The sequence below is a fragment of the Amblyomma mixtum genome, chromosome 8 (assembly GCF_055824585.1).
Source record: "Amblyomma mixtum isolate Tamu chromosome 8, ASM5582458v1, whole genome shotgun sequence".
Taxonomy (NCBI): domain Eukaryota; kingdom Metazoa; phylum Arthropoda; class Arachnida; order Ixodida; family Ixodidae; genus Amblyomma; species Amblyomma mixtum.
The window spans coordinates 36,701,769-36,767,624 of NC_143019.1; the positions used below are offsets into that span (position 1 = coordinate 36,701,769).

General features: G+C 46.7%; 4 protein-coding genes across 5 annotated transcripts; 1 reads left to right on the forward strand and 3 right to left on the reverse strand.

The window, feature by feature from the left end:
* Positions 1–1,929: 1,929 nt before the first annotated feature.
* Positions 1,930–26,678, reverse strand: LOC149332099 (2-oxoisovalerate dehydrogenase subunit alpha, mitochondrial-like). Of its 2 annotated transcripts, none has more exons than XM_089557046.1 (9): positions 26,507–26,678; positions 21,273–21,458; positions 20,071–20,266; positions 17,502–17,663; positions 14,298–14,442; positions 11,616–11,677; positions 10,891–11,032; positions 9,362–9,533; positions 1,930–3,150 (listed from the first exon to the last, which is right to left on the reverse strand). In XM_089557046.1, exons 1-9 carry the CDS (start codon positions 26,606–26,608, stop codon positions 2,974–2,976), a joined length of 1,344 nt encoding a protein of 447 aa, XP_089413172.1. In that variant the 5' UTR covers positions 26,609–26,678; the 3' UTR covers positions 1,930–2,973. The 2 variants fall into 2 exon arrangements, with proteins under 2 accessions (XP_089413172.1, XP_089413171.1); XM_089557045.1 differs by having other exon boundaries at positions 21,273–21,461.
* Positions 24,904–26,147, reverse strand: LOC149332100 (uncharacterized). Its single transcript, XM_089557048.1, has one exon. The coding sequence runs from the start codon at positions 25,871–25,873 to the stop codon at positions 24,998–25,000; it is 876 nt and encodes a 291-aa protein (XP_089413174.1). The 5' UTR covers positions 25,874–26,147; the 3' UTR covers positions 24,904–24,997.
* A 116-nt stretch (positions 26,679–26,794) lies between the features above and the next one.
* Positions 26,795–44,598, forward strand: LOC149332101 (2-oxoisovalerate dehydrogenase subunit alpha, mitochondrial-like). Its single transcript, XM_089555693.1, has 9 exons — positions 26,795–26,996; positions 28,794–28,970; positions 30,443–30,638; positions 36,605–36,766; positions 37,360–37,504; positions 40,376–40,437; positions 41,501–41,642; positions 42,879–43,050; positions 44,165–44,598. Exons 1-9 carry the CDS (start codon positions 26,916–26,918, stop codon positions 44,342–44,344), a joined length of 1,317 nt encoding a protein of 438 aa, XP_089411819.1. The 5' UTR covers positions 26,795–26,915; the 3' UTR covers positions 44,345–44,598.
* A 5,285-nt stretch (positions 44,599–49,883) lies between these two features.
* Positions 49,884–56,561, reverse strand: LOC149332102 (uncharacterized). The gene is made up of 4 exons (XM_089555694.1): positions 56,340–56,561; positions 53,765–53,863; positions 52,105–52,181; positions 49,884–49,917 (listed from the first exon to the last, which is right to left on the reverse strand). Exons 1-4 carry the CDS (start codon positions 56,559–56,561, stop codon positions 49,884–49,886), a joined length of 432 nt encoding a protein of 143 aa, XP_089411820.1.
* Between the last annotated feature and the right edge of the window lie 9,295 nt (positions 56,562–65,856).

Sequence of the window (65,856 nt, forward strand, 5' to 3'; positions counted from 1 at the left end):
AACTGTAGTGCCATCTATTGCAGAAAAGAGTAAAATGTCTACAGGAACGGGGCATCTAACGTTCACAGTGACAGACTGCAGCTTTGTTCTGTCATTGGCGTGGATGAGAGGTAATTAAGCCAAACGATGTATCATAGAAAAATCCTCCAAATGATACCAGTAGGTGAAAATTTGACCACAGAAAAGCCAGCAGTTCAGGTAAAGACAATTCCTACTGGTCAAATGCCCAACCAACCAACTTGCAATGTTTGTTCCCACGCAAAAGGCTAATTAGTACATCCAAAAACACAATTGGTTGGAATCCAGCCAACTCCAATTGGGTTCAGTTGTGTTTTTAGAAGTTACAACTGGTCACTTTTGACTCGGTTGGCCTTATCGTAATCACACCTATGTCACCGAGGAGAGAACATTATACACTATGTACACTGATCGCAAATGAAAGTGTATGCCTGCTATGCGTACCACCATTGCATACCAATATGGTACCACTGTAGTACCACGGTAGCAGATATTACCAAAACACAGTTCTGCACCACTGCGGTACCATTACAACTCATATCCTTCCTTCTTTATACAATGCTTGCCAATACATTTACAAGGTAAGGCAGCATGCAGTATTAACGTGCATCCCAAATATATATGTCGTAAAGGTATGTGCCACGCTGATGTCAAGATATTTGGCATACAAGCATCCGTAAAAACGTCATTCAATCATTGTTTTCAGCATGGTGTAACGAGTAAAAACCAAGTATCACAGAACAACAGTTCTCATAAAAGACAGCATAACAAACAAAAACGCCATAAGGCAGACATGCAGGTTTGAAGAGGGTACAACACTTCTTTAAAATGAAGGCAAAAATAAAGGCTGGAAAAATGGTGCAAAAAACACTCCCATTGCATAAGCTGCGGTTACTAAATAGGAATTCATCAACACAGCTTCTTCATAAAAGGCATGCATAAAAGAAAAAAAGATGTTCATGTGTTCAATGCTACAAGAGTTCTTTATGCCCTTAACTTTTTGTATGTAATATATATATATATATATATATATATATATATATATATATATATATATATATATATATATATATATATATATATAACCAGAAAGTTCTGCTGCCATAGTGCCGGCTCCAACCATTCGTCGATGCAATTGCTGTTACATGAATTCGACTCACACACTCAAGTGATTTTAACTGAACAGCACAAATTCTCAAACGGCGGCTATCAAGTCATAAAAAAAAAACTGAGAATAGCTTCAAGTTTGTTGCATTAAAATGAGTCACATTTGGTGGGACAGCAACTTACTGCAGTCAGTGACAAACTTGGCCAGGCATGGTCTTCAAGCTAGCTATTTACAAGCCAAACCAATTACATTTTTTTTCCATAAAAAAATATATGCACAATTGGGTTGAGCTGCTCAACCGACGGCCCTGGACTGAGGTCTCCATGCCCTCCAAGAACTCTGCTCACAATGTGCATAAAAATGTTGAGCATTTGTGGATCACTGTTTTTGCTGCATGGTTCCAAGTATTTCATCTGCACATTTTTTTTTTTCAAGAACGCACACTGAACTCGTAAATAATGTTTCACCTCCAATACCTGAGACACAGGTCAAACACCTTCTTGATGGCAATTTGCAAATTTTTTCAGAAAATATACATGGCAGCCTTTGAATGAAATGAAATCAGTTGCACACTTTACATACACCTTACCGCTTGTTCGCAACGAAAAGAAACCTGGTGGTTGTGATAGCAAGAATGTGATCCACTGGCACCCCGAACGGAAAAATCCATCCAATGAAGTTCACACCGCATTCGCACAACACACACTTCCCTGAATTTCAGTAACAGGAACTAGTGTAAATCGGAATACAATGTCCTGTGAATAAGCTGCACACAAAATTTCATGCATTACGGTCTGCGAAAAATTTCTGCTGTGAGATTTCGACTAAAAATATTCAAACCATTTCCTGAGAACAGTTTCGTAATTGGTGCCTATGACTGTGGTGCAAAACCATGTTTGCCCAAAGAAACCCCTATTTTTTTTTTTCACCATGTAAAGATTGTAGGGAGGTTCTAACCTGCATGCTATAACAGCGTGCTACGAGGAATGCGGTTTGTTGACTCTGCTCGGAACATGCACTATCGCGATGGAAAGAAACTCAAAGCAGCGTCTACGCGCTCCGCTTTTCAAATCGCACTTTTACCAGGGTGGTAAAAAAAAAAATCATGTTAGAGTCACCCTAGAATGCACCACGGATGACTCTAGCGTCTTTTTGCTACCACTGAAGTAAAAGCACGATGAAAAAAAAAAAATGCAAGCAGCGTGTTTCTTTCCATCGCCTCTGTACGTTATTAACATTCAAGTGCCAATTACAGCTCGGGCAACAACTTAAAACAGCCTACGAGCTAGCCTACAATCAAATTTTTGTTAAGTGCACTACAATGGTCCCACATTGTTCAAGATAAAAAAAAACAAGTGTGCAGGCTATTTTCGCCTCAGGTTTTCAAGTCTTACAAAGTATAAAACAGATCCACAATTTAACAACCAACACTGCCGTTTCACCTAACTTTTCGCTTTCCACAACATAAAACCAAACTTCAGCCCATAGGAAGTTGACCAGCTCATGATGTTCTCACCAATCCCTACCAAACTTCAGCCCATAGGAAGTTGACCAGCTCATGATGTTCTCACCAATCCCTGATGAACTTTGTACAGCCAGTTCTGGCCTCAAGCTTTAAAACTTCACAACGAACTCCTCAACAGGAGGCAGCGTGACAACCTTTTTTTTTCTCATGTCAGCAATTTGACGTACCACGACTTCATACAGGGTCACCTCTCTGACACAGTCCTCAACAGGATGCCATGCGGATTCTTCAACTCTCGACCTAATACGCCGCAATACTGTATAGAGAGATGCATATCTCTCATGCGACAACATGTTGCATAGGTCTTGCAGCTCAGGGCTTCCTATTCCTCTGCCTTGAAGGAGCTCAGTGGGTAGTGTTCCTTGTAATGCTGCAAATGCTGCCTGAAGGACACCCACTGTTCTTCCAGTGTAGGGGGCATCTCACTGTACACATCCGTGAACATGCACTTGACCGGCGGCTTCTTGAGCTTCTCGGCACGCGCAAACGCCTGCATGATCTAAAAGCACCGACACAAAGGGCACTAAGGGCACATTCCAGAACTTTCCGTGACAAAGCTCGTGATAAAACGCGACATCCTCGCAGATAGGTTCTAGTAGGTTGTGCGGCTACAAAGAAAGGAAAGGCGCAGTAGCTGTCTCACTCAAGGTGGACGTATGAATCGCATCGTGAGGGACGGAACGAAGAAGGCGGCAAGAGGGAAGAAAGAGGAGTTGGATAGTCCTGTACCGGAGGACTCCGGATTACAGTATTTTCCGGTGTATAAGACGCGAGTTTTTTTTCAGAAATCTTGCTTGTGCGTCCTATACAAGGGTGCGTCTTATATGCGAATTTTCCGTTTTTTTTTTGCGAGTTCAGAAATTACTCAGGTTCATGTTCAAGCTTTTTTCACTGAAAAAATATTACTATGAATAACGTGGTTGTAACATGGTCAATACTTCATTACGGGGACCGCCGTGCGCAACTTTTTTAGGTGAACTTTATCATGAAACGGTGGTGTTGACCACTTCCGGGATCTTAAACACACGGCCGTTTCGGAGGCCCCAAGCAAAGGTAATGTGAAATGCCAAAATATGGCAACAGTCGTGCTTCTCGCCATTGTCAAGACAAGCCAAGCAAGGGAAGCCGACGTTTTTTTTAGTCACCCTTTGCAAGTACGTAGTGCGTAGAGAATGCTTCAGCCGCGTTGCCTTTTCGATAGCGCATCCAAAGATGAAGACTTTGAAGGTTTTATGTAAAAATAAATTGTTATGGACATAAAGAGAGTTCTTTCGCTTTTTTTTCTTTTGTGCTAAAGCGTGGGCGGGTATGGCGTGAGTGTTGCCTTTTTCGATCACTTAGCGTTGCTAAAGAACTTCTCACACGTACGGTGCATTTTGCGATGGTCGCATAAGCATGTTTAATTAAGCCTCACTAGCCTAACTGGGTAAATTGGGGTGCGTCTTATACACGGGTGCGTCTTATATACCAATTTTTTCAATGACAGCCTGCATATATGGCGGGTGCGTCTTATACAAGGGTGCGTCGTGTACACCGGAAAATACGGTACTTTAGGACGTCTAGAGTTCTTTGATATGCACTGACATCACACAGGGCACAGTTATATTCACAGGTTAAAATTGCTAACCATGACTCCTGCCGAAACTACTCTGTACTGCATCCCATGCTACACCCAAACAAAGCTCTTTAAAGGATCTTCTATCCTTTCATCCTTTAGCACATCAGTTCTTTATCTTTATAGCATCGGTAAACGCCTACAGCTTTCAGAAGGTGCTAAGCATTCTTTCATGGTTTACGTTCTTTCCTGTCTAACATGGATGCAAAAAAGAGTGTGCAGATGCAGGGCCTCTGAAAAAATACCCGAAGTCAATTAATAATGACTCACTGTACAGTGAAACAGTTTGCAAATAAGCAATTACAATCTGATTAGTCCCAAAATTAATTGGGTAATAGGAAAGAAGGGTATTGAGACACAATGAATTTAGGTGCTTAGCGAACCCAAAAAGCACTCCAAGGAACTAGAGGTGTGCGAAAAGTAGTTTTTCCATACTGAATCGAATACAAATAGTGTAGCTTTGGTACCGAACAGAATGGTTTGGTTTGGTTTATGGGGTTTAACGTCCCAAAGCGACTAAGGCTATGAGAGACGCCGTAGTGGAGGGCTCCGGAAATTTCGACCACCTGGGGTTCTTTAACGTGCACTGACATCGCACAGTACACGGGCCTCGAATTCCTCCTCCAAAGAAATTCAGCCGCCGCGGCCGGGATCGAACCCGCGTCTTTCGGGCCAGCAGCCGAGCACCATAGCCACTGAGCCACGGCGGCGGCGTACCGAACAGAATGCAAATAGTTTAGCTGATGACCAAATCGAATACAAATTAAACAGTGAGAGAACCAAATCGAATACGAATCGAATAGTGAGAGAACTGCATCGAATACAAATAGAACATTTTGATGAATATTTGTTGCTTGTGTGAATATTCAATAGGCAATCGTGAGAAACAGTGAAACGCCACTTTCGCGGTTATAGCTGCATCCATTAAAATACTCAACACTGGCCTCCATTTGGGGGTTGCAACACGAAGTCAGTGTCTTAACTATATCACTGTCATGTTATGCTTATAGGAAAAGCGCTTTCCACTGTTGATAACGAAGGACAATAAACTAGCATGACATCTCAGTGCATGAGACGGGTGAGAGCTACATTTGAGGCACGGCCTCCAAGGTAAATCATAAAGGCTGTTTGCAGAACCTGCTTGGGCCCCACAGAGTTGTCCAATCTCAGAGACGATGCATGAGGATTATGAACACCGCCACGCGAATGGTCGCACTGCAGCACTGAACCCTCATCCCGAGCATACTGATTGCGGCAGCATGGTACACGGCGCATAAGGTCCCTGTTTTTGGAATAGTCATGGGAGAAAAAAAATACAGCAAGCCTTCTTCGAACCTTATGCCAATTATTCGAAAAGTATCCGAAAACTGGGTGACATATTCGATTCGTTTTGAATAATTTTGAACATGCACTGTTTGATTCGGTCGAATAATCGAATGCAAGGATATTCGATTCGATACTCGACTTTGCGAATATTTGCACACCCCTACAAGAAACCCAAAGGCTCTGCGGAACCCAGTTTGAAAACTTTTGATCCAGCACCAGCTTTTGGTTCAAACCAATTCTGTTAAAGCTTAGAAAGACTGCTGCGATACCTTCATACAAAGGTAGTGTTGTTGCCTACCATACCAGCAGACAACAAACAAATGATAACTGATAAAGAAGCTGAAATGTAAATGCTTCAAATCAACATATCAAAGCCCCCTAGTCATGCTTAATAAAATGACAAAATGTTTAGAAGCATTAAGAAGGCCTTAATGGGAGAGGAAATATAGCGTTAACCGTCCAATATTGGTTCCCAACCAGCAGACAAATGTCTTTTTTTTAAATACAACTTCAAATAGGCAAATGCTGCCAATGCCCTTTAGGGATTCAAGCCTCCATTACTACCAAGATCATGCGAACTTGATTTGCCAGCTTCTCCCTTTGGATACATGTAGGAGAAACGGAACAAAACTTGACATGGCTGCCATCTATCTTCACAGCCACTAACTTAGGCATCTATCACAAGGTTGAGAACAGATTTTAAAGATCAATAACACAAATTAAAGATCACTGAACCTCGCAAGCAAACTCACCTGAATGGTGACATGTGATGGCTTGCAAAATGTGAACCGCATCATCATTCTGCGTAGCAGTTATCTGTTCAGCTGAGTTGGAGTACTTAGTGGCGTACATAATGCAAAAAACTGGACATACTTTGTGCCGGGCACCTTGCTCAGAATCGACACGCAAAACATCCAAACTCGGCTTGCTGAGTCACCAGAATTCAGTGCTATGGATGGGAGCATGTGGATGGCAATGGTGACACCATAGTGGCCAACGTACAGTAAAAGCTCGTTAATTCGAACTTCACGGGACCGGGAAAAAGTTCGAATTATCCGATGTTCGAATTATCGAATGGCCGCGAAAAAACCAACAAGAACCATTTGCATTACGGTATATGTAGGGTATTTACTTGCGTAACGAACCCACTCACATAATGAACCCCCCCCCCCCCCCCCCCCCCCGATTTTTGCCTAAGAATCTGAAAAAAAAAAAAAAGCGTCAGTCGTTAACGCTTCCCTCCGTTTGGCACCGTCACGGCCCACAACGCTTTTGGCGGCCCGCCAAGATTCTGCGCAGCGATAAGTGATGTTATCGCTGCCCAGCATCTTGGCCGCCAAGAAATGCGTTGTGGGCCAACGGAGGGAAGCGTTAACGACTGTTATCGCTGCGCAGCATCTTGGCGCGCCGCCAAGAAATGCCGGGGGGGGGGGGGGGGGGGGGGGGGGGTAGCTCCAGCAAGGGGGAAGCGAACTTTGGCAAAGTGCCAGCGCTTGTTCGGTTGCGCAAGCCTAGTTCAAAAGCGGGCGTCTTGTTCGCGGCTGAGCGCGTGCTTCCGTCGCGTGTCCGACCGATGGGTGGAAGCATGGACGACACTCGCAAAGAAAAAGTTTTTCGCTCGTAATTTGTAGCGCCGGTCCGAAGTCATAGCCTTCATGGGCGTTGGCTGGGACCGCGCTGACAGTGCTTATCCGTATTTTCGAATTAACAGGGCTCGAATTAACGAGTATTTAGATGCGAGTTCCGGAGGTTGCGCGGAAACGAGGGTAGGCAGCCGCCAGTGCGGTCGCCAAACCCTACCCTCCGGTGCCGCCGGCCACCGCGCCAGTGATGGTGCCATTTAAGCTTTACCCACTTTTCTAAGGTTTTATCTAGTTCCATCTTCTGTGCCCATTTAGGACGTACGCAGCTAACTATGCGGAGGAGGTGCTTTTTTTTTTTTTTTTTTGGCCACATGCTGTGTGCCAAGCCGCCCAGACGCGGTGGCGCGTAGTTCGAATTATCCGTAACGGAACCGACTCGCTTTCGAATTAACGGACTTTTTTATACACAGATCTCTATGGAGCTTGGCCGGACCAAGTAGTGTAGTTCGAATTATCCGAAAATTCGAATTATCGAGTTTTGAATTAACGAGCTTTCACTGTATAGAACACGCTAGACAGATGTTCTTTGAGACATGCATGAATACTCTAGTGTAGTTGAGATTTGAGCGATTGGCAGGGAGACTATTCGAAGGTCACTCTCACTGGTTTCTGAGATTTCAAATTACTGAAGCGCTAGACACAGGTGCTTCCAGAAGCATTAAAGGAGGATCGAGGACAAACTGAAGTCAGCCTGTATCAAGAGACTGCCATGTTCTAATGATAAGCAGGCCATTTTTCCTGAAAACAGAGCTTCTATGAACTCGAAGAGGCCAAAAAATAAAATACAGGCATCCCCGGCACTGGCCGTTTTCACAATCAAACTGTGACAACAGCAATACTTTTTGCGGGGATGAACCTTGGAGGTTAGGCCATTTAAGGCTCTTAAATGTGCTATTTTGAAATCCAATTTTCTCAGCTATAAATGCATTTTCCTTCCAAACAGACATCACAACCACTACCAAGAGCTAAACAACAGTGTTTACTAAGAACGACAATTGGGGTGGAGTCGGCCTCACTGTCCCTTTAAAGGTGCAGTGAAGAGGAATCTGAACTCGTCTTTTTGCCGCGGGAACTCAATCTACACGTTCCGAGCATTCTTAGAAACTTCGGCTTATTGCCCTGTGTGGCCGATTTCCCTAATTAAATCGAATTAACGTCCGGCTCCCACCTTTTTTTTTTGAATTCTCCCCGTACAGTGGGCGGAGTCGACCAACGTGTGGAGTGCCTTTCACCCAGTCCCGTGGCGGCTTGCCGCTCTGCCATCGGTGGAGTAATAACGTAGTAATCCGTAGAAGGAAATAGTCCGCGCATATTTTTATTTTTGCGGGCTTATTTTGTGGCTACATTATCTGCGAATGAAACTATTGATTCACGGAAACCTAAAAAACAAAATAAAGCGCAAGCCTCCACAGAGCTGGCTGAAAGGCACTCCACGCGTTGGTCGACTCCGCCCACCGTACGGGGAGAATTAAAAAAATAAACGCGGGAGCTGGACATTAGTTCAATTTAATTAGGAAAATCTGCCACACAGGGCAATAAGTCGAAGCTTCTAAGAAAGCTCGGAACATGTAGATCGAGTTCCCGCGGCAAAAAGACGAGTTCAGATTTCTCTTCAGTGCACCTTTAAGGGCAAAAAACAAATATTTTTTAATGAGGACAACTCACCAATTCATGCTTTTTGGAGATAACCCCCCTCTTAATTAAAGCCTCTTGCTGGCATGCAAGGCTATTTTTTAGAGTGAGAGCTGTACTCCTCGGGGCACAACTTCCGATTTCAATGACCTTCAATGCCTCACAAAGTCAAACTGAACTTAACTGCGTGGTGGTATGGCCCAAGCTATGGTAGTATGACCACGTGACCATATGAGTATGACCACTGGGCACCTGACCTTGACCTCTGACCTCAACATTTGATTTGAGACAGAGGAGACCATGCTTAACAGAGCTTTGGCTTATGTAACTAGGTTCAAGCCATGTTGAACCCCAGCCATTTTTTTTTTGGCAATGTAACTACTACCTTGCAACAAAATTATTTTAGGCTTCTATCTAAATGCTCAGCTTATTTAAGACTGTTTATAGTTTTTTTCTTTGCTAATGCAATGCAAGAAAGGCTTGCTAAAGCATACCTGCTTCTTGGTCTCGTTCTTCCACTGTTCCTCCTTGGTGTCATCCCATAATCCGCGGTGGACGAGATAGTTACGAAAGCGTGTGATGGGGTGGTCGTTCCGGTCCCAAGACCGAACCTCGTCCACTGACCGATACGCCGAGCTGTCGTCCGATGTGCTATGATGACCAATCCTGGTCAAAGCAGAAAACAAAACAAAAAAATAAGGAGGAAACCATAAGGGCTCAGAAAACGTTCTGAGCCCTTATGACTCGGAAGGTGCTATGGTTTTTCTGAGCCATAAGGGCTCAGAAAAAGAACCGCTCAAAAGCATTCATGAGTACTTCAAGCATTTTCACGATGGTAGAAAAGCTTGTTCTTGGAGGTCAAAGCCTGCATGTGGCTATTAGTCAATCTCTCAAAAGCATTCATGAGCATTCATGAGTAAAGCAGCATGAGTACTTCAAGCATTTTCATGACAGTCAAAAAGCTTGCTCTTGGAGGTCAAAGACTCTCTTGGAGGCTATTAGTCAAACTCAAACACTCAGATAACTCAAGCCACCATGACCAATACCCCTGAGCAACGCTAACTCAAGCCGAAGACAAGCTTTTGGGTGAGCTGGTGTGACACTTCAAACCTAACTGTAGCGCAAACAATCAAGTCCACATATGGCAGTGTCCATCCATGTGTACATCTTATTTCATATGAATGTGGCTGTTAGTGCTGCAGTTAGTATGTCTGGAGACTCAAACCCGTAGCAATGCTTTTGACGTACACAAATCATTCCGTGCTGACGTCACTCGTTCAGTGTTTCCGTGAGCAATCCGTAGAGCTATCTTCCTATGCTCCCCTTGCCTGTCTCCCTTTCGCTACCTCCCTCACAGTCATGACTAAGAGAATGTGCCACATGTTGGCATTGTTTGTTTGTTTGTTTGTTTATTGGGGTTTAACGTCCCAAAGCAACTGAGGCTATGGGGGACGCCGTAGTGAAGGGCTCCGGAAATTTCGCCCACCTGGGGTTCTTTAACGTGCACTGACATCGCACAGCACACGGGCTTCTAGAATTTCGCCTTCAAGAAATTCAGCCGCCGCGGCCGGGATCGAACCCGCGTCTTTCGGGTCAGCAGCCGAGCGCCATAACCACTGAACCACCATGGCGGGGCACATGTTGGCATTGGTATGAGAAGAAATGCCAGAGCAGGCAATCGGCCGAACATGTTCAACAATGCCCCAACCTCATCAATTGTCCTGGTAGAACACTCCCACCCTGCTGGCCGCATTACAACTGCATAGGAATGCAGCCAGCAAGGCGGGGCCACATTCTATCCGGGCCACCAATTAAGTTGCACAGCCATCTGTTGGATGCGCCACGATGCTCCACCCCAATGAAACAATAGCCGCATTACTTTGATAACCAGAGTCCGCTCCCCTACCTATTTTATTCCTGTCTAACAATTAAATGAATGTCGCTTTGATCATTACTTGTTTACGACTTTCTCGCACGCGAATGAAAAATAAGAAAATGGGCATGAAGTGATGCCGCAACAAACCTGTAAGTCATGGCCTCTATTAGGACAGGCCTGCATTCCTCGATGACAATCTGGCGTGCCACCTTGGTGACATTGTACACGGCCAGCACGTCATTGCCATCGACTCGTATGGATGCAATGCCGTAACCAGGCCCTCTTGCAACTGTGTTCAAGCAAAAGAATAGCATGACTTAAAGGCTCGCCTATAAAGGCCACACATGAGATGGCACTAACTAGTGGCTGCAGTTAAAAAAAAAAGGAAACGAAACTTGTTCCTTGCAGAGCTAAATGAGAACTGAATGACATTCATGATGAACTTATAAAGAGAACTTAGCTATTCCCAATGGACACTGGAACTCCCTTAGATGTCCTGTGGACGTCCATGGGACGTCCAAGGGAGTTTCAGTGACCATTGGGTTGCTGTTGCTCTTCAGAGCTAACAATTTTATCTCCTCATGGATGACTTGAAAAACGATTAAATCTGCAACTTTTTTTCTTCTTAGAATTTCAGCAATGCCACGCGTTCGACAAGCCCGCTAGGTCACACTAGAAATTACAACACTTTTCGAGTACTGATTCATTAATTAAGAAAGGTTAATTTGTTGATTCTGTTAGTCCCATAAAGGAAAGCTAGTTATCCAGTGAGCAATATGTAATGCTGCAAGCAGTCTGCACCGCGAACTGAGTTTCTGTTTCAGCTATGAATAGCAATGCCCACTTTTAGAAAAAAAAAAAAAGACACTCACCGATACCATCACCTTTGTACTGCTCGTAGGCTGGAGTAGAGATTGCGTAGCCATTGTTTCGACTGGAATGGAGTGATAAAATGAAATATGCGACTCAGGTGATGCTTGTAACAATCGCTTAAAGGATTGCTTAGGCCAACTTTACACAATTTTCGTTCTCAGTGAAAATCAACTGCTCGGCTCTTTCTGGCTAGACTAGCTGTTTGTTCAGTGGCAAACGGTGCATTTATTGCTAATAAACTTAGATTTAAAAATGGTAAATCTTATTCTCTGCCGCTTGATTTAAACTCGTGAGGTCATGGCTGAAAAGGTCTCCGCTATCACCATTTGGAAGTGGATGGGAGCCATACCTGACCTCACAGATTCGCATACAAAAACTGGTCTTGACATCACTGCAGTTTACTAGTGAAAATGGCTGACGGTGATGAGACCTGTATGCCATCCTTTCACCTTTTCCAGTTTAAAAAAAAAGCTCAGCTTTTCAGTCAAGGTCGCCTGTTTAACATCAGAACGCAGTAATCTATTGATGCAAGCCAACACAATCCATTTCCTCAGTGTCCCTTGACAAATGACAGTGCTCACAGTACTCACTGCACCATTCATCAATGGCTGGTTCTTCTTTCGGCACTGTGTTATTACATGCACTTCTATCTTGTGCAAGAAATCCCAAGAGACCCAGCGAACAAAGGAATAAAGCAGCTGTTATCGTGACTCACACATGTCAACATCGCTGTCTCAATGCTTCGCATGCTTGCCAATGGAACTACTATCAATGAGCAAGACACGATCAATGTGTCAAGATACAAACTGACAGACAGTAACCGTTTTATGCTTAGCTTTGATGCGCATGTGCTCTCACGAAACCCACACTGCCGAAGTATGGTGGCAAAGGGTAATAACCAGGGGTATGTGGATAGTGGTTTTTGGTTCACAGCCAATTATTCAATACTGCTGGCACACAGTTAAGGTTGGAACAGCACAATAAGCATTTTCAAAACATATTTTCTAACATGCACGGCCATTTGATGAAAAAAAAATATAAAGGGACAGCGCACTGAAGCTTCGTCAAACCGCTTATTGAAGCTGTGTTGACTTTCAGCTAAAAATTGCCATCAGAAATTGGGGGAGCAGGCCTACATGCGGTGCTGATGTATTTGTGGGGTGTGAGACCTATCTGTGATACCTTCTACTGCTGTTAATTGCGACTGCGTCGTTCCGCAGCGGTTGCTTTTAAGAGGTGACTCCGTGGACAGCTGCTAGGCGTATGCACCATGAGCCCTGTGCCACTCCCGATCAGATGTCAGAAAGGGGCGCCTAGTTCCATGGTTCTTGTGATGGCTCCCCTTCGTGCTCGCGCCGTCGCATTTGGTTATCGAATTTCATGCGGGAGAAGAGCAGCTGCAGAAGCTGCAGTCAGCTCAGACTCGTCCCGCGGAAGTCAAGGGAGCCGCGAGTCCTCCAATTGATGCGTGTTGCCATGCCGGTTCCGGTGTGTGCATACTGCGTGTACTGCGGGCGCAGACACGCATGCACAGACCGGCTCCGGCATACATGCAGGCGGGCAGGCACGCGGCGCTTACACCTAGCAGGCTTCCCGGAGTTTGGGTTTGGCTCGTGCGTGCCGCGAGGCCATCCTCGAGGAGGTAGGCCTAACCGAAATCACACGAAGTAAGCGTTCCACAAACGTTATGCACTCGAGACGAATACTTCGCGATTTCGAGTACAATACATTTGGATTGAATCAAACATTGAATACTCTACTGTTCGACTAAATATTCAAAATTATCAAATATTCACACACCCCTAGTAATAAGAAATATGGTGTGATGTCATAGCTACTCCTGAATGAAACAAGTTTGTAAATGACACACAGAATCACGAAGCATTCCATATTTTTACACGAATTAACCTTCGGCCCTCAGTCCCCAGCGACTGCGGAGCAACTGACCAAGACACGGTCAGACCTGTGACGCAGTGGCCGCAGCTGGCACAGGACAGGATTAATAGCAGAGGATTAATAGAGGCCTTTGTCCTGCAGTGGACGCAGCCAGGATGATGATGACGATTATGATGAAAGTTTAATAATGAGAGGAACAGTGGAGAGGTCGGCCAGTGGTAACGTAACCCTGGCCTGCTACTTCACATGATGTAAAGGGAGAGGCAGAGTGCAAATGGAGGGTCATAGGGATGTCATAATAAAATGAATCACGATTGGTTGATCCGGACAATAGAGATATTCACAAACGCAGTGGCCAGCACTCTTCTCATTATTCATATCAGAATGCCAAGGCATCCATTGTCCATTGTTGGCACACAAGGGCAGAACTGAGGCCACGTGGACAAGCAAAGTGAATGGGGACTTTTGCCCCATTTTTTGTCACCTTTTCTTTGATGCTACTGGGGTTTTTTGCCCCCTCTATCACATCTGCTTGGTCATTATCAACCAGCTCTTTTGTTTGGGTTTGTTTGCAAGTGTGGTTAGGTTTTCGGAAGCATGCAAGTAGGCGTGCTTGATCTTTAGATTTTAAGTCCATTGGAAGAAACCAATGTTCCCTGTCCACTTCTTCGCCCATCTGTCGTCACACGTTCTTAGCTTGTGTCTACAAATGGACCAGCTTACGAAATGGCCCAGCTCTGTACTACCATGTTAAGTCAAAACATCTTGCGCGCTACTGTGCTCACCAGAAGAAGATGACGGGGCAGTCGAGGGTGGCCGCAAAGTTGAGGGCAGCGTGAGCGTCCCCCTCGCTGGCCGCACCTTCTCCAAAGTAGCAGACAACACAGTTCTTCTTCTGGGCGAGCTTGTATGCATACGCAGAGCCCACAGCTGCAGTGTACGTGGAAGGGGCGACAATGGGAAGAGCATGCTACCAGCATCCACACAAATTCCATTTCTTTTTCTCTTAAACTAGTACAGCTGACCTGCATTACCTGAAATTCCCAAGCATACAATGTTTTTGTTGCATTCTGAAGCAGCTTCATTTGAATCGCACAATTTGTTAACTATAAAACTTCTCAAATCCTTCAGCAATGTATAGTTATTCAACCATACAGTGGAACCTCGATTATACGTCCCCCGGTCATGCGACGACCCGCATTTTACGACGAATTTTTGCGGTCCCGGCAAAACCCCCATAGAGACAATGCATTAAAAACCTCGGTTATACGACGCAAATTTTAGAAGGACCCCGCTTCGTACGACGGCTGGCTCGTACCGTCCGTCAAAAAAGGCCGTCAGCAGACGCAGGCCGGGATGTACCGTATTTTCGCGATTCTAAGCACCCCCCCTATTTTCGGAAAAAAATTTCTGAAAAAAAAAAAAAACTGCATGCGAATCTAAGCACCCCCGTTTTTGCGCGGAAGAGAGCGTTGCCGAGGCCGCCAAGTGCACTTGCTCTCTTTTTCGTCGAGCCTGTGCAGTCGGAGTCCCAAGGAGGCGCGGCCTGCGTGTTGTCGTTGCGACTGAGAGAAGGATGAAAAGGAAAGCGCACGGGCCCGCCTACTGGCGTGAGCCAAGCCACCACCGCTGCCGAGGAGAGTTAAAAGATCAGAGGAAAGATAAAGAGAAAAGATAAGACGCGCGTCCCAGCAACAGATGCGTCTGCAGGAGCCGACGCTGATGAAAAAACAGATAAGCGGGCGAGGCCGCGCTCGCCCAAGCGAGTACAGCGGCGTCCACGGCGCTTTTTGTAATGGAAGTAATGGATGCTTGTGCCCCACGATAAAACTTTCGAAGTGGACAGTGGACAACGATGCAGAGGTTTGCGCTCCCATTCCTAGTTACGCGGACGTGTTGCAGAGCGTCGACAACATCAACATCCGGCGCTTTGCTTGCGCGCGCGACGATGTTGGCGACCTACTGCCAGACGTGGCAGCCCTTGAAAGAAAGTTGATGCGCCGAGGTTGGGCAAAGGTGCAAAAAAAAAAAATTACCGATTTTTTTAAACGGTAATAAAGATTTTTTTGCAAATCTGTTTCAAACAAATGCTGGGTTTTGTCTTTTTTAATCTGATTGGCGTACTTGCCGCGGGCTTGAAGCCGGTCAACAGTTTTCGGCGCAAGGCCGAGCGCCACTGGCCGCATTCTTTGATTTTCGATTATACGACACCCGGATTATACGACGGTTTCGCGCGGTCCCCTGAACGTCGTATAATCGAGGTTCCACTGTAAGTGTACTGGCAGCCTGAAATAGCTAAACCGTCATGTTTTATTCCATTTCAGATAAATCAAAGTTGTCGACAGCTAAATATATGTACAACTATGTGGCCACTTGGGACTTAAATCAATGCAGACATAAACCTCGACAGTGGCTACACACAGTGACTCACTGCCTCCTGCCTTGTGCTTATTATTCTTCACTAAGGTACTAAAACGCAACAGTAAAAGTAACCACTGTTGTGTTTCAGTGGCAATGGTATTCGGCCCCTGGTCACAAGGTCGCGGGATCAAATCCCACCCATAGCAACCACATTTCAATGGACGCAAAATACGGAAACGCCCATGTGCTACACGATACCAGTGCATGTTGAAGAACCCCCGGTGACCCAAATTAATCCAGCACCCTCCACTACAGTGTCCCTCATAGCTGAGATGCAGCTTAGGGACATTATAACCCACCTACCGCACCATACAACAGTAAAAGTGTCCTGACCAAAAGAATCTGTCAATACATCTAGCACTATCTCATAAGGTGGTAACAAATTATAAGTGAGTGCCAAGACTACCAAACCTTCCTACCTCCTCGATGGTGAAAAAATGGGAGTTATAACTGTACAGCACATTGTTCACCCCCTCACCAGGCTAACATCACTACATAGGTGCCACATTCTCAAGAGTGCCCAATAGCAACTACGCTTGCACGCTTCTCTTTTGACTCAGGCCCACTTGGTGAGCAGGAAAAAGGACGTGTTTTTTAGGTTATGACTAGGGCCCGGAAATTTAGGCATTTGCCTAAAAATGCCTATAAATGCCTAAACGGGAGATTTTTGCACTTGCCTGCCTTTTTGTCACCTATTCAACCGCATTTTTTGCCTATAAATGCCTAGATCCGGCACTTTGGTCCTCGGTGCCGTTTTTCAATTTTGAGACATCTGTCTATGTGTGGTGAAAGGCGCGCGCCGATGCACGTATACAAAAGGCGCGGGTCTCACCGAACGTTTTTCTCGAATTGTAACTTCAACGCAGTGTAATGAAATGTTTATCTCGAAGTGTAGCAAGAGACGAGTTTGGAAGGAGACCTGACATACATTAGTGCAAACTTCTCAAAATTGACGGAAAGGATGACAAAGTTGGAAAAGGTTGGACTCTCAATAGATGAATCGTTGAAGGTAGTGGCAGAAGTACCAGCAGCACTTCGGGGACTGGAAGGAAAGGGATCTACTGCTTCTACGAAGATGCAACAATTGGTAGAAAAATATAGATGCCGAGAAACAATTTCCCAAATCAGAGACTTTCTACGCGGAGACGATACGGCCACATCACCTGAAGGCCTAAGCCTTTATCAACACTCATGTTTTAGGTTCGCGCCACAAACTTCATGTGATGTCAAAAGAAGCCTTTTAAAGTACAAAGCTATGCTTAGCGAAAACCGATGGGCTTCAGGTTCGAAAACCTGAGAATGCGCTTTATTGCTTCAGTTGAGAACTGCGTACGCTCCATGCTTGACTTACAAATCTTGTACATATGAATAAAGAGTATTATTCAAAGCGCCTATTTTTGCTTTATAGCGCCTATTTCAATATTTTTTAGAGCCTAGATGCCTGCCTATTTCGCGGTTCTTTAGTGCCTAAATTTCCGGGCCCTAGTTATGACACACTACGCCAATGCCGTTTATCCAATAAGGAAGTTCCGCATACATCTCCAAAATGCTGGAGTGAAATGGCTCACCTTGGGGCATCTGCGTGGCGAGCGGTGAGCTGATGGTGACAAAGTGGTGGTTGGCGCTGCCGTAGTGCACCGGCATGCCCCGACCCTTGCAGTCGTCCAGCTCGTTGCCGTAGCACTGGCCCATGAACTGGGACAGCGGGTAGTCGCGCCACACCAGGACGCCTGCACAAGGTTGTCACCGGAGACTGACCATGAGACTACAGGAGAAAACACTAAACACTACCTTTAAATTATCCAAAATGAGGAGCTGGACCAATGGGAATAACAGTAAAAATTGCGCCTCTCCCGTAACCGAGAGTAGAGTAAGCATGAAATGTTTACGGGCCTAACACAGGCTCCATTGCTCAGCTGAAGCAGCTGTAACGGTGGCGGCATTGAAATGCAGGACGATGCAGAAGCGTACGCGGACACGACGAGACGTGAAAGTTTTCCGTGACGTGAAAGGGAGTGAAAGTTTTCCGCCGAAAGCCCTTCTCGCCCTCTTTCTCTAAGCGGCCTTCTCTCAAAGCCCCTGACAGATCACATATGACAACGAAGTGTATTGTGGCATGTACGTGCTTTTTCCACGCGTTATTAGAAATCGGAAATTATAATTCCGTGCATTATCAAATGCACAGCTCGACTGATATCTTGATAAACATTGAGAAGACACTGGCAGCAGTTATTTTTTGTGACTCGTTTGGAGAGCAACCGGCGCTTGTATGCCGGTCCCGTAGGAGGGCTTAGAGAGTCTCGTTGAATCCCGATAAGTCTCGTACGGTGCCCGGATGTTCTCGTTTCAAAGCCCGGATGAGTGGATTTCAGCGCCCGGATGATCGCTCTCGGTCTCGGCGTGACGTCACCACAATGCCGACAACGGGAGCTAAAAGCATTTCATGCTTAATAATACTAAATATAGGGTGGAGCACACATGGCAGGTTCTCTCAGATCAAGAATGGCAGTTTACCAATATCCCTCAAGAGAAAAGTATGCAACAGATGTATCTTACCGGTACTCACCTATGGGGTTCGGTTTAAGTTAAAGGTGCACTGAAGAGGAATCCGAACTCGTTTTTTTTGCTGCTCGAAATCAATCTACACGTTCCGAGCTTTCTTAGAAACCTCCGATTTATTGCCCTGTGTGGCCGATTCTCCTAATTAAATCGAATTAACGTCCGGCTCCTGCCTTTTTTTTTTAATTCTCCCTCGAACGATGGGCGGAGTCGACCAACGCGTGGAACGCCTTTCACCCAGTCCCGTGGAGGCTTGCCATTCTGCCATCGGCGGAGCAATACGTAGTAGTCCGTAGTAGCAAATAGTCCGCGCGTATTTTTATTTCTGCGGGCTTATTTTGCGGCTATGTTATCTGCGAATGAAACTATTTATTCATGAAAACCTAAAAAACAAAATAAAGCGAAAGCAAAGCCTCCACGGGACTGGGTGAAAGGCGCTCCACGCGTTGGTCGACTCCGCCCACCGTACGAGAGAGAATTTAAAAAAAAAGGAGGGAACCGGACGTTAATTCGAATCAATTGGGGAAATCGGCCACACAGGGCAATCAGTCACTGTTTCTAAGAATGCTAGGAAGGTGTAGATCGAGTTCCCGCGGCAAAAAGACGAGTTCAGAATCCTCTTCAGTGCACCTTTAAGGACAACGCAGCGAGCTATGGAAAGAAAAATGATAGGTGTAACGTTAAGAGATCGGAAGCGGGCAGAGTGGGTGAGGGAACAAACGCGAGTTAATGACATCCTAGTCGAAATCAAGATGAAGAAATGGGCTTGGGCAGGGCATGTAATGCGAAGACAAGATAGCTGCTGGCCCTTAAGGGTAACGGAGTGGACTCCAAGAGAAGGCAAGCATAGCAGGGGGCGGCAGAAAGTTACGTGGGCGGATGAGATTAAAAAGTTTGCGGGAATACGGTGGCCGCAACTGGCGAAGGACAGGGTTAATTGGCGAGACATGGAAGAGGCCTTTGCCCTGCAGTGGGCGCAGTCAGGCTGATTATTGATGATGATGATGATGATGATGATGGACCAAGGGGAGCTATCTTGCTGTACCCATTATGAAATTGTGAAACAGGCCTGATAAGACATTCCAATTAGTAATTCGCACGACGGATGACGCACAAGAATAACTGCCTAAATGCTGCCTATCCTCACGAGATTCAACTCAAGCCCTGTCTGCAGAACCAGGATTGCATATCCTCATGTCTGCACGCTGTACCAAAAAAACCCGAATGTTTGTTCCAGCACAGACCTGTTTAATTAACAAATGGCCAAAAGGCATAAAACAAGAAGGAGAAGGCTAGAGGACACAAGGAGTATACTGCCTCTTTCCTGTAGCTTGTAGACTACGTCCTGTAACATCCTCGTTTTTTGACGTGCTTTTTGGCCTTTTCCTAAGATGAGGCGATCCCTGCTAGTCTAACTTGCTCCTCCATTAAATGCCGATTTTGTGGATGCAAACCAAGTTCCACATTTCAAAAAGCTGTAGCTGCAGGCTTGGAGATGCCTTGCAGAACTGCCAATTTCGGCTGTGGGGGGCACACAACGAATCCTTATAGCTTCGAAAGAGAACAGGTGCAGCGTACCTGCTTCCCGGTACTGTCCGTAGACCAGGTCTTTGTTGTCGAGGGCGGCGGCACTGCCAAAGTGTGTGCCTTCCTCGCCAAAGTTGGTCATGTAGAACGAGATCCGGCCCTGCCTCTGAGACTCGTATAGGATGCGGTCCATGCTGTTGAGGAGGGTCATACCGCGGTACATCTTCAGCAGCGTCTCCTCTGGCAGCTGCAGCAAACAGAAAGAACGGAGCTCGCCCCAACAGCTTCACCCACAGTTCACTACAGCCTTTGCACTCATACAGACCGAAAGATGCTGAAGCGGTACTGAGGACAGTTCCGACAAATTGCACTCTCGGCAAAATTCAATAGTTCGGCATTCTCTGGCTTCAGAGGTGTTTGCACAATGGAAAAAGACATATTTATTGCCGAGAAATTCTGAGTTTTGAAAATTCGTAATGATCTTTTCCAATCGCTTGAGTCAAACTCATAACACTTGTGATTAGGTGGGCGGATACCTCTCTGCAGAAATTTGTAACTCTGGTAGAAGAACAGTTGCGCGATAATTAAAACATAATTAGACAAGTACAACAGACCACTCATATCACTGCATATAATAGCATCTGTAAGAGCACATTACTTACACTGTATAAAGTTGCACCCTTTCCCTTTTCTGAGAAAAATGCTCTATCGTTTTGTGTTTAATTTTCTGTTATCTGTTTTTTTTTCCCATACTCATGTAATTATCAGCAACCAACAGTGTTTTATAATGTATTCCATTCCATTTGTATTCGATTTGTACCTTCTTACTATGTGCCCATCCTGTAAAAATCCCAATGGGATTGACAGTATCTGAAATAAAATAAATAAATAAATAAAATGATGTCAAGAGCATTGGGGACTCCGTGATCATCGACTATAGCTAGCTGACAGCGTGGTCTAGCTTCAGAGGCTGAACACACTCAGCTTTCTCCATGTCAAAAAAGGTTGCGGTTCACAGGTGGCTGAACACTGGTTGATCATGGTCCATTCTTCAGTGAAAGTGGTCTACAATAGATTATTCAGTCCCTGGTCAACTGTGATACTCGCTTTAGCTTCAAAAAGCTGCACAATTAAAGCAGGACACATTTTAGTTCAATAGCATGAAACAACGAGTCCTGGTAGCACAGAAGGGAAAAATGGGGAGCTATATGCTCACTTTCATTTGTAGAATTCGCATACATGCTCGGACTTGCCTGGGGGTCTTCGGATGGTACGATGGGCTTGCCCTCACGGTCGAGGACGCGGTAGACGGGAAAGCCCTCGGTGACGACGTGCGTGCGGAACTCGATCGTCTCAGTCCAGTCACACTTGGTGCCCAAGAACTGCGGCCGACCAGTGTCATCCAGCGGGGGCACTGAGGAGGTAGAGTCGCCACCCTGCTGCTGCCATGTTGGTAGTTATAAAAATAACACATTACAAACGTATTGGGAAGCGGACAATGCTCTTATTAGCACAAGTAGCGAAACCAGAGCCTTTCAAAACTGACTTGCTCCAGGATTCTACTTGGATTTCTGGAAGCAAGGGGCCAAGTGCGGAGTGGCATCATTCAGAAGCATATCTGGTGTGAGGGGGTTTACACACACCAAAAAACTTGCAATGACAATGTGCTGCTTCGTAGTTGCTTCAAACCTCAAAAAGTTACAAAAACAGTGTGTCGTGCTTTTAAAGCCCCGCCGCTGTGGCTCAGTGGTTATGGTGCTCGGCTGCTGACCCGAAAGACGCGGGTTCGATCCCGGCCGCGGCGGCTGAATTTCTTGAAGGCAAAATTCTAGAGGCCCGTGTGCTGTGCGATGTCAGTGCACGTTAAAGAACCCCAGGTGGTCGAAATTTCCGGAGCCCTTCACTACGGCGTCTCTCATAGCCTCAGTCGCTTTGGGACGTTAAACCCCAATAAACCAAACCAAACCAAACTTTTTGGCACTAAAGAATTGTGTTTACAATATGGCACATAGTTTTTTTTTTGTTTTTTTTTAAACCAAAGCCTAATTTCTAAAACCAAAGCCAGATGTGCACAGTGAAGACGACGGTACAGGAACAGCAATATTAAGCTCAGTATTAGAGAAATGCTAGGACTTTGAAATGATTACAAAAAAGAAAAGTACCTCAGAGCATCCAGGAAGTATACTTTGAAGGCATATAAGTATTGAAGAACAAATCACTATTTCACATATATGGAATCCACACAAAGAATACAGAAAATTAAAAACACCAGCCATACAATTGGCATTTTATGCCATAATTTTTCATTTGCCTCAGATTCAATGGTCGGCTGCAGCATAAGACTTCTTTAAATGTAGGTGTATGTAAAATGCGCAGGTAAAGGAAAAAAAGTAGGACTGCAAAATTTTTCATTTACTTAACTTACAAAAAGTACCTTACTATGATGCTGCAGCATATTGTACAACCTCTCTCTTTTTTCTGCCTAATGTCTCTCTGTGTTGCAAGAAGTCCAGACAGGAAAGAAAAGAAAATGAAAGAGAATATTCCAGAAAAGTAAAAAATAGAAAAAAAAAGTGAGACAGGCGTAAATGTAGGCATGAGAAGGGATCAAAGCAAATGAAAAAGAAATACAAAAGGCAAGAAGCACACTGTGAAAAAAAAAAAAAAAGGCGAGGGCAAGGAAAATGAAGATACAAACACTATTAGAAAGTAAGAAGAAAGTGACAAAGTACTTAAACAAAATGTATTAAAAACAAAAAAAAAATAATTAACAGAAGGCAAAGAGAACAGTGAAGGAAGGGGAAGGGGGGGGGGGGCAAAGAAAAACTAAACCAGAAACACTAATAAGATACTAACACACCCACACGCAACAGCATTCCGAAATAAGCACATACAAGCATCTCATTTTACAGCCGGCCAGTTTCACAAAATTTCCTTTTCTCTATTCCTTCTATTATGTTTTGCAGAAAACGAAGCAGATAATATAAACACATGCCAACTGATCGGTAAGCTCAACAGGTGTCATGAGACTCCATCGATGTTTGTACGGCTACAGGTGTTGTGGCCAATGACCTTGGTATGAGCAGCAAAAGCTTTTATTACCCCGGTCACTGCAGCTGGACATTCACTTTGATTCAAGAGCAACACATAAAAAAAAGAGCTTAAAATTCCGCAGAGAGGCTTTGCATGTGCGTTCCCTTTTAATGGTTTTAAACAAAGACGAATCTGCTGGCCTGTAATGAGCACCGGGACAACAACCAGGAAAGCCTTCAGTTGTTGCCCTTACATTAGCCGTTCAAGCATTTGACGCCCTGTTCATTCCAGCAAACGGCCTTGTGCATCTACATCGGTCATGAAGGCGTATTATCGGCAAGAAACAGAGGGGCTGCATGTTTTGCTTGAGCCTTTTAATCCCCTTTGCAGACACTTGCCATATATCCCCCTGTCATTAGCATTCACTTCAGGCAAGCTGCCAACATCTCAAGTGCTGCAGCACGCCCTAGTCAGTGTGTTTATCTTTATTTTTTTTGTTTACGTTTCCTTGTTAATTTGTTTTTCTCTTATTTTCCTGCACACTTTCTATCCTCCTTCTCCTGTTGACTTTACAGCTGTGACAACGTCATCATTTTGATGAGGGCGAAAATACCCGAGTCTCAGCACTCTCTCGGATATGGAGAGGAGAAAAGAGTGAAACGCTTGACACTTGAGGAAGTGGTAGCACCGTAGCGAACCATGTAAGTGTAGTCTCCGTAATTCTGCATTTCTGCGATTGCGGTACGCAGATCCTTATGCATCGCCCATTGGACCGGACTTGCTTTTGCACAGATCGTTGGCGAAGTGCCAATGAATTGAGGCAGTGGTCATACCGCTTCCTCGGTGAGCTCGTTCCTTTGGCTGCGCATTTCAATAAGCATCCAGTTTTGCGGGTCTCTGCTTCTAGAGCAACACCGTGTTGTTTTCCTTCAGAGTCCGGCTTGAAACACTCAGCATTTTCGCTGGAGAGCTGTACAACTGTGCATGTAGGGCTCCAGGGTGTGCTGTCCATGGTTTGCTTTTTAGGAAAGCAAAACCATAATTTTATCATTAATAACTACTAAGCTTATCATTAATAGTTAAGCTCATTGAAAGCCAGTGATGTTGGCTGTGTAATAAAGGCATCTGAATTCTTGCACTGTAAGAGCATTAACATCCGACACTGCTTGCAGGCCTGTTTGAAAAACATGCGGAATAACTCTTAAGATTTTCAGAGTTGGCAAAGTTCTCTAGTAGAAAATGCTGCAGGGAAGCAATAAAAAGATTACATGCTTGAATGACTCCCTTGTTATGAGGTTGTGGTATATGCTGAATAAAAAAACCATGTCACTAAAATGCCCTCCAATAAGGCATTCCCTGTAGCCCATGTCTAGTAGCTCTAGGACGTGAAAAATACATTTTTCTTCAAGGTACACAAGCCAGGTACCATGCCTACACAAGCGGCAGTTGTCAATGCATCCTCTCCAATCCTCACAATGATGCCACTCGGGGATTACTATGACCTCCTACTACCACACACTGTTCAACATGATGAAGGGCACTTCGTTTTGACCGCACACTACACAGGCTGCGCTGTCAAAAACAGCAACCATGCTCAAAGTGACATTCCTGACGGACGCAACTCTCACTGACAGCTCTATTTGTAGCAAGTTTTTGATGTGATAAAAAAAAAAGGTGACAGCAAGCCTATTTAAGTTTGTATGTTTGTCTTGTGTAGTACAGACGTCAATTCCAAGCTGATTTGCCAGTGTACATGGCAATGCCCACCTTTCATGGACTTGGCATCCCATAAAGTACTTGCACTGATAGTATCTAGAACTTATTGCAGATGAATACATTAAAGCACATGTATCGTTCAGCTGGGTTTTATTGTGTTCAGCATAGAGCTTGTTAAAAATGGCATTTGAATGACGAAAAAAGCATGCAGTAGACAAGCACTCGCACATTAAATTGTTCTCTTGTCCTGCTCAATTTTGGCTGTGAACTCGTGCATGTGCTGTTCGATCTTGCTGCGCAGCTCAGCGGCGTTCTTGCGCATCTTATCATCCTGAACGGTCCCGAGGTATTGTTCAACCAGGTCGGGCGGGTCCCAGTTCATTCTGAAGCCCCCGGCAGGCGTCGTTGCAGGTGTTGTCTTCGCCGCCGTTGTGGTCGCAGCGGCGGTGGAGCTTTCGACCTGACGAAGGCGCTTCGTCAGCTCGGCAATTTTATCGGTCAGCCTGTCGATGACCCCGTCCTTGTCGGACACCTGCCTCTCCAGTTCGTCCCGCTGCTTACTCGCAGAGCTGCGCACTTCTCTGTCGGCCGCCATTTCCCGACGCCGCAGCCTGGCCACTTCTTTCTCCAGTTCCGCGACTCTGCTCTTCCAAAAGTCGACGGCCGCGACAGCATCGTCAGCTGACGACGCCGCCATGCCCACTATCGGCGCCATGCCCACCATGTCATGCCCACCAACGGCGGCGGCCTTGAGGTCGCCGTACCGTTTCTTGATTCGGCTCACGTCTTCCTTCAGTTCGGCTATGCGTCGGTCGTACTTGGCGACCAGGTCGGCCTGGAAGGCCTCCAGGTAGGCGACGTGATCGCGCAGCTGAGACACCTCCTCGCGACACGACGCGAGCTCGTGTTTCGTCTGCTTCAGCTCGGCGTCGCGCTTCGCTATGGCGTCGTCTGCTTCAGCCAACTTCGACTTCCAGCGCTGGTGCTTCTCCAAGACGGCCAGGTCGACGTCGCGCAACAGTCTCAGCAGTTCGAGCTCGCATGACGACGTTCGGCCACCGCTTGGAAGGTGGAGTTGATCGCCGAACAGGATCTCGCGCTCCATATCGGAATGCGCTTGCGACAATGAGGGGTCTTGTTCCCGCGCAACAGTGAAATGAAAGCCCTGAAGCTCAGATAACGGCTTATCGCTGGCGTGACAGTACCACGGGGTCGTTTGTGCAGTGTTTCTACTGTGCGTCGCTGCTTTAAAAATGGCGGAAATCAGATAAACACTGCAGCAGTCGAGCCGTACTTTCGAAAAAAATATCCGGCTCAAGAAATTTGATCACATCCTCACGTTTCCACTCAGTGTGAAAGGTGATGGCTGAATGAATTAAAATTACGCGAGCTCCACCAACACGCTACTCAGCTGAAATCAGCTTACTGAAACTGTAAGCCAAAGAATGCAGCTGTTTTTTGCATCTGACATTAGCAGACAGTCGTACGAAACTCGCGCGTTTTCAAATATGCGCATTAATTGTGGAAAAAATGCGGGAAAATCGTCTCGATCGCTTTCCGCGAAGCAACGGCGATTTCGGAGCGCCGCATCACCTGCCAGATTTTTACGATATGGCCATGACACGCGCAAGCTGCGACAAACATAATTGCGCACATCGGGTAAGCGCTTTCCCAACCTCCGCGCTTCATGCGCGTACAACACGGCAAACAAACACGGCAGAGACACATAGTGACTTACTCTGCACATCGCTGACGTGTGATAGAGGCATGGCTGAGTACGTTTCCTCGGCGTCTGTATAAGAGCGCGGAGCACACGGGCCGTTGCCTTCGCTGCCATCATTACCGCAGGAATGCTGCCGTCCAGTTGAAAACAAAAGCAGCAGCAGCAGCTGAGCGACTGACCAGCTACCGGCTGCGCTTGGATCGACTCGGCTGGATACGTCTCCTGCGTTCGTTGACTATCGTTTCAGCTCGTCTTGGCTTGGCTACGCTGCAAGCGTTACGCAACGGCTTTAACGGTAACGAAAAGAGCAGACAGCTTCCTCGATGGCGACGTGTTAGCGGTTCTTTACGTAAGGTGAAACCGAGACGTTTAACGCGTGTTGCACGTTACAAAACAAAAATATCAACCCTGAAAGCCTCCCAAGATGTACGGACGTTTACTTGCAACCGTCAGACATGGCATATTGCGGCCAAAAATGCCGCACCGTTGGCTCTCGTCTTCACAAGTGAGTGGCCTACATCTCGGCAGATCGTTCGATCTCGGACGGTCAGCATTGGTTGGCCTTGGAATAGATTTACGTCGGTCGGGTTTTCACGCGTGAAGGTGGCGTGAGTTTCGCAATACTGCAGCCTTTCCGAGTGGAACGGTTGTGTACTTTCAGTGCATTGCGCTCTGAATCGCTCGCACATGCTTTCCGCGTTGCTTGTAAGACCCTCGCCACAACGTGTCGTCCGCGTGGAGCGAGTTACAGCGTTTTTATAAATTGGCGCTATCAGATCTTCACCACTGGCTCTTATAGACGAAGTTTGTACTCTGCTACGATATATTATTGCGTCAAACATTCATCTTCGTTGTCCGATTGCAGCTTCAGACCCTTTCACAGTTTGTCTGACGACTGTCAGTCCGCCACTGTGGTGCAGCGGTTTCATTTTGTGCCGCTTATCAAGCGACCGTGGGTTCGATGCCCTGCGGTGGCGCTTATCTTTGCAGACGATGTACATAAACAAGAGTGTTCAGAGGGTGAGATGATTTATACTGAAGGACAGTTCTAGAGCTATATCCGATTACGAAACGTTATGCCTGGTACATGCGAAGAGAAACGACGAAGGCGGATGAATTATATATGTGGGGGATTGATAAATAAATGTCCGGAGCTCGATCGAGTGCAGTTTATCTATTCATTAGATGTCATTTTTTTTTCTGTGCATCTTTGTCAGCACAATGCCACTTGTGACACACACGTACACTTACACAGGCGTCGTATAAAAGAGCCTTATCTTGCTTCTCTGATGTCATATGTCAAGCGAAGTACTTGTGAACATAAATTACGTTACAATGTCAGAACCACTATGACTCACACTCGCTTTCATTGTTCTATATCTGCAGTTTTTTCTGGAGACCGTGTAAGATATGACAGCAAAGAAAACTGCTTTCTACTATATATTTATCCTTAATTCTAGCTTGATTGTTCGGTATGCGCAGTGTTCAGTCCGCTTGAGAAAGAAAAATCTCAACTGTGATATGCCAAATATGGCTGAGCTGGCCTATAGAGATATCTAATGTTTAAAACTGTCTGAAGTGCACTGTAACTATAGATTTTTATCTCTTGTTGAGGTGAGGATCTGTGTTTGGTTAGTGACCTCCGTAATCACCGTAGTGAAATTATGAAATTTCAGAACAGGGCATACGAGGTCTGTGAAGATGCAAGTTGAGTCTGTAGAGCATATGTAATACAGTAATAGTTATTAGGTTGCATGTTAGTAGCCACACCACAGGTGATGGAACAGAGCACCAATCTGTTTTGAGTAGCAAAGTCAGAAGCTGTAAGCAATGCCGCAGTAAACGGTGTTTACCAGTCCGGAGGAATTGATGCGGTTGGGTCAGGTTTTGGCATAAAACCAAAAATGAACAAAGAAAGGCATGCTCTGCTTCAGTCTGTTATTGCTTCTCTTCTTTATTAATATATCACCAAGGTTCCCTTCATAGAGTTCAGTTTTTTTTCTTTTCATTTTCATCATGGACCAGCTGTTCTCACTGACAGTGGCTGCACGGAGATGCTCAAGGCATTGATGATGAGAGAACAGAGTCGTGCTTCACCCGAATTAGAATGAAGTTTTCGTTGAAGTGTTCAGAGCAGTTGCTTTTGCTAAACATTTAAACAGCAGAGCCAAGTTCAGAGCGTCCTTGCAAGTTCTTACAGTCCCACACTAGCTTTCACCCACCATGTTGAAGGCGGGGAAAATGATACTTTGGATTACTATTGATCATTTAGTGATTCAGTAATGCATAATCACAAATGCAGCCCAGGACAGTGGTGACTGAGGCAGAAAGCAGCTTCCAGCCACCCACACTAATGCACCGCCGCATGCCAACGACCAGCAAGATGGAGTTTGTGCCAGCAAACGCTCACGATGGCATCCCCATGTACAGCATCCTCAACAAGGACGGCACTATTGCCGACGGTGCCGAGGACCCAAAGGTGCTTACACGTGCTGTTTTGAGAAGTTTTTTTTCTACATGCTTAGAAAAGTGTTGGATCTCAGTGAATTGCCATGTTAACTTGCACAGGGAATACACGTTTTTCTTAAAAATTTGCGAAAATTCAAGGGAGTGCATTCATTGGCCTGGGTGATAAGTTAGCAAGGATTTAAATATTGACTTCAAAAGTAGTGAGTATGTTCGTTGTGCAAATGAATATAGTAAATACGCAGGGAGTGGTTTATTTGGCACAATGCAGAGATGTCGTTAAGATCACTAAAGTGACAGGTGCGTTACCTTATCAAGCACCAAGTATCCTTATGCCCTGCTTCAATGTGGAGCTCACTGTGGACCATATGACATATAATTCAGTAAAATATTATGTTAAGAACCCACTGAGTGTGCATATTTGCGTAATTCTTCCTTTGGGAAGGAGCACAAAAACAGTTGCATTACTTAGAAAAAAAGTGCACTAATAAGAAACATGAAGAACAATGACACACAATTTTTTTTCATATTAAAAACCAGTTGTATGGCTTTTTCTGTCAATGTTGATGTTTGTTCGGCCGCAAAAAATGTATTTATTTCTGGGAAAATTAGATTTAGAAATGGAACTTTTGCTTTTCCCCACCAATCAATATAAGTGTTTATATGCATCTATACATGTACTACAGATGCTTGGAGTATAGATAGAGTCCAAACAAATTCAGCTTGACTGGGCTTACGCTTTACAGATGCCCCGTAGGTGCATCATATGCGAAATCAGTAATAGCATGCATGACGTGCTTCTGTAATTGAAAAAGTTTTGCTATGTAAGACAAAAGAGCTCCGTGATCAGTGACGTGAATGGCAGTGCAGCTGAGCCTCAGAGATTCTCAACCAAAAAAGAGAGTATGGACATCATTGCAGTCTTAAGAGTGTTAGCTCTTACTCATCACGTTTCGAGATTTCGTGGGGTCTGCTACCACCCTGAGAACACAGTTCCATCTGTGGCAGCAAATACTCATCACGTTTCGAGATTTCGTGGGGTCTGCTACCACCCTGAGATCACAGCGCCATCTGTGGCAGCAACTAGGAAACAGCACATCTCGCATCTCATTCATATCAATTCTGGTAAACCAAACAGTTAACGCTCGTTACTTTAACATCTCTCAAACGGTGGGGGCCTTTTTTTGTTATGAAAATGGCCAGTGGCAACAATACCTGTACCTAATCTTTATTGCTTTTCTAGCGCAGACAAGCTACATTTTCAGGGAAAGTAATGTGCTTCTCTTAGAATGCGCTAATCTAACAACACAGGCAGGTGAACTTAATGAATCATGAAAAGGTCTTAAGCATCTGCAGTGAGCATGTGCAGTGGAGCAATATGAGTAAAGGGTCGCGAGTTCTTCGACGTTAGATCAACGCTTCCTGACCTGAAGCATGTCCACACCCTTCCTGAGTCATCACCTCTTTTTCCTGGCCGCTCTGCAGTTGGACAAGGACCTCCTGCTTCGCATGTACACTAAGATGGTGCAGATGAATGTCATCGACCACATTATGTACGAGTCGCAAAGGCAGGGCCGCATCTCCTTCTACATGACCCACTATGGCGAGGAGGGCGTCCTCATCGGCAGCGCAGCTGCGCTGGACGATAAGGACCTTGTCTACGTTCAGTACCGCGAGTATGGTGAGTTGTGGGATGCCAAGACTTTTGCAGTGTCAGCCTATTTAAGGATTGTTTTGTGAAGATCGCATCGTTTACGTTATATCGGTGGCGGAACCTGTCGACCCGCAGGAGACCGTGGGAGTTTTTATTCATGGCATTCAATGTTGACGTCATTGTCACCTACGCCAGAGGAAGCCCATTGTGCAGACATCACCCTGAAAATATGCAGCATTTATGACGAGTCATTGACCAAGTGCTGATTAAGTCAGATCTGCTATGCTAGCTCTGCCCTGCACCTTCCAGCATGCAGTATAGTAGTGATAACATAGCATAGTGATAGTGATAGCATATAGTATATATTGCCACACTCTACCAGCGTCCCCGTGCGGTCTGTCTTCGACCTTTGTCGCGCGCCGGACTTCGTCCTCTTCTGCTCGGTGCTAGGGTCGGCCGGCTGCGCTCCGCCCAGTGTGCTCGCCAGGGACAGAACGTTCTACCGGCGCCCGTGACATTTTGGTGCAGCTGCGGGGTACGATCCATGTACGAAGAGGTCCCAGGAACCTCCAGCGCTCCGCCACACCCCCTGGACACGACACCTGTCCACAAGTCAAGCCGCCGCTTGAAAGGCTTAGCTCCCGAGTACAAACCCCTCACCGCGCCATCCCGCACGATGACCTCTACGGTGGCCAGCCAGACCTTCCAGCCATCTGTGAGTTCGCCACCGCTACTTCTTCATACGCCTCGCACGCCTGCGTCGTTTCATGGTGACAAGTTTGAGGATGTGGAGGACTGGTTGGACGGGTATGACAGGGTTGCTGAATTTAATCTGTGGGACGAAGACCGCAAGCTTCGGAACGTTTACTTTGCCCTCCAGGACGCCGCCAAGACGTGGTTCGAAAACCACGAGTCCGCCATCCACACCTGGCAAGACTTCCGGCGGCAGTTGCTGCATACCTTCAGCAGCAACGAACGGAGGGAGCGTGCTGAATTGGCCTTGCAATCGAGGGCGCAGCAGCCAAACGAGAGCGTGGCGATGTTCGTGGAGGACATGACCCGGCTCTTCAACCGCGCTGATCCTTCGATGTCTGAAGCCAAGAAGGTGCGCCATTTGATGCGGGGAGTGAAGGAGCAATTGTTCGTTGGGCTCGTGCGCGATCCTCCGGCTACAGTCGCCGATTTTGCGAAGGAAGCGGCAGGCATGGAGCGCGCCCTGCAACAGCGGTTTGCGCACTACGGCCGTCCATCAAACATCACTGCTGTGGAGTGCCACATTCCGAAGCCCGGGGATGAGAACACCTCCCTCCGAGAGCTCATCAGGAGCATCGTGCGCGAAGAGCTGCAGAAGCTTCGCTCTGTGGAGCAGCCTCCTAGTGTGACCGCCATCTCGGATGCTGTCCGTGACGAGATACGCCGCACGGTGCAGCCCATTCCGCCTCCCCAACCGCCAGCGCCCTATGTGATGACATACAGCGAGGCGTTGCGAAGTACTGCGCCACCACCGCCGGCGTTCTACTCTCCTGCCCCTACCGCGCCGTCCCGCCGATTCCCGTATACGGCAGCGCTGCCAGACGACCGCCCACCCGTCACGAAGGCAAACATGTGGCGCACGCCGAACAACAGGCCCTTGTGCTTCCACTGCGGCGAAGCAGGCCACATCCGTCGTCACTGCCCGTACCGCCGGATTGGCCTGCGCGGCTTTTCGCCAGACGCACCCCTGCCACGCTATGGTGAACGACCCCGCGAGATCGATCAGTACCTAGCGGCCAACGTCCCACCTGCACCCACTGCCCAACGTCAGTCCAGGTCACCGTCACCTCGACGGTTGTCTTCACCAGCCCGCCAGTCCTACGTCCGGCAGTCCTCCAGCCCGCGCCGGGAAAACTGAGTACGGCGACCCCCGGAGGTAGGGCCGCCGTCACTGGACATAATGACGAACATCCTCCGCTCACCGACGTTAGCATGCGACCCGACCTCCGACCTCACGCCGCTACGACCTTTCGACGCCCAGAGACGCCTTCGCTTGACGCTTCAATTGGACAATGTGAACTACCCTTACGTCCGACGACTTTTCGACGAATAGAGACGTCTCCGCTTGACGCACCAACTCGACCGCGAGAACGATCCCCAAGTCCGACCACCCCCACACAGCGTTTTTCCGAAGGTGACCAAGCTTCGGCTGAAATCCCGATCATCGTTGATGGCCGCCACGTGACTGCTCTCGTAGATACCGGCGCCGACTTCTCCGTCATGAGTCGTGGTCTGGCGACTGTCCTGAGGAAAGTCCTGACACCTTGGCCTGGAACGCACATCCGGACAGCTGGAGGCCATCTGGTGACACCGCTAGGTGTCTGCACCGCTAGAATGGAGATTCGCGGTGTAACCTTCATTGCCTGCTTCGCTGTGTTGGCTCATTGCTCGAAGGACCTCATCCTCGGGTTTGATTTTCTTCGAGAACACGGTGCGATAATCAACCTCCGCGAACTTGTCGTGACGTTCTCACCTCAGTGTGCCACAGCCGGCAGAAGCGAGCCCGACAGGCCTGTTTTTCGCGTGTGTGATGACAATGTCACGCTACCACCACGCTCCAGTTTGTTTATTACGGTGGAATGCTCCAACCCACGCACGCCTCACGGGATTGCGGAAGGTAACCTGTCGTTACTGTTGAGTCAACAAGTCTGCGTTGCGCGTGGTGTTGCTTCCCTCCGCGGAATGCGAACGCAGCTTTTTGTTACCAACTTTAGCGCTGAATACCGCCATTTGCCGCAAGCAACAGCCATAGCCTATTTCGATGAAATTAGTGACTCAGTCTCCCACTGCGCCTTGACCCTCAACGATACCCATGAATCGACGTCTGACGCCCCCGTTCTGACTGACGTGAACCCCGACCTAACCGCCGATCAGAAACACCGCCTCCACATGATCCTCGACTCTTTTCGTGACTGCTTTGCGACCACTTCTAAAGTTCGGCAAACATCGGTCGCTAAACACCGCATTGTAGTTGATGAAGGCGAGAGGCCTATACAACACCACCCCTATCGAGTGTCTGCGAAAGAAAGGGAGGTGATTCGGAGGCAGGTTGAGGAAATGCTCCGCGACGAGGTTATCCAGCCGTCAACAAGCCCGTGGGCTTCGCCCGTTGTGCTGGTCGCCAAGAAGGATGGCACTCTCCGATTCTGTGTCGACTATCGTCGCCTCAACAAGATTACTAAAAAGGACGTTTATCCGTTGCCCCGAATTGATGACTCATTCGATCGCCTGCGTCATGCCCGCTACTTTTCCTCTCTTGATCTACGCAGTGGGTACTGGCAGATCGAAGTCGATGAACGTGACCGTGAAAAGACCGCGTTTATAACCCCCGACGGTTTGTACAAGTTCAAGGTGCTCCCCTTTGGCCTGTGTACCGCTCCTGCCACCTTTCAAAGAATGATGGACACTGTCCTGGTTGGCCTCAAATGGCAGTCGTGTCTCGTCTATCTTGATGATGTGGTTATTTTCGCTGCGACCTACGAAGAACATCTCAAACGCTTGAGTGCAGTATTGACGGCAATCCGATCAGCCGGTCTGTCTCTAAAACCCGAAAAATGCCACTTCGCGTACCAACGGCTGAAGTTTTTGGGCCATGTTGTGACACCTGAGGGCGTCAGCCCCGACCCTGACAAGACGGCCGCTGTAGCTGCGTTTCCGACTCCCACTGATAAGCGAGCTGTGCGCCGGTTTCTTGGCCTCTGCGCGTATTACAGACGCTTCGTGCAAGACTTCTCCAGGCTGGCTGAGCCTCTCACACGGCTGACAAAAGACGATCAGCCTTTCGTCTGGGCACAGGAACAGCAGGACGCCTTCGAAAAGCTCCGCGAACGCCTACAAACAACGCCCATTCTTGCCCATTTTGACGAGGAGGCGGACACGGAACTTCACACCGATGCCAGCAACATTGGCCTCGGTGCAGTCCTCGTCCAGTGGCAAGATGGTGTTGAACGCGTGATTGCGTACGGCAGCCGCACGCTGTCACGGTCGGAGGCAAATTACTCAACCACTGAAAAGGAGTGCCTAGCTGTTGTGTGGGCGATAACGAAGTTCCGGCCCTACTTGTATGGTCGCCCGTTTCGGGTCGTGAGTGACCACCACTCACTGTGTTGGCTCGCGAATCTTAAAGACCCCTCGGGCCGGCTAGCTCGTTGGAGCCTTCGCTTGCAAGAATTTGACGTTACAGTTGTCTACAAGTCGGGCAACAAACACAGCGATGCAGACTGCTTGTCCCGTGCTCCTATTCCGTCCAGCTCTGATGACCTCGAAGATGACCCTCTATTTATTGGTGCTCTGACCACGTCCGCCCTCGCTCAACAACAGAGAGACGACACGGAATTGCGCCCACTCATCGATTATCTCGAGGGAACCGCCTCGTTACCACCTCGTCTATTCGCGCGTGGCTTGTCGTCGTTTTGCTTGCGAGATGGCGTCCTCTACAAACGAAATTACGGCCCGACGGACTCTGGTTACCTGCTCGTGGTTCCAACGGCGCTCCGCACTGACGTTTTGCAGGCGTGCCACGACGAGCTTCCTTCCGGCCACCTCGGATTTTCTCGAACGATGGCACGAGTTCGTCACCGTTATTACTGGCCCAGGCTTTCTGCGGCTGTCAAGCGTTATGTGCGCACTTGCCGCGAGTGTCAACGTCGGAAGAAACCACCTTTCAAGCCGGCTGGTTTGCTCCAACCCATTGCTCCGCCGAGAATTCCTTTCCACCAAGTCGGCATGGACTTACTGGGCCCATTTCCCACGTCATCATTGGGTAACCGGTATATTGTGGTTGCCACCGACTACCTCACCCGGTATTGTGAGACGAAAGCCCTTCCCCGCGGTACTGCTGCTGAAATTGCTGACTTTTTCATCATCAGCATAGTCCTCCGCCATGGCGCCCCTTCTGTTGTTTTAACTGACCGAGGCACAGCGTTCACGTCCACGCTTACTCAGGAAGTTATGCGGCTCAGTGGCACAAGTCATCGTAAGACCACAGCTTACCATCCTCAAACCAACGGCCTAACCGAGCGCCTCAATAAGACTATCGCTGATATGATTTCTATGTACGTCGACGATGACCACAAGAACTGGGACGCAATACTTCCGTACGTCACGTTTGCCTACAACACTGCCCTTCAAGAGACGACGGGGTTCACGCCATTTCGTTTGGTACACGGTCGTGAAGTCGTGACTATGTTGGACACGATGTTGTTGCCCGATATTGCGCACCCATCCGTTGCCGACGCTGATGCATTCGTTCGCCATGCAGAAGCTGCCCGCCGGCTGGCTCGGCAACGAACCCGCGTGCGGCAGGAAGTCGATGCTCACCGCTATAACCTTCGTCATCGCGAAGTCATTTTCCAGCCTGGAGATCAAGTGTGGGTTTGGAGCCCCATCCGTCAGCGCGGTCGCTCCGAGAAGCTTTTGCGCCGTTACTTCGGTCCCTACGAGGTACTACGCAAACTCAGCGACGTTACGTATGAAGTGCTCCCGCAAGGGAGTGTTCGTTCTTCAAGACGCCCGCCGACATCCGAAATTGTGCACGTCGCAAGACTCAAGCCCTACCATGCCCGCTAGAACAACTCTCACCACGTTCCGTGCCCGGGACTCGGTTCACGCACACACGTGGCTCCCCCTCAATCTCAGCCATCGAGTCGATGCCTTTCCAGAGGGGAGGGGCAATGCCACACTCTACCAGCGTCCCCGTGCGGTCTGTCTTCAACCTTTGTCGCGCGCCGGACTTCGTCCTCTTCTGCTCGGTGCTAGGGTCGGCCGGCTGCGCTCCGCCCAGTGTGCTCGCCAGGGACAGAACGTTCTACCGGCGCCCGTGACAATATATACACACACAGCATAGCATAGCATAGTAGATGAGCAGCTTTATGATGGCAGATGCTTCAGGGCCCCTGCAATGAAGTGCCGTGCACAGCAAAGCATCGATGTGACAGTGTCACCTTTGCCCCCCTTGCCAGGTGTCCTGCTATGGCGAGGTTTCACAGTGAACCAGACTATGCACCAGTGTTATGCAACAATGTATGACTATGGCAAGGGTCGCCAGATGCCTATCCACTACGGCTCCACGCAGCACCACTTTGTCACCGTCTCGTCCACGCTGGCCACACAGATGCCACAGGGTGAGTCACCATGCGATCATTAATGGGGAGTGAGGGGGTTTCGCACAAGAGAGCGGGTGAGGGTTCTGAATTCATGGCATTGGGGACAGGCCACCTAAGGTCATGCCAACTTGAATTTTTTTTATTTACCCTAGTATGTCATGCGGCATAAGTTAAAGAGAAAGTCAAAATGCAAAACTGGAGACCCGGTTGCGTGGTATTTTATCATCTCATTAATACTATACAAGTAGTGTGATGAGAACAGCAAAGAGCTTGTTGAAATCTAACACCAGCAAATGTTGATTGGCAGATGTTAGGCAGAGCAAGAAAAAAGTTCAGTGCAATATATTGTGTGCAGCAAGAATCAAGAACAAAAATGTCTCTCTGTCAGAGATATCAAGATACCTGAGTAACATTCGAAAGTGGCTTTAAAAGTTATTTTTTGTTCTATTTATGAAAGCATATTATCTCAGAGCCTAAGAATTTATGAAATATCTGTTTTACCACATTTGAAACTGGGTGTAAGAGACGGTCATATTTATTGCAAGTCCTGAAAACGAGGAGAAACACTGCTAGCTCTGTCTCTGTTTGACTTGCATGAAAAACGATTGCAGCGGTGGGCACGGCGTACGCTTACAAAATGTCACAGAAGAAACAGTGTGTGGCCTGCTACTTTGGCGATGGTGCCGCCAGCGAGGGCGACGCCCATGCAGCCTTCAACTTTGCGGGCACCTTGGGTGTGCCCATCATCTTCATTTGGTAAGGATCTCTCTCTCCCCCTCCCCCCTCATAGGCATTTTTTTTCTTTCTGGTATTGAAGCTACTCTTTCATTTTCGTTTTGAAAGAATGTATTCATATGAATCAACAAGTCCACCACTCATCTGTATCTGATTGTTAAACTGGTTTATTCATGTGAGCAACAAAGCTGGAGCTTCCAAGCACTGTTAATTCAACTGCATTATTTAATTTGCACACGCTGAGATTTCAAGGACGTTAACTTCACCTGTACTTATAGGTATTCACAGAAAGCATATACTACTAGAAACTTAAGTACTATTGGGGACAAAAGTGGTATACTCCACGCGGTGGGAGCCGGAGGAACGGAGAACTGCGGCATTTTGGCGAGCTAAAGCGCGAAACATTGAAACGAACCAAGCGACATGCCTGCTGATAATAAAGGTCACACATTGGCTGTCTCGATCCCAGATGCCGCCTGTAGATGGCGTTGTAACGCAGTTTTCCGTAGAGTTACTGCATATGCTACCAAAGGTAGCAGAGTTGCGCGTCTGTTTGATAAACGCCGCTCGCGACTCCATTGGTAGAGCGCCGTCACGTGGAGTCCAAGCAACCGTGCACTGCGGAGAAGACGACGCTCGATGGGCAAAATCGTCCCCTTTCGGTTCTGAACCGGTTTTACCGGTGTCGAGTGCTCCCCCGCCGCCTCTGTTCCCCGATTCGAGACGCCCTGCAGCTTTCCTTCTCCCTGTGAGAGCCTCCTCGATACGGTGCATGTTTTGCCCATCGGACCAGAAACATGTGCGCTGATGACGTAGGCCGGCCGCCGCTGCAGCGAACTGGATTGACAGCCGGCCAAGTTCGAAGCGGATCCACTATCCAACGGCTGTTTACGTTCACTGCTGTGGGGTGTCTAGCGTGCGTAGCTCACGCCTTTTTTTGTATTTTTTTTTTTTTTTGCTAAAAGTTGCATTGAGGTTTCTTTACCGAAAACAGGCTGGACTTGCGGCTCTGCGCTTTTTCGTGTACACTGTTGAAACGCTAAAATAGAGCTCTGCGTTGCGTATTTATCCCTGTTGGCATAAAACCTGAATGACAAACCATTTTTAATCGAGGGAAACATGTTTAGGCATCTGATTGTTTACTTCAGATGGTAACGTTCATCCAGTTTCGAGTAAACTGTATTTTGGATTTTTATACTCTCCTTTCTATAGTTCCGGCTCATAACTTTTTGCAGGGTTTCGTGTTTAGTGAAGGAGACTATAAAGAGGTTTTTTTTAACGCAGGTCCGGTGAATAAATGTTGCCGCAAAGATGAATGAATGCTGCATTTGCACGGCGTATTTAGAATACTGAGTCTGCCCTTAGGTTATCAGGTAAATAGTTCGGGGAAGGTGACTGTGGGAATCGCTTGCTGCCGCAGCTCACGGCGCGCGCTAGAGCACCGTTTTTTCTTGGCTACATTTGTTTACTGGGTTACGCAGTCAGATTTTTAGATGCTTTTTGTTTGCGATCAATCGAAAAAGTGCTTTAAAAACCTCGGAAAAGCGCCCACGGTCGATCGGTGATGCGCTAGGCATGTCGCCTGCAGAAACGGAGTGCGGCTTCGCCGCATAACTTCGGTTGCTTAGCAGGCAAGATGGCGGACCTACGCGCAACTCTGCTACCTTTGGTAGCATATACAGTAACTCTAGTTTTCCGTTGCTCCGGTTCCCGCCGTGTGGAGTATACCACTTTTGTCCCCAATAGTACATTGTTCTCAAATTTTATCAATTTTTCTTGCCTTCACTTTTATGTGTGGTCCTATCTTTGTAGCAAATCAGTTGTACAACCAAGAACTAACAATAACTATTTTGATTAATTTATTACCGCTAATTTTTTAAGCAAGAATTGTTCTTTTATGGAAGGACTAGTTGATGTTCTTTTGTATTTAAGGGAATCCCCCGAGGTAGACTAGGTTTTAAATAATGGAATACTTGGTGCTTATTATCCATCTGAGCTCAGCTGTACAGCTCAGCAGGGGGTCAATGAATGGTTTCTTGTCAGGTGATCAATTAACAAATAATTTGCTTGATTGAACGCACTTTTCCAAGACAATACATTTTTACATTTGTTGCAAATCAGTGAAGCAGGAAACAATGCCAGAGGTGCTGTGAAAAAAGTGTCATATTTATTCGTGCAATGGATGCACTTGCTTAGTGTATATGATCATCGTTTTGGTTGCAGGCTGTCTCTGGTTTTCGTTAAATAGTGCCTCCTTTTGCTGCTCAGTTATTTTTTATGTCAAGATAGGAACGTGTGCGAATGTATTACCCCGTGCAGTGAACACACCCCCAATACTTTTCTAAAAATACTCTGGAAAAAAGGTGCGTGTTCGTTACATAAGTAAATATGGTATACTACAGTATGCTACCTCTGTGCACAGCTTATATGTGAGGAGACCAAGAATGTGCACAGATAAACTTTTTAGAGTTACATATTGTGCCCATTATCATGGATGCTTTCTGATAGGCCTTTACACAGCTACCTTCTTTTGCATTGGATGACTCGCCCCTTGGAACCAGGAATGACTTTGTTCTTGCATGTCATCCGCTTAAGTGATATTAATGTTCGTTGTCATTGCCATCATCTTCTATCTTTTATTCCTCTTTGCCACCTCCAATGTTTAGTAGCGGTCCTGACGTTGATCGACCAGTCCAACCTCTGAGGTTTTCTTCTGTAAAATCCCACTGCTGTCAGTTGTTGACTAAACCATTAAATCATTTCTTTCATCGTCATTCTTGCAAGTTATTCTAGTGTGTATGCAGTGTACCACTGCACAATTTTTTAAAACTGTTGCCTCTTCGAAGTTTTAAATGGTCTGCATTCCTTTCTTTTTGTGGTTGCCATTCACAGCCGAAATAATGGCTACGCCATCTCAACGCCAACACATGAGCAGTACAGCTGCGACGGTATAGGTACGTCTGACAAACCCTTTTTCCCATTACCTTGAAGCTTGTTGTCTAGCCAGACTTTATCAATACATTAAGTGAGCCGCCTTGGTAATGACACTGACTGTGGCCTAATGGAAATAGCACATCACAGTTTTCCAGTATACTTTTCCATATTTATGTTTCTTACAATTTTGAAGGACGGACTTGAAAACTTGTTGAAGCGTGATTACCAGAAGTCTTTGTGCCGCATTAACAGGACAGTCAGGGTGATATGTTTGTTTGCTATCTTGCCATTTTGTACCTTTTATGTATTGTTACGTCTTATCACTTAATCATGTGTTGTTGCTTAGTATATTGCTCAGTGCTATGAGCTTCACTCCCAGCAGGCAGTTTTGTCAAGCCACAGTTGTTTTCACAATTGCATGACTGCTCCTGTAAAGAAATTGCACGATGCTCATCAAACCGCGAGACAGTGTGCACATGGCACACAAAAATGGCAGCGAGATGGCAAGTGCAGGATGGTTAGTTAAATAGTGCACGGCAGGACACAGAACAGGGCCTATGGAAGAAGGAATATAGGAATTAGGTTAACGTCTGCCTTATTCCAAGTTTTAAGAGCGCTTGCTGTAACTCATCACTTTTCAAGATTTCGTGGGGTCTGCTACCACCTTGAGATCACAGTGTCATGTGTGGCAGTAACATTTGTTTCGAGATTTCGTGGGATCTGCTACCAACCTGAGATCACAGCGCCATCTGTGGCAGAAACTAGAAAACAGCACATCTCACATTGAGACTTCAGCATTGACTTGAGACCTGAGCATTGAGACTTGAGCATTGAGCATTTAGAAACAACCACTTGCCGCATGCAGTGATGATGTCACGGTCCAATATGGTGGATTGAGGTAGGACTATGGGATTATGACGCCAGGGGACAAAATGGCGGCATAGTTTCAGCTAACGCTCGTTACTTCAAGGTCTTCCAGACGATGGCAGCCTTTTTTGTTGTCTGCCGTTAGGCATTAGGCAGTGATAAAAAAAAATGGAACTGCCACGAATGCCATTTCTCCACTTTTTTGAAAAATCACAGCTGCTCGTGGCCCATCGTACGGTCTAACGACGATCCGCGTGGATGGCCAGGACATCTTCGCCATGTACCAGGCGATGCAGGAGTCGCGCCGTTTTGTGCTGGAAGAGCAAAAGCCCATCCTCATCGAGGCAATGACATACAGGTGTGTACCCCTCGCCCCCGAGTGGTGACATCCTTCCTACTGTTCAGACATTGTTGTGTAATACAAGGGTGTGTTTGAATGCAAAGCTCGTGATCGTTTCTGTCCACAGGAACTTGCCAGTTCAGGCACCACCTATGATGTAGCATGGGTACTAAAGGCAGAATTGATGTAGGTGGAATGAAGTGTGAAATGATTAGAGCTTTTCTGTGCCCAGGCTGCTTTTTGCTATGCTCTTTTTACCTCAGTCTTAGCTCACTGTCGAGACAACTGAAGCACATTATTAACACTTTCACTGCGGCAGTGATTTTCAGTGCCCTAATGTTTGTGCATCATGGCCCACCAGTTGGCCACCCATAGATTTTCTTGGGTGCGACGTGACCCACTAGTGAGTCTCAGAAGAAGTCAACTTATTAGAATCGAAAATAGCTGGCAATAGCAACCTGGCTTGTGTGTTTTTCGCAGGCAGTTTGAAAAATCATAGCGTCCCAACGCCTTAATAACGCTACTCAGTATTCATGCTGCACACAGTTCACGGGCCTGTAGAATTTTGCCTCCATCAAAATTCAACTGCCGCAGCCGGGGAATGAATGGAAGAGTTTAAAGAAAAGTTACCATTATTTTGCTGTCTTATGGCGTATAGCAATGTTATACTAATGAGATCTGCACTAATTTGCTTTCGTTGAGTGACTACCAGATGGAAACTTACAAAGTGCTGTGGCATTAGAGCTGATGAGCTTTGGCTTGAATTTTCAAAGCTGTCCTTTGTGGTGCTTGGAATGAAAAAAGTGCATTTTAGTCTGCACCTGCAGTAGTGCAGGTGTACAGTCGGGGACAAAAGTCTCCGGACCACGTGTTCCTCTAACGAAGTCGATAGCTCTGCTATTAGTCGGCGGCTGGAGGCCACACTTGTGGAGGTAAAAGTTAAATATTTGTTCTTTCATCTCTGCAAGCGTGGTCTCTAGCCGCTGTCTGATAGTAGAGCTATAAGCTTCGTTTGAGGAACACGTGGTCCGGAGACTTTTGTCCCCGAATGTACCTGCACTAGAGCACACATTCACCAGTACACACGTACACCAGTACACCTGCACCAGTGTACCTGCACTGATACACCTTCACTAACACACCTTTGTTTCTACTAATGGATTACGTGCACCAGGGCTGGCAACACTGAGAGCAAAACAGGGCAAGCATTTTATGAGCTGAGTTGGAAACGTGTCGCACGCATTCTGCACGCAGGATTGGGCACCACAGCACTTCGGATGACAGCACGGCATACCGATCAGTGGATGAGGTCCGGACGTGGGATGAACAGGGGCATCCGATCACGCGGCTCCGCCACTACCTCATGGACCACGGCTACTGGACTGAACAGCAGGACAAAGAGATAAAGGCAGCCTTCAAGAAAGAGGTATTGTTCGTATCGTGTGTGTGTGCCTGCTTCAGACGAACAAGCACACAACGGCTAAACACAGGGAATGCCCACCATTAGTGCTTCCGCACTAAAAAACAGACGATGTCTTGGCTCTTTAACAACTACATAATTAATTTACAGACATCGCATGTCTCATAAGCTTGGCAGTCATGCCTCAGTTGGCCTTTGTGTGTGGTACACGCCTGTCAAATTTGTAGCTCGGTTCTGCGGCACTCGTGACTCATAAGTGGCGGCTTGTAAGCACAATGTAGTTTCTCACACTTTTTCTTTTCATTTTGACACTTTGGGCAAGTACATTGTTTTAACCCGTGCAACTGCAGTAGTGGCCTAAGGGCTTGAGCATCCACCTCTCATACGGTGCCCACCAGTTTTGAAATGGTAGCTACGCTACTAGAGGTTTCGGGCTGAGATCACTGTGCATTGCCGATGACCTTCAAGGCTCAGCCAAGGTCAAACATCAGTTTATAAGTTCGGAGAACCGGTGGACGGTCAATGGTCAGGCAATCGGTCAGGTGAAGGTCAAGTCAAGGTCAACCAAAATTTGGTCATGTGATCGACTTTGGGCTCTCTGAGGAGCCTAAACATCGTGAAGCTACCGCTTCTCACTCAGTTTAACCGAAGCTAAAGCACCGTTTTCCAACAGGGGCAAGCTTTCTGCTGGCCTAGTGCTCATCTTCCACTAGTCGAAATTATTGGGAAATTGGTTGAAAGCTCGTACGTACCAAGGATGCATTAGCTATGGTACAATAGGGGATATTCAAAATTCCGCAAGTGCGCTTTCCCGCATAACAATGTTGTCCCAAACAGGATGGCTGACCTTGCGTTTCTAGCTGAAACAAAGCAAGAAAGACTGGTTTTTTGTTTGATTCTTCCAAAACACGTTTCTTATATTCTATCCACACCTTTAGCGCCTGTCCTGTAGCCCACGTAGTTCCTTTATAGCGAAGTCGGCCATCTTGTTTGGGGCAACATAGTTATGTGGGAAAGCGCACTTGCGGAATTTTGAATATCCCCTATTCAAGCTGCCCTTAACTAAAAAAAAAAAATTCATGTCAACATCATTTTCACTCTCACTTTTCTTCTTGTGCAGGTGTTGCAGACCATCAAGGATGTTGAGAAGGTACCCAAGCCACCGGTCAGCGACCTCTTCACGGATGTCTACAAGGACATGCCCCCACACCTCGAGGAACAGATGAAGTACATGCTAGGTCACGTCAAGGAGTACAAGGATCAGTACCCTGTTGACCTTTTCGCCAAGGAGCCAAGTTAATTAGAACGGGCCGCCGACATGAAATCCCAGCCCCACTGGCAGGATAGGTATTTCAGTGATACTGGAGACTAGTGCAGGGGTTCTCAGACTTGGGTCCACAAAACCCTAGGGTTCCTTAGAGTCCTTTTCGGGTTCCCTGAGCACCCAAGTCCATGCATGCCTGAAACCCCATCTTTCAAATATGCCCTCTTTGTTTGGAGATTAATCATACTTTAATTGCTCATAGTGAACTGTTTATCAAACAGATTAATTTGGCTATTTTTCTGGGGGGGGGGGGGGGGGCTTTGGCTTGTGTCTTAGGCAAGAAGGGGCAGAAGTCAAGTTAGGTGAGATACCTCAGTTCCTGAAAACCGAGGTTTGCTCAGTCTAGAAAGATTGAGAACCCCTGGTCTGAAGCTTGCCTTTGTCAGTTGGGCATGATAATGTTTGTACGACTGTGGATAAGTCTTCCACACAAGTGTTCTCTTGTCAGACATGAAGAATATGTTACTGCTTTGATGAAGGTGTGTTGAGGGCAGTTTTGAGGATGTAATGTGGCAGATTGTTTATTTTATCCTCATTATTTGGAGACATGAAATTGTGACAGGCACAATGTTTTGTCTTCAAGTGTTGAGAAGCAGTTGCCTTGTGTTGACTTAGTATCAAGGGCAATCAAGGGCAGGGTATACAAAATATGGTTTTGCAAATATGAACTGCCTGATTTTCTGTAACCATGGGTTCTGTGCCAAAAAAGAGTCTTAATTTAATCACTGTGGTGGCCATTAGGTTCTTGCTGAAAATCATTTGTTTGCCTTGAAAACCATAAATGGAACGGTAGTACATGTTCCTGGCATAATTAGTCGCTAGGTTGTGTACTAACTATCAGCTCAGGACTTACTCTGTATTTGTGATTGATATATGCATTTTGACCGCTTTGTACTAATGATATCTAAATTAAACTAGACCAGCCTTAGATTCAGCAGCGCCACTCCTTAATACTGAAGTCTCAAAAGAAGCTCTTCATGTTTGGGCAAGTTTGGTGTTTGTAAAGCATTTCATTGTCATGTACTAAAACAGCTGCTTTAGCAGTTCAGTAAGCAACTAATAAGCTTGACAAAACTTGAGGTGACAAGGATATATTCACATCCTAACTCTATGCACTGCCTGTCGCAATAAGGCTAAAGGCTACAGGGCTGTTTCAGCTATCGAATCAGCAGAGGTATTTCAGGGATCCCAAATTCTAGAGCAGGAGTTCTCAAATTTGATTCCGTGAAACTCTATGATTCCTTGGAGTGATTTTTGGGTTCCCTGGGCTTTGTGGTTTTTGTGACAGATAGTGTTTAAGTGTACGCGCTATCTGAAGTGGCAAGTGAGATTTTTAAGATGCCGTGGCCTAGGGCTGGCTTACTCTCTTGAATAGGAATGGTGATATACACATTGTGTTCAAGGTTGTGCTCTTTTGTGCTTGTATTTTTAAGGTTTGCTGTAATGAAGTCCACTTGTGTGAATACGGGAGCATTTCATGAGTGTTGTGAGCGTGTCAGTACAGCATGAAGTTCTTGCAGCACTATGTTTTTGTGAAGCTCTGGCTTCGATAGCATTCTGAACCTTGCATTTTATGTAGCTAGGGCATAAGATTAGAAGCATTTATTTTTAAGATCTATTTTTGTGCTCTTCTTCTGTTGAGATAAGATCTACTCACCAGTGCTTGCTGAAGCTGCTGTTTAGTAAACCATGGTTGTAGACACATAGAAGAAATATACATCATTTATTGTGGTTTTTGTCAGTACAACCAAAACACATTTGTTCCTTACCAGTTCTTACGAAGTGGGTACCTACTTGCTTCTCTTTATAGTTACATATATATAGCATAGCTTATGCCTATACATATAGTATATAATAGCTTCGTTATAACCATTATTTTGTTGTCACTCTGTTAACTCACATTCATTAGGCATTCAAGCAGAAGCATAGTGTTTTGTTGTGTGCATTTTGTTGTAGTGGGCACTTACTAAAATGCTGCGTAGTTAGGCAGGTAAATGGTATAGTACAGCATCAAGTGACTATTAGGCTTTACTGTTCTAGTAAGCAATACTTGCAATCCACTCATTTTAATCTCCTTTTCTGGCTCGATGTGCCAGTGGTTGTGAAGAATGAAGGCAAGATCTTGAATATTGGAACTTGTTTGTGTTTGTCACGTAAATTGCAGTATATAGATTTAATCCTGCTTATGAGGTACACAGTTACACTTAGGACAAATGCCAAGCGTAACTGCATGTCTCTCAAAACTGTATTACAAGTTAACTTAAAACACAAAGGCATTCCAAAAAGGTGTTTTTTTTTTAATCATGTTGGTATGGCAGCCTAACTACTAAAGCTTGGTTTATTGAGGTTTAACGTCCCAAACTAACTACTAAAGCATGAATGGACAACTTTCTTGGAGAGATGTTACTTCGCTTTGCAAGGTTTGTCTATGTGACAGGTTTTTATGTGCTATTGTTGCTTTTGGTTTGCTAAGTACTAATAATGATAGATCTCATATCAGTAAGTGCAATATCAGTAAATTCCAACAGGAAGGCATCATCTTGCTAAATGACCACTTAGGTAGTGTAATGCAGACATATATAAAAGCAGGGTTGTACAACACACCACAGCTGAAGGCCAACTTCTGGGGTTTTTCAAGCTTGATCTATTTTGATCAAGGCTTTGCTGTGGTTGCTCCCCTCTGTCCTGATCATTTATTCCGTTACACAGCTGTGTGTAATTTTTTCCATGACGCAAATTGATTTTAAGGTCGCACATTTGATGATTCCATTACTGGTGATTTTTGCACATAGCCCAGTTTTGCAAAATCACAGGCACATTGTGTTTATTGATGCCTAGTGCATTAAGCTTTATTCAATCATTTCAGACATTTCATGAACAGGGTTATCGCTTGCAGTTGCCAATATCACTTCCGGATACATATACCAGAATTTTCTTAATGATGTCAACAACCCCATTAGTTGCACATAATTGTCCGACTCAGTTTTAGTTTGTGATTTTTTACAGAGGAGGGAGTGTTGGGAAATATAATGTGCCATTCTGCTTGAAATCTTCAGAAGCCGTCAGAGTTGCCCTTCAATTCATGTACAAAATGACTTGCCAATACGTTATGTTCACATAGTCAGTGTGTGTCACAGGCAGTTCATTTGTTGAATAAACTGTTGTATGTCTAATCACGCCCAAATTTTGTCATGTCTGAGTCATGTTGCCTATGCGTCTATTACCTGAATTTTGGTGGCATGGTTGCGAGCTTTTGTATCCTAGGGAAACGGTGAAAAGAACAATAAGTTGCTCTCAGGCCATAGATTACTCTTCAGGAATTCTAACACCGCTAAAGGTCATTAACTTGGACCTCGAGGCATCGAAAATACATTCTAATTGCCTCAAAGTTTGACTTAATGAATGGCCCTCAATAAACCACCAAAAAACTTTCTCAATGTGTAACTTTGTTTGTAGAAAACCCGGGCCATGGTCTCCTGCTTCTGAAATCAAAACCACGTTGCTAAAATGATTTTTAATGCATTTGAACCTCAATGTTGGAAAAACCTTGGTTGGTTGGTGACAAAGTGGAGAGAGGAATCTCCCTGGCTGGATGGCTGGCCAGTCTGTGGGCTCAAGCTGCGGCTAGCGCGAAGCTCAGAAGCGTGAAACCGAAACTATGCGGCTGGACTATATTTCGGCGCACGGACTTGCAGTACTGCGGTAACGGTAGTGGTAACACGATGTACGGTGTGCTAAAGCTGTCTGTTGTTCGGGTGGCCGCAACTAAGAACTAAAACTGAACAACAGGTTCTCATGCAGAAGCAGCTATTTTCTGTTCCGGTGGGCTGCTCGCGAACCGAGAGGAACTGCACAAAGGAGGGAGGAAACAGGCATGGGCGACCGCAAGGGGGGCGAATGCCCCCCCCCCCCCCCCCCCCCCTGGAATTACGGATATTATTTATGCACTAGTAGAAAACAACTACACAGCTTGATTAGCACGCTTAGGTGTCGGAAGTTATCGGATTTTGCTCATTGAGTTCAATTCTTTGTTCATTAATAAATTCTAATGTTTGTTCTCCAAGCCTAGCACTAATTTGCTGCTTCTAATTTTTGTTTCATGTGCACAGTTAGACCACAAATAGTTCCCTTTTGGTGCTCACCTACCGCCTCCCCCATACCCGGCCATCAGGTGCACCCCCCTGGAAAAAGTTCTGCGGACGCCCTTGGAAATAGGACCATTGCCCTTCTAACAGGTGTTGAGAATGATGCAAGCTTTGTTCCATAAAATACCTTGTTTTCCAGAAGGAATTAACTATAAGGACGCTGACAAACGTCGCCTCATCGCCCACGCCTTGGGACTGAGATCATTACATATAACATTCCTGGCAACCCGATAAGCTCGCTAATAGAGAGCTTAGCATAGCGCGATCCGCGACAATGGTCCGTTTCTGCCTGGAGTCACTGCGCATGCGCAGATCGTCCTGAGAGTGCTACATGGCGCCAGGTGCCGAAGAGCTGCGCACACGCCTGCCTCGTCGGGGCCAATCAGCGCATGCGCATTGGCGGCGCGCGGAGCCGGATCACGGTAAAGCTTCATTGAGGGGCTTTAGATCGCGGTAGAGGATCGCGCTATGCTAAAATTCTCTAATACAGCTGCGACGCGATGCGACCGCCTGCGCGCTCACACGCCATATGTTGTTGCGCCGCCGTGGTTGCCTACACACCCAATGGACATTAAAACTCCCATGGACGTACTGCGGACGTTCAGGACGTCCGCGGGAGTTTTAGTGCCCATTGGGCAGGTGCGCTGCGCAATCGACGTCACGCCAATAGCAGGCGGGAAACTTTAAAAAGTCGCTGCGTTGCAACACAAAGTTTACCGAATGTCTTCGGTGCGTGTGTTATTCTTTGCAATAGGCATTGTTATACATGGATTATCACGTAGTATTCTCCTACGAACGCTAAATAATTTATAATATTTCCTCGTGCTGTTTCGGTTTCAACAGCCGAACGATGTCTGTGACGTCAAAGTGGTTGTAGGTCACGTGAGGCACAAACTGCAACATAATCGCTACTCTACAATCGTTGTAATTCCGGCTCTTGAGGAAGGCTGGCTTCAGCACTAAAGTGAATTAAAACGATGAAGCAGTGATTATATCGCAGTTTAATTTTTTTCTATTCCTCACGTTACATGTAGCAACACTTAGCAACACTGCGTCACAGCCATCGTTCAACTGCTGGAACCGAAACAGCATGGCAGAAAAATGCGAGCGTAAATTATTTAGCGGTCCTAGGCGAATACCACATGATGGTTCATGGATAGTAGTGTCTTCAGCATCATTATAGAGAAGAAAACATGTAAGCAAAATTAGGTGTCTATTTTCCTTTAAGAAAGCGCCGTAAGGTAGTAAGCTCAGTGTGGATTTGACAGAAAGCACAGAGAAACCAGTCCTCGTTTGAGAAACAAAAAATAATTTATTTAAGCAACAAGACAAGAACATTATCACGTGGCCTTGCACAAGAGATACTTGGCTCAGCAGCGCCGCCTCTGCCCTTTCACGTCCTCACTACAGAACGAGAAAAAAAAAAGCGAGGAGAATGGATATTAATCGAGTGGAAAGATGCATATGAGTGAAACTCGCGCTTCCGTTCACAGGGAATTCATAATAATGATCTTTATTTTCATCCTAATATTCTTTCGCCGCCGCGGTGGCTCAGTTGCTATGGTGCTCGGCTGCTGACCCAAAAGACGCGGGTTCGATCCCGGCCGCGGCGGCTAGAATTTCTTTGGAGGAGAAATTCTAGAGGCCCGTGTACTGTGCGATGTCAGTGCACGTTAAAGAACCCCAGGTGGTCGAAATTTCCGGAGCCCTCGACTACGGCGTCTCTCATAGCCTTAGTCGCTTTGGGACGTTAAACCCCACAAAAAAAAAAATATATATATTCTTTCAGGACCAATATCCAAAGGTTAGTGGCAGGTCCGACACAAAAGTAGAATACAGGTAATAAATAGAAAGGGCAAAATACATATGACATTGAGCGCGAAATTCAAAGAAAACAATTGGCGCGTTTCTTGCAGTACCAAGAAAAGAAATAAATAAAAAGAAGGCACAAAGTTAAAAAAAGCGCACAAAACACAAATGTCACATTAAAATTTCCTTTAGCGTCTGAAGAGAAAGCGTGGAATGCGGTGTCATGCAGTACACAAAGAAAAGGTACAAAAAGTGACCTTGATTCTGAATGGTACTACGAAATTGTTCCATTGCCGAATGCGATACAACTAAAAAAAAAAACAGCAGTTGTTAACACTGGGCCGCGGCCCACGGCATCCTGTATTACTCCGCTGGCCAATCGGAACAGTAAACGAAATAGCTCTTTAATGTTTGGCTATATCAAACAATCCACGTATCAAAGTTCTATAGCTCAATGTTTTTTTTGTGATAAGCTTCTTGGTTAGGTAACAAGAAACGCTTTGGCATGCAGTACCTGTTTTCGTCGCGGAGAAATTTTGAGCGCGGAGGCTGATTGTGGGCGGAGCTTCACTGCAGGCTTAAGTTGTAGCCACTAGGCTACCGCCGTGGTGCAATGCACCTCTTTTAATATGAAAGCAGTGCTGCTGTAACCTTCCTCTATGGGCTCTTCTATCAGGCATTTTTCAAAACCTCTCCTTCAAATTCGGCGCGTGAAACTCATTATTTATTATTATTTAATCTCTTTTGACTCTGTTCATGTGGACAACCAGCAAAGTGAGTGGTTGGGGCTCGTTCAGTCCAGTCGAGCTCCAAAAGCGAAAATAAAGCATGGTTATGGTTATGAGCATGATTATTACGCGGTGGTTTATTTTTAAATGCACGGGACAGCCCTTTGTTCCTTTTATTTATTTTACTTCGAACAGTGTGCCATGGAATCTTGCATGACACTTAAGGACACTCTAAACACGAATTAAAAAGGGAGCAAGATGCCCTTTAGCACACTCCCTTTTAGGGACAGGGTACGGTGCCCAAGTCCTGGGGTAGATTTCCGTCACTAAAAATACAGAATACTTAAGCTGGCAGCGGAAACAAATCTTCCATTCAAAGCATGCAAAGACCTAGCAGTTGTGAATATTTTAAGCAAGCTTTCAACCTCCGGTATTTGGTAACCTCAGTACCACAGGTGCTGCGTTTAAAAAAATTCAGGGAGGCACTCTGTTGACCTAAAGTGCGGTGAGGCGAAAGCCTTTAGCGCGGTGTTGCTGCTTGTGTGACTGATGTGTTGTTAAGAAGTTAATTAAGTACACAGTTGTTTGTGAATCTTAAATGCTGGAGACACTGGAGGGCGTTTTGGAGGCATCCGTCTGATTCGACGCCTTTCTACAAACACTCTCCAGCGTCCTAGACAAAGATAACCACGTATGCGTTGGCAGGAAGTAACGTAGCCAATAGCACGATCGGCTGCGGAACGGAAGGATGGTGGTTCGAATGACGATGAGGCATTAAAGGCTTTTGCCTTAAAATCGTCCCCCATTGCTATTTAATGATCGAAATCTACTCCGGGGCTCGGAAGACCTGCACCTAAAAGGGAGTGCGTTAGAAGATCGCCTTTCTCCAATTTTACTCCCACATATGCTACAGGCTAAATTCGTGTTTAGAGCGTATATGCAAGTCCGCTCTCGTTCTCGACTAATAGAACTCGTTTTACGTATTCCTCCCCGCATTGTGATTGAATTCACTGTGCGCTTCAATAAATGATTTGCATGACGACCGCATCCTTACTGAAAGTTGCAGTGCTTCCACAAGAACTCCGTGCGTTCCCAGTTCTCAAAGATCTTCGCTTTGCAGGTGTAAGAAGGCTGCGGAAAGAAGTGGGAGAGAGGCACAAAAGTGAGTCATACGGGTGTCATCGGTGAGATATGGGATGCGTTGAATGTAGCATCCTAATGGGCCCCGAATATCCACCGGACGTCCCATTTAGAACCCAACGCCCGCGGGCCACACTGGATGTTCACGGGACGTGTACCGGAATTAGTAAAAACAATAATCTATGTCCACCTTTAGTGAACCACTGGATATCCGGCGGATTAACTTTCCTGGACGTATAAAATGCTCCCGCATGAGCCCGGTCGTCGGCTGCATTTTTTCTTCTCTGGCAGATTTTATGAGCACATGTGCAAGGTTCAGTTTCTAAAACTCATTAACAAGTTTTGTGAGGACAAATATTTGTTTTCTAAGAAAACATTCGAATTTTCCTAAACAGAAATGCGTTTCTTGTTTCCGCCGCCGTAGTTCGGATCGCAAAAAAAAAAAAAAAACATTTCTAATCCTGTCAAAGCCACTCAGCAACGGTTGTGTCATGTGCCTACTCTGTTTCTTTAGACACCTTTTTTTTTGCAAGTGTGCACTGAGAAATCCGCTTCACGCACTGCTGCCAGCTTTACTGCGCTGTTTGCAGTCAGAAGTGCTTTTCTGGCGCAAAGGCTGCCGACATAAAATGACCTATCGCCGGCGGTTTTCGCAGAAAGGGCTTCTGGCACAAACAATAACACACCAGAGAGACACGAAACAGTAAATCGGCTTGCTGAGCTCTCGCCAAAAGAAATGACAGTTGATTTGGGTAATTATTCCAAATTCGGATATGTGCGCTAGCGTGATGTGTTTCGGTGCTGCGCTGTTCTGCTAAGTTAAGGTGGTTGTTGGTGCGTGTTTTTTATGCAAAAGTGAAATGAGTACATGGCAACACCTGCCACCTGCCTTGTGCCACGGCGCCATTGCTCACCTGCCCAACGGCTTGGCATGTAAGCCACCCGATGTGCAGGTGAGCTGTGGTGCAGTGGCACAAGACAGGTGCTATCGCAGGCGTTGCCATCAGTGGGACTTGGGTTGCTTGGGTGGGGTTGCGACGCAGGTTTCTCTTCCCGTGGGCAGCTGAGCAGCCTGCCGAAAATCCGGCGACACACACACAGACAGACAATGCCCAAATGCGGGGAATGACCACTATTAATGCTAGCGCACTAAAAACAGGTTGTCCGACGGAGGTCTGAACATCCGAGTTGTGGTGACTAGCGGATGTCAGTCGTACGTCAAGTGCAGTGTGGGACGTTCCATGGATGTATCTCTAAAAAGCTTACATTCGAAATTTTGCGCCCGAAGGACATCGCAATGACCAGCGTGTGTGCACGTGGGACGTTAATTCGGCCGTATTTTTTTGCATGGGACGGTCGCAGCGATGTTCGCGGTTCCCATTCGGGACCTGACTCGACGACCGACGTTCATCAAACTTAAGAACATCCAGTAGCGGACATCTTTGGTACATTTTTCGGACGCCTGTGGTCCCTTGGGTATATACCATCGTGCCGTGACAAGCCGTCGCTCTGTACTTTAACGAGCACGAGACATCTTACAGGCGAGTGCGCTTTTGTACATGACTGCCACTCACCGCACAAAGCAATAGCTTGCAGTCTGACTGCTTGGTCCCGGGTCTACAGTTAGAGTTGGTAACCCGGAACTTCATCCAGATATATAGACCCGTTTGAACCTGAAAACACGAGACACACACACACACAGAATGGGAAAACACGTCCCGGATTAGCAGAGAGAGAGAGAGAGAGGAAGAGAATAAACTACGGACTGCCGTTCTGCTAGAAGTAGAACAAAAAATGACACGGCCAGAAACAGCAGGGGAGCCTGCAACCGTAGCGCACAGCTACAAAGTTTGTTTAAATATTTTACTTGCTTCGCAGGCTTTACCAGCATCATTACAGTAGTGTCTCCTCGTTTGTGGTAGCGGTCTCGTTGTGAACAGGGAGCATGTACATCGGCTCCGAAAAGTCAGTGGATCTTTGATGTCCACCGACAGCAACCCATTAATTGCTCCCCTGACATTCACGTGGTGACCACGTCAAGTTCTTGTAATACACGACTCCATCAGCGAGCAAGTCGACCCAGTTAATGGATTTTTCGGTCTTAATTGCCAGCATATGGGGAGAGTAGGGATCTCTTACGGCTCGCAGAGCTCGGAGATGTTCCCGCCTACCTCTGGGCAGTAATGGAGTAAGTGCCCCGCGTCACACGCCCATGTCCTACCCCGCGAATATGCCCACTGAGGACCACTGACGAAGTGTGGCACCGTGAAGACCATATAAACCACAGGACCAGTGCCACATTCTTGTGAATTTCCACTCCATGGAACGCATGTCCCTTGTGTTTCAGTTCGACCAGGATAGCATTGTCTTTTGGACAGCGGCGAATGCTGACGTCTGAGGCCGCGACATGTGACGAGGCTGATACCATCGGCGCTCTAGAGGTATCCAATAAATCTCAGTTGTTGGAACGCGAATTAATGAAATTTCTTCTATTTGAGAAAAAAGCTGGCTGAACCGACTGCTCCGCATAGTGGGATCAATTCGCTGATGTGCTTTTTGAGCGTGTCGGAAAAAACCATAGTCAACCGGGCAGACAAGACTGTTTTTTTTTCCCAAGGACAATGTCTACCTTCCGTTTTGGCAGATGGCAGGAGCCTAGCTTCGGCTTTTGTGCTACGCATGTCGTTACAAAAAAAAATGGCGGATGATTTAGCGTGGTTAGGCCAAATTCGGATCAGGTGCGCTCGCAGTTCTGTTTTCACTTCGGTGTTGCACGCTTCGAGGCTTGGTTTTCAAGATCAAGTGTGATTGTGAGAAAGATACGCAAAATCGGACTTAAGACGTAATTAGTAAGTATTAGTAATTCTCCACTTTACATTCATAGATCCCTGGGAGTCCTCATACCACTCCTGGTGCAGTGGTGCAGCGGTTAAGCGATGCGACACTGCACTGTGATGGGCCTGATGGCAGGTGCTGCTACCGGTGGGGCTTAAGTGTTGCTCTTCCCGAGCAACCTGCATGGTGGGCACCTACCACGGTGGGACTGCACAGACAATGGCGAAATCGGCGATTCGGGGGTGTAGTACTAGCGCGCAAAAAAAAAGAAAACACTCCCAGGAAGGAGTCTTTCGCCCCGTTACGCTTGCCTTCGCATGGAGTGAATTACAAGAGAAGGCAAGCGTAGCAGGGGGCGGCAGAAAGTTAGGGGGGCGGGTGAGATTAAGAAGTTTGCGGGGACACGGTAGGGGCAGCTGGCAAAGGACAAGGTTAATTGGAGAGACATGGGAGAGGCCTTTGCCTTGCAGTGGGCGTAGTCAGGCTGATAATGATGATGAATGTTTGTAAATAACACTTCGAGTGCTCTAGCTCTAAAACTTCAACTCAGCCGGAAAGCGTGTCTGTCAGTTTGTGCGCTTCCCGTTAACCTGCCAACTGCATTGGGAGCAAAATGCCCATCATGGCAGGTGGCACTTAAATTATTGGTTGGTCTCGATAGGTTCCTCGGGAATAGCAACCTGGCTCTCGCAAGCCCCACCGATGGCAGCACCTGCCATCGCAGGGCAGTGGCGCATCGCTGAGCCGCTGCACTAACATGGTATAAGCAGGGATCTTTCAATGAAAAAAAAAAAAAGGCCCGATTCTATGTGGTACAAGCCTAAATTATGCAATATAACGCAAACATGCATCATACTATATATCAGCCAAGGTAAGCCAATTCAAATCAAGCAAAAGTATAGAAAGTGAAGATAAAGAATGCAAAATTAGATAACCGTGCTGACGCATGGTAATTCGTGATTGGCGCCAAGCTAGACCGCCCGCCAATTTTTTTAGACAAAGCCAATGGCTGAAGCTTATTATTTCTAACTATTCCGTTATTAAGGACAAAAATATCTGACAGATGTCGCAATTAACACACTTGCTAAACATGTTTCCTCGCGTTTATTGCAAAATTTATTAATTTTTCTTCGAACGTTATTTCTAATTACGGGAAAAATTCTATGGCAGTGATAAGATGGACACACACTCATCTTTCATGGTGCGCATCATTGACAAATCGCTGACTGTAAGCGGACTTTGAGATTCTGCTCTTTAAAACCAAGGAGAAACTACGCAGTGTACCGCGGTCTGATGTCCTGACTTGGTACTCACAAGGACTTTCACTTCCGTTATGGCCGTCGCAATGAGGAGTGACTGCCGGCCTTTGGACATCCGGCGCGCTAGTTCATCTGCGAAGTGCTGGTAGTTGTGGAATTGGGACTTTGTCATCTTGACTTTTTTTCCGATTAGTATCTCCGGTCTCTCGGCTGCCCCGGTACTCGCGCCCACGACCAAGACCCCCACAGTCAACAACAGAGGGCACTTAGTCTTCATTTTAAGGTGCCTTAAAGCTAGGCTTCTGTGGGATGCCGGCGAATCTGTACTCTATTTATAGGCGCTGCCTTGCCCAGAGATAAAGGTATGCTGTCAGGCTGAATTAAGGGTCGTGTTCAAACTGTGCGGGGCAGGAGAATGCGTTTTCAGATGCCGCTTTTCGCGTCTTCCAGAAACCATAACAACAATCTGCAGCCACGGATGTTGAAAGGGATTTCCCAAATGTTTTGATTGATCGCGTTCGTTGTTTGACGCTTAACTATCAGAGCACGGGCTTTTGTGTTGCTGGCAGACAGATTGTTCCACGAAGGCTGTGGGAAGAGACATCGGGACTCGCGGTAGCATCTAAGAAACGTGCTGGGGTTCTGTATTATCGCGCTTGCTGCGGTTAAAAAAAAGGACAAAAACAATGAAAACCTTGTCGATACGCTGTTTTTTTTTTCTTTTTTCGGTCCTATGGGCCTAGAGAAAGAAGAAGAAACAGGCGCGTTGCAATCGATGGCGGCTCTCGACGAGCAAGGACAGTAATTGGAATCGTCCTTTGAAACCCTCGTGACCCGCATCAAAAACCCACTAGAAACAAAAAAGTAATAAGCCTGGCAACTTTAACATGCGCATTTCCGAGAAGCCGTTCCTTCTGTTCCAAGCAGGCCAGACGACAGCTGCTGAAGCGACTGCAGTCGGGGACGCTCCGCTTCGACACGTCTTTTCCGAAAACCATTTATTATGGGAGCCTCCAGCCTTTTGGTTAATTTATCTGTCATTTAGGCCATCTGTTCTGCTCCTGCTATAAATACTGCAATCGTTCTCTTGCCAGGCGGCAATGGAAGGGTGAATGCGATCACTTCAGGAGTCTGTATAGCCCAGAGGTATTAAACTCACATTGCTATGCGGGCAGTATTGAGAAAATTTCGTCTCCCGCGGGTCAAAAGCCGAAATATAGGGGAGGGGGATTAATAGCGTCAGCCTTTCCGTGTGTTAATAAATAAAAGAAACTACGAAGATAATTAACCATGTCAAGAAGGTTTTATTGCTTAATCGCAGGAATTTCCCTTCAGTTAAAAGCATGCTGCTGGCTTGAGGGTAGACAAAGGTTAGCAGCGACGAAAGATGCAATATCCGGCGTTAGGTCTCTTGCGGAGACGATTCGCATGGTGGCTCTGGGGTGGTCATATGTCATCCTCGAACGCAGGGCAGATTTGTTCACTTTTAATAAAGAGATAAGGAGTAATTACTCATTGGCACCCACCCAAGCGCAGCCGTATGGCTACAAAGGAAGGAAAGCTGTACGGCTTTCTCAGAAACTTCGTAGTTAAAGAAAAATTCGTCCTGATCCGGGGTTCGAACCCGGGACCACCGCTTCACCGGAGCAGTCGCTCTACCAACTGAGCTAACCGGGACGGCAACTATAAGGTAGGCCGAGAGCGAACTGATAAATAATTTGTAACCGTATGGCTGAGCTTTGGTGGATGCCAATGAGTAATTACTCCCTTATTACAAATCTAATCCACCTTGGGGAATTCCCCTAAACATTTGAGCAACACTGTTCCCGCTTCGAGTTCCAACACGTCACTAAGGGTGAGAAAACTACAGTGAACTAGATTGAAAAACAACTCTCAAAAAGTGGGTGCAGTATGCGGTATAAGGGTTTCAAGATTTACAAGGGTCGCTGGCAGTCGGGAGGCGCGTTTACATTAATGCGACAGAAGTCGACTCCAGCCGACTTTTTGAGGGTAAAGTTCAAAAACGTCGAAGAAGAGAGTAGAGGGCGAGTCATGCCTTTACTTGTCAAAACCTGCTCTTTCCTTCAAAAAATTGACTGGAGTCGACTTCTGTTGCATTCGTGTAACCGAGCCTAGGAAGTCCATGGCTTGAGCGGGAAGAAATAAATGGTTGATGGGCAACCTTTGTCCTTCTTACAGTAAGGAGAGCTTAACAATTGCTGAACGAAGCAGAAGTGTTGCTGGAGCACCCCGGTAGGCGGGTAATGTGTCAGTTTACAGCCCAAGGAGCACACGTTTTCGGCCCAATATTGGAAACACATTGGCAAATGCCGGCCCGACAAAGGCCCACAGTGAAACCATCCATTTTCAGCATTGGGCCGATTACATGTGGTGCTTGGGAGATTAACTGTGGCGTGACTACTGGGAAGTGGATTGCCCGTATCTTTTATGACAACCTCAATACTTTAGCCTCGCACCTCAGTCAGGAATTAAGGCAAAGGTATGAAGTTACTGGCTTTCAGTTTCTGGGTATTTCCACTCTGGTGTGGAAGTTGTCCACTCCCGGACAACTTTCTGTGGCTCTGCAGCAACGCAGGAGAAAAATGGAGGCAGGCCTTTGTCCCCATGCTGTGGGAAGTGTGTTCGTTGTTGGTTTAAAGGGCCACTGCCCAGGGTCCGGACATTTTTGAAAAACAAGCCCACTGCATAGATGAGGCATCGAAGATAACCTCTGCAAAATACTAGAGCCATGCGCGCCCCGAAAAGCTGCGAAAATTCAAATCAAAGCCCGTTCGTTCTTTCCTTCCTTCAAAAACGGGCCCGGCCCACTACTCTGCACCCCGCTGACGTCAAGGGGGGCTACTTTCGCTAAAGGCACTCCATTGGTGCATCGTTCTGACTGACGGGAGAAGGTTGGGCGTAGCCTTGGCGTCGCGTCGTCTGCACAAGGCTTTCCGCAGCGCCTTCTGTTCTGGCTCATGCCTACAAACCCGCATGAAGGAACAAAAAAAAAAAACTGTGGAGGGAGCGTGCGGCGACAGCCTTGAACCCTAGCCATAAAAAGTAAAAAAACAGTAAAACTGAGGGAGTTGGTTCGCACCCCCCCCCCCCCCCCCCCCCGCCGTGATCCCGTCACGAGACGCTCTGCGTGCGCGCTCCCTTCTCAGTTTCTTTTCTTCTATGCGAGCCCCCCAAAACAAGGTTTTAATTAGTAGTGCAGCAGAGCCTTTCCCTCGCTCGCCCACTTGACCGCTCCGCACACACACCGCTTATCTTTCGTGCATCTTGCGTACGCCTTGACTCCAATGAATGACATATGCTTTGGAGCGGAGAAAAGACACAAACACACAGAACACAAACACGCATGGAGAAAAGCAAATGGGCGGTTGCCGGGTCCGCGCTTCGCCGTGTGTTTCGAACACAACCGACTTCCGCCCCTCCGCTCGTGAAACGGTGGGGAGGCCTAAAAGAAAATGAAAAGGTGGCTCGTTAACTGGGAATGACAAACAGATGTATGAAAGGATGCGCTCGCTAACAAGTCTAGGTGGTCGAGCCGATCGCGCCTCTCGATCGTTCAGTGTGCGGAGAAAATGCAAAAACCAAGAAAAGAATTCTATTGAAGGCGGGGCCATGACGTCGCCCTGTGACGCACTCCACAGACACCACGCCCCCGGCTTACACCGGAGAAGGAAGGGGTGATTTTGCCTTGCCGAGCCAACTCGACGAGGAGCGGGAGAGAAGAATTTCGAGGAGGGAATGGAAGGAGAGGAGGCTCGCTCAAAGAGAGGTAGAGAGTGTCTGCTGCGCTGGGGTGGGCACGGGCCCTTTAAGGGTGCGAAGAGGTGAAAGAGAAAGAGATGACGCTTCTATGACGCTTTAAATATAAGTCCTAATAGAGTACCGAGCTCCTTCAGTGTGTTGTGGTTTCATGCTGTTGAAGAAACGAAGGCTTTGGTTCCTTTCGAACGGTCGAAACGTTGCAAGACGATCGTTTCAGCAAAGCGCACTGTAGACCATAGGTCGGCACACTCACTCATGAGTGCACTCATATCGCCTCACTCACACTCACACTCACGTCTGTGAGTGTGAGTGTGAGTGAGTGGTCGTGAGTGTGAGTTGACGTGAGTGTGAGTGCGAGTGAGTGGATGTCAGCATGGGTGGCCATGAGTGTGAGTGTGAGTGAGTGGATGTGAGTGTAAGTGGAGATCAGTGTGAGTGCGAGTGAGTGGATGTGAGCGTAAGTAGAGGTGAGTGGTGAGTGGACATGTTTGATGAGTAGATGTGAGTGGCAGGGAGTGGTTGTGAGCGGCAATGAGTGGTTGTGAGTGGACGTGAGTAGCAATGAGTGGTTGTGAGTGGACGTGAGTGGCAATGAGTGGTTGTGAGTGGACATGAGTGGCAATGAGTGGTTGTGAGTAGACGTGAGTGGCAGTGGGTGGCAATAAGTGGATGTGAGTGGTGGGTGGACGCGACAGCGAAATCGGTCGCGTATGTTTCGTGACGGCGATACCCGCTTAGCTATTTTCATGTTGTTGCCAGCTGAGGGAAGCACATATTGACTACTGAGGGCGCTCGAGGCAGCATAAGGCTTCATGCTCGTGTCTTTGGACAACCGAAGCAGAGGATTCCGCTGGCACAGGAACGGCAATCTTTCGTTGCATTTGTAGTTCACCATTGGCACGGGTGCATATCCTTCGCGGATATGCGCCCGTGCAGATATGCATATCCTTCGCGGATGCAATGAGCCGCTACAAGTTTTGTGAGATCCTCTATCGAATTTCACATTGCCAGTCCTGAAAGTATACACAGGTGTATCTTGCCACGCTCCCCGCACGGTTCGACCTCATATACACAAGAGTTACGGTGCTTACTGCTGAAACAACGACTGTCCGCTTCTTTGCAATAACTACCGTAAGATGGGATCTCAAGTGGTGCAGTGGACTCTTAGGTTTTTTGTGTGTGTGTGTGTGCCCAGGTGTCTGCATTTCAGAGCTCTGCTCTGGCTGTAATTTGCTGATTGGGACGGACCCACGCAAAAGCCTGACCTACTTGGCGCCTAAGCTTTGTCACTGGGGGAGTGAAATTGAAATGAGCTTGTGAAACGCGATTTTGCTTAATTTTCGTGTTTTCAGTGAAGTAAGTAGATTAGCTTCTGTTTGCACGCATCGATTTCCGCAATCCTACCCACACTGATATCTGGACAGCATGAGGTATCCTCTGAACCGTATACTACGATTTGCTCTGAGAACTTCTGGATAGCGCTTTTTCCCAGTGAAGTCATTTCGTTTCAGAAGGGCGCGCGCTACAAAATGGCTCACAAGTTACCTGCATACGCATCCTTCCGCGAACGACGTTGAAGAATAATCAGGTGAAATGTAAGCGCCCCCTATCACCACGCGGATGATCACGTGGTCTCCGTACGCACTAGCCTCAAAAACATCGTGCTGGTTTGTAAAAAAACCTCCTTCAGACAGGGATTATGTGCAATGCAGAAAACGTTCTACACTGCAGAAATGTCCACAGATCGGTCACACATAGTAGCTTAGTAGGTTTTGTAAATGGATTACTAATGACAACTCCCCTTAGCGTCGTTATCACGCGGGGAAATCCTCTTCTTGCAGCCCATTCCAGCCATTTTCCTTTCCGTGAGGAAATCACTCGATCGTTTGAAAAACACGCTCCCTTTTCCATGCTGCGAAAAGTATTCATAGTTGCCATTCGACTCCAATGTGTTCATGCAGAGTCACAGAACGTCATTGTAAAGCAAGACCAAGTATTGGCAATTAGACATCATCCAATACTATTGCCAAGACAAATCAAATTCATTATTTTTACTTAGACACCGTCATAGGCGCACGCACAAGGGAGGGAGGTGCGCCCCCCTCCCCCCCTCTCAATCGTCTAAGCCCCCTAATCGCCAAGTCTGCTCCATACAATTACTCTGTCGGACCTGTTCCGTCACTTTTTACAGTGCAGTGCTATGCCAAAATTGGTTTTTTAGTGGCCGAAGACCCATGATGTTGCGTTCAAGAACTGTTTACTGGTCGGGTCATTTTGAGGCAAGCTTTTCAGGTTCTTTTTTGCTGTGACAGAGACAAAAACAAATCTGTCACATTTGCTGGGGTTTAGAGAGAATTGAAATTACTCTGGAAACGGGATGTTACATTGATACTTCAGCGACGCAGTGACATGCTTTCCTCTGCCGGTACTCACGTGGTGAACAAGGGAGCCGAAAGCCTCAGTGTGCTTGCGAACGTTTCAGCGAGAGGACTGTCTTAGTCAGGATGAAGACAAGGCCTCTTGTGGAAACGCTGGCAAGCACCCTGAGGCCTTCCCCTCCCTTCGTTCACATTTTGAGTGTGAAGAAACCAGCGGATTATCATCTCTATACCATATGTTCCTCTGCCGATGTTACAGATTAAGATAAAAACTACTGCTGAATAATATCTTGTATATTTCGAAATCACATCTCATGGAAATAAATGTTCTATAATCATTCCTCACCTTTGCGCTCCGTTCTGGCCGTAAGGGTCTAGGTGAGGGAAGGTTGGAGGTGGGGGTTGGGGGGCACTGCATTGAAACATGGCTCATTTTCATGGAGAACCCTGCGCACGCCTATGGACACCGTTCAAAAACTTCTCTAAGCATCTTCGCTGACGCTGAACAGGCACTGATCGTCTCAGCAGCAAGCCCGGGAGCACACGTGCGTACCATTCAGTGCATGGAATATGCGTGATCAGTGACCTCTTCCGTCGCAGTGCAGGTGTGAAAATTGGCCAAATAGCCCGACAAAGCCTGGGCCGCTCAGCACCAGATCTTTGCGACTCAGGCTATGGTAGGGGAACCACGAGGGCAGTCGGCTGCGGCAGTAAATCTCTCATCCCCTCCGTTGTTAGCAAACAAAGAGTGAGTGAACGTGAATGAGGGTGAGCGGACATGAGTGTGAGTGTTTGTGAGTGTGAGTGAGTGGTTGTGAGTGCGAGTGGTCATGAGTGCGAGTGAGTGGTTGTGAGTGCGAGTGGTCATGAGTGCGAGTGTGAGTGAGTGGTTGTGAGTGTGAGTGGACATGAGTGCGGGTGTGAGTGAGTGGTTGTGAGTGTGATTGGACATGAGTGCGAGTGTGAGTGAGTGGTTGTGGGTGCGAGTGGTCATGAGTGTGAGTGTGAGTGAGTGGTTGTGAGTGCGAGTAGTCATGAGTGTGAATGCGAGTGAGTGGTTTTGAGTGTGAGTGGTCATGAGTGGGAATGTGAGTGAGTGGTTGCGAGTTTGAGTGGACATGAGTGTGAGTGTGAATGAGTGGATGTGAGTGCGAGTGGCCGTGAGTGTGAGTGTGATTGAGCCACCTCTATTGGTGCCGAGGTATGCTGTAGACAAGGACAAAGCTGAACGTTACACGTGCAGACAGGCACTCAGGAACTTTTTTTTTAATATGTGTGTGGGGGGCAAGGCTTTCGAGTTTGTTCTGTTATTTATTCATTTCTTTTATGTTTATTTGCATATTTAAATTTTATATTGGTTGTTTACATTTTCGTATTCGCACTGTTCAATGGAGTAGTTTTTTAAATCCTTTTAAAACTAGAATTTAAATTTGCAGCCTTATAGAGGTGTACGAAATAGGAGTGATCGGGTGCGTTGAAAAAGTTGGCGCATAGCCGGTTCCGGTCCTGCTAATCACGCTCATTAACAGGGGTCAGAGAATAAGCGACATTTGTTGTTACATGATTGGTTTAGGCTACTAAAATGAAATGTCTCAGGACTGGTTGCGAAGCCAACTAGGTCAGCCGAACCGTGCTTTACATTAATGATGTCCTAGAATTGAAGCGTTTCTCACAGATATAATCTGGGTGCAAGCGGCTGGAGACAGGAGGAGGCGCTACCTCTGGAGAAATCTTGGGGGGGGGGGGGGGGGGTAAGGTGAACGATACATAGTACAAAGGTAAAAGGTGAAGCCATGCGTTATTAGTAGCAAGAACAAGCTTTCATGCTGATCAATTTGATCAAGGAGCGTTATGTTCACTTCACGCCCGGTTGACTTCACCGGACAAGACGTAGCCCGGTGGCACAATTTCTTCATCAAAAATACCACTGTGTAACCATGTCTCGCTTATCACCAGTAGATGGGGATCATAAGAAAAGAGCAGTACCTCAATACTGTCTATTTTATTCACAATGCGTCTGGCGTTCGAAGATATCACACGTAGTTGGCGAATTTCAGGTAGTGGTTTCGTCCGACTGCCAAAAGAATTTGTAACGATATTCTCTGCAGATGACGGTATCTGTTTAATTTGATGATCAGTACTAAGCGCGTTGAAAGAAGAACGAACTGAACTGGCGGCTCGCCAAGCAGAAGAAGCGTGAGCAGATTTCCTTCGCGGACGCCCGGCATTTTTCACTGATTCAGAGGTTGTTGCTTCATTACTCGGAGCGTTTTGACCGATATCACCTGAAACTGCACCACTCACTTCATACCTTTGGTTCTTTTCGTCCCACGCGTACACCTCTGAAAAGTATTTTGTCATACTTGAGGTACACTTTAGCCTCAGGCTTCTTAACATCATTAACAGTGGTTTCTCGTTTTCCGTAGCCTAGGCGAGAAGTCCTCTGAAATGGACCTTTGGGAACGCTTCAATTTTGAAGCATTCCGGATAACCTCTTCCTCTTCAGTGAAATAAAGAAACCTCATAATCACTGGACGCTTTTTATCTACAGCTTTTTTCTCCAAGCGGTGCACCCTCTCCAAACTCCCTACTTTGATTTCAAGTTTGCTTGCAACGATGAAGCTTTAATGCCTCATCGTTGTCGACAGAAGGTTGTCAGCAGAGGTGTGGCGCTTTTCGGTTGGTCGAAATGGTTATGACGTCAGAGGGCGCGGGTTCGCAGTAATGAGGTCACCTACGGATTCCTGACGCCCCCTTTTGGAGCACGTCCGCTCCGACAGGGCGCGTAAGGCGTACGTGGGTGACCTCGCAGTCAGTGCGCCAGGAAAGACTTTCGCCTTGCAGCACTTTGGAGAGCCAAAGTGCCCCCTGAATTTTTTCCGTCCGAACATGCTTCTTAAGGTCATCGACTATTTCATTTTCTGACTCTTCAATGCCATAAATGAGCAGATTGTTTCGACGAGAGTAGTTTTCAAGGTAGGCCACCTTTGTTCTTAGCGAAACTATTTCTGTGTTCAATCCTGCCAACGAGTACTCGCAGGCTTCCACCCTTTGAGCTGTTTGTGATAGCACTTCAAGTTTGCTTTCAATTGAAGCAAGTTTATGATTTGTTTCCGATATATGAAAGTCAAGTTTTGCCCTATAGAGACTGTAGTTCGCTTGGAGAAACCGTTTGATTGTCGATAATTTCATCGAGTTTCTTTGCTACCTCTGGGCCTGGATTAAGCTCAACGTCACCGCTAAGCAAAAGTGCAAGTAAACTAAATGAGTCAAAACACTCTGCAAATGTTTCAAGCAAGACGCCTGGGCAAGGCAGCACGACCAAACAGAGAGAATCACTTTTAAATCCATAAGGGTAGAGATATCTACTAACCTACATAAAAAAGACGAACGGGTTTAACTGCGACTGCATCC

Excerpts from the sequence above, each read along its gene's own strand:
- LOC149332101 (XM_089555693.1), top strand. The coding sequence starts at position 26,916 with ATGTACGGACGTTTACTTGCAACCGTCAGACATGGCATATTGCGGCCA. Across the intron at positions 26,997-28,793 it reads GTTGGCTCTCGTCTTCACAA|CCCAGGACAGTGGTGACTGA; the intron begins GTGAGTGGCCTA and ends TCACAAATGCAG. Across the intron at positions 41,643-42,878 it reads ATCGAGGCAATGACATACAG|GATTGGGCACCACAGCACTT; the intron begins GTGTGTACCCCT and ends TTCTGCACGCAG.
- LOC149332099 (XM_089557045.1), bottom strand. The coding sequence starts at position 26,608 with ATGATGGCAGCGAAGGCAACGGCCCGTGTGCTCCGCGCTCTTATACAG. Across the intron at positions 21,462-26,506 it reads ACACGTCAGCGATGTGCAGA|CAGCAGGGTGGCGACTCTAC; the intron begins GTAAGTCACTAT and ends CCAACATGGCAG. Across the intron at positions 11,678-14,297 it reads TGCCCCGTCATCTTCTTCTG|TCGAAACAATGGCTACGCAA; the intron begins GTGAGCACAGTA and ends ACTCCATTCCAG.
- LOC149332100 (XM_089557048.1), bottom strand. The coding sequence starts at position 25,873 with ATGGAGCGCGAGATCCTGTTCGGCGATCAACTCCACCTTCCAAGCGGT.
- LOC149332102 (XM_089555694.1), bottom strand. The coding sequence starts at position 56,561 with ATGAAGACTAAGTGCCCTCTGTTGTTGACTGTGGGGGTCTTGGTCGTG. Across the intron at positions 53,864-56,339 it reads TAACGGAAGTGAAAGTCCTT|GTTCAAACGGGTCTATATAT; the intron begins GTGAGTACCAAG and ends TCGTGTTTTCAG. Across the intron at positions 52,182-53,764 it reads GCAAGCTATTGCTTTGTGCG|CCTTCTTACACCTGCAAAGC; the intron begins GTGAGTGGCAGT and ends TTCTTTCCGCAG.